This window comes from Lepisma saccharinum, chromosome 28 (genome assembly GCF_977018435.1).
Source record: "Lepisma saccharinum chromosome 28, izLepSacc3.1, whole genome shotgun sequence".
Taxonomy (NCBI): Eukaryota; Metazoa; Arthropoda; class Insecta; order Zygentoma; family Lepismatidae; genus Lepisma; species Lepisma saccharinum.
In genome coordinates, this window is record NC_139256.1 from 21628328 (window position 1) to 21700416 (window position 72089).

Genomic DNA, 72089 nt, shown 5'->3' on the forward strand with positions numbered 1-72089 from the left:
ATTGGCCGATACTGTAGGATGACCGGTACTGTACGACTCTCCCCTATAACTTGACCATTTGCATATTAAGAAAACAGCTTAGTGTATTTATAAGCACAATACAACTTTTCCCATGTGTAAAAACTGGTTATGAATTATTGATATGGAATACTGCTTGAATACTGAAAAAGTCACATCAAATTTCATAATGTAATCTGGCAACAGGTAAATCACAATTTTGAAAGTCTTATATATTGAGAGAAAACAATTAAGCGCTCTTTTATGATACTACAGAAATAAGTAAAAACACCAGTAATGTAATTTCCCGCAGTTAAAAAATTGAGTTCTAAGGCCATTCCTTTTTTAGAAATGAGGTATTAATTTCACAATTACGTAATATTATATATTTTTTCACGATTCAATAAATATTGATCATATTAAAATGCACTGTACTAATCAAGTTACAAACTATTCATAAATTATCACGTAAATATTTCTACCAGTTTTCATTAAAATATACGTACATATATTTAATTTTTTCGAATTTAGTGAATCATACGATGTTTCATGTCAATATCATGTTACGCGATACAATACAATTAAAGTGACGGAGATAATCAGAATTAGCAAAATACAAATAAGAAAACAAAAAGTTTCCACTACCGGATTCGAACTTACAACCTTCAGATTGCAAGTTATCATCATCATCAATTTTTGTAGGTCAAAATACGACTTACGGTATATCAATGAAACATTAATGAAATTTTCTGTCTTCTATTTCCGGACAGACAGTAATATTGTCATTCTCTTAATAAAATTGTGTAGAACTTTGTAATGACAGGAATGTTTTGTCTTACAAAATGTTTTAAAGCACAGAAAAGGAAAAAATAGAATCCAATCATACATTCCTAAGATACACGCTAACAATAATTGTTTGAGCCGATTCGATGCCCGAACGCATTCGACGTCGCTACCAAAGTTCCCGGGTTCGAGTTCCGGCCTTTGCATGGGTATTCTTTGCAAGAGTTCATTCTTCAATTTCACCTAATAATCGCTCATTCTCATTGTCGACATTAACCAAAAGTGAAAGAAATGCGAGATAAAGAACACAAGTATAAAAACGGCTTATAGCCGTTATTTTCCAATACAGCGACTCCGAGTGAATTGCACCGATGCCTACAACACTTAAACTTACTAATTAGCTATAAATAACTTTTGCAAAGTTTCATACTTTTACGTGTAAAATGCACAATTTTGACTCTAGTCTTCGGACTGTTTTGTTCTGACTGTAACTTTCTAAGCTATAATTTATACAGAAACATGATAGAGACTTTATTCAAGGCTCTTTTGACATGGAAGAGGTAAACATTCTAAGTAAATATTTACACTGTGGTAAAGGTACTGGGGATATGTGTGAATCTCTATCTTAACCCAAACTTGTCACCTTAATATACTTTAATTTTACTATACACTTCTGTAATAATAAGTTGGCAAATTTGCTGTTTCTTCGTTCTCAGAAAAATTGATAGTTGACTCAGAAGTATGTGGTTTATTTTACTTCGCGGTGCAGATAAGTCTGTCAAGTAATGGTCAATAACCTGATATTATAGGCAGTGTGTTGACTTCACAACAAAGGTTACATGTAAATTTTTTTGTTCTTTAACAGCGTTATTCGCTCAAAAAATAGAAATATTAAAGATACGTTGATCATCTTCCACAATTGCGTAAAGTCAAACTTTAAAAGTGACATTTTAACAGGAAAGATTTCTTCGTTTCAAGAAGGCCGAAATTGATATAGAAATAGTTTTGATATTCAAATAACCAGATTCAAAATTATCGATAGACTTGTAGAAAAAACTTAACGAAAACTCGTGCCTAGATAATTATTGAGATTTGGATTTTATTTAAAATCAGTTTTATTATATTACGAATGAAAAACTATTGTATACAAGTTATATAAAATACATTTTTAATGTTATTTGTCCAGAGAATAACATTCATTTCATCTAGACTTCAATGTGAGTAAGTTCCATGATTAGAACTGAGCCACATTATCCATAACACAATGAAATCAGAACGGACCATTTATGTAGGGTATGATAAATCTTCAAAATTACAAACTTAGCAATGGTATTGACAACTTGAGGTTTATGCAAAATACTAATATACGGAATTAATCGATTCAAATGAGGAAGAAAGTAATAAATCAAACATACTTGTTGTTCCAATTCGAAGAACAAAGACAGCGATAACCCAATAACTCATCGTAAAGGAAACTGCCAAGTGGAAGTGAAATTCCTCCATGATAATGTATCGCCACAAGGTTGATGGTCGCATATATAAGATCGAGCAAGAGGTGCAGTAATCATTGTGTCTACCGCAAGTTACAATCCTTAACCTCAAACATGAAATTTTTGGTAAGTCTATTTTCGTTATTATTGCTTGTATGTCTATGTATGTCTGAGTGTCCAAGTAGGTGGGATACGGATGTAAAAACGACTAACATAAATGGTATAATATGTTTACACACCAAAACTATGCGAAGGAAAAATGTTCAAGATCTATTATTTATTGTTTTGGATTGCGAAGTTAAGGCACAAGACTTTTCTTTCACTTGACCATCTCTACTTGAGATTTTACAAATTGGTTACAATAGCTACTTGTTAGTGAAATATATGAAAACTAAAAATATCAAAATACAAAATAAAAGAACACACGAAAAATATAACACAATTATTCATGAATTGTAAATAATCTTTTCGCACTTTATCTCATCACATCGCGTTTTCAAAACCAAAAATGAAATGAGCTAAACGATCAATAACAGACACTTTGATTCAGAACAAACCATTTATATGTGATTAATCTTGAAAATTTTAAACTTAGCAACTGCATTGACAACTTGTGTCTTTTGCAAAATGCTAATAAACGGAATTAATCGATTGAAATAAGGAAACGAACCTATTTTTTGTGTTTTGCGTTTGTGTTTTGAAGCTATATGACAACATCCTTCAATACACTGCAGGACATTAGTTAATAATAGATTTCATGTAACACAAATTGTGTGATAAAACTCAAACCATTTTCTTTACGATGGAGAGCCGACCTCTCTGGCGACGTGATTAGCACAGGGCACCAAGACTACAGCGGTAGCGGGTTCGAATCTCGTTCTGGGAATTGGTGTTCTTTGGAGTGTTTCTTCATTTCATCATATCATCGCTCATCATCATCTTCGCCTTTAGCCAAATGTGGCAGAAAAGCGAGGTAAAATAAACCAAACCAACGAAGCGACAACAAAAATGGGGGCCCCCCGATGGTGGTAGCGTTGTAGCCTTGTATTCAAGGGGTCCCGGGTTCAATACCCGGTGGAGGCACATAGTGGTTCGGAACCCACTTTAAACTGTAGGTCCAGTCTCAATTAACCTTTTTGTGCATAAAGTGGACTAAGAAAACAACAAAACAACAATGGAAAGATCACAGAACATTTCAAATGTACTAAAGTTGTTTACTGTTAGTATAGTTAGATAAGAATTGTACTAATACAGAAGGTTGTTCGGGATCTCTGGTGACGATTTTGAAAGCCGCTGGCGGCGCTGTTATCAAACGGTGCATGTTGAGTCACGTCAGTACCGAGAACGCGTGTGCAGAGTGTTTTGCCATTTACCTACAACGATGCCGAAGAAAATTGAACCATACTTTGAGGGCTACATAACAGCCCTTTCCGATGCTAAATATAGCTATTCGGCAATCAAAAGAATGTGGAAGAAGCCTGGTTTTGTGATACCGAAGAACGGGATCGGTGCGGTATTGAACAAAAAAGGCAAAGGCCGACTGGGCCTAATTCCACAGGGGAAGAAACAGGCAAATCCACGAGCAGCTACGAGTCGTACACCGGACATAGTGAGAAAAGTGAAGGCCCTTGTGTCAGGAGGTAACCCTGCCCCCCAAAGGAGTATCGCACGTAAGTTGGGAATGTCTGTGTCAACAGTGAACACCATAATCAAGAAGGACCTGCAACTAGAAATGCGGCATAAGCGGCGAGTTCACAAGCTGTTGCCTCGTCACATTGCGGAACGTCGCACGAGCGCTAGAAAGCTCTATGAGACCTATCTTGCAGGGGAGAGATGGAAAAATGTGGTGACATTAGACGAAGCATATGTCTACCTTAGTGACTGTCACAAACCCCGCGCGATTTACTACCGCCCTCGCGACAAAAACAATTATCAAACATTGTATCGAGAATGCCAGGAAAGTTTTCCCCGGGGTTTCATGATCATCGCTGGATACTGCTATAATGGCAAGCTAGCAATTCGCCGTGTAGCTAATAATGTGAAGGTGAACTCCACGTACTATCAGGATGAGGTTTTAACACCTATGTATAACATAGATATCCCGGCACTGTATGGGGAGGCCAAATACCAGGTCTGGGTGCACCAAGATAAAGCATCCAGCCATACTTCCCGTTCGACTCGTCTGTTCTTACAGCGAATCGAGGTGGAAACTGGCATCCGTGCAATTCCTTACAGCGACATTCCGGTGAAGGCGCCAGATGGGTCACCCATGGACTTCTGTGCATTTGGACTCTCAAAACGGGCCTTAGGAAAGAGACGTCCACGCACTCTCAATGGCCTCTGGAGAGCCTGTTAGAAGGAGTGGGAAAAGTTGGACATGATAACTCTTCGGAAAAGTCTGTTGCAATGGAAATTACATTGTCGTGCTATAGCGCAGAATGCTGGTTTTCCAATTGAGCATGATCGTTGGTGGCGACATGGGTTTTCATGAACTTATCACCCTTCCAACATTGTCCTCAGAGATCCCGAACGACCTTCTGTATTGGTCAAATAGGAGTAAATTTCTCCGATTTTAAAAACCGTAATGAACTTGTACCTAAGTTTATACGTATTAACAATATCTACCAAAGAAAATTAAATGATTGCAGTTCAAACATATGCATTTTAGTAATTAGCTGTAATTCAGAAAGGTATTAAATGACTCCTAAATGTATTCCTTCTTTCCCTTTCAGGCTCTTTTGCCTCTTTTCGCCCTCCTGGCTGTGGCCTTCGCCGAGGAGTCTTCCCGAGATAAGAGAGGACTTGCCTACGGTTTGGGTTATGGAGGTCTCGGCTACGGCGGCTACGGCGGTCTCGGCTACGGCGGTCTCGGCTACGGCGGTCTGGGCTACGGTTACGGCAGACTTGGCTACGGCGGATACTATGGTCTTGGCCGTACCTATGGACTTGGTTACGGTCTGGGATACGGTCGAGGCTACGGTCTTGGTTACGGCCTTGGCTACGGCTCCGGATACTATGGATAAAGGTATAGTGCACATTATTTATTTATACTGTGGCTAAGTGTTGCGGTGATTGGCGTAGCATGCTATGTAGCTGGAGGCAACCGAATCCTGGACAAGGCATGAAAGTTATTGTTTTGTTAAAATTATCCTCATTGTTGCGGTTAAACTATATGATGACAGAAAAGCGACGCAATTTACAAAAATGCAAACTCGGCGTTGAATAATAGAATGAAAATTTTCGGTCTTCAAAAAACAAAATTTCAATGCATTATTCAATTTATTTACATTCATCGTTACAAGTAAAATTGTGTATGTGATAAAAGATAATTAATTGTAATACATAAAAAATACCTACAATTTTCATCAAAGTAGCTAAATTTGTAACACATTAATAGTGTTTTTCTTTTTTCAGACACTTCAAGGCAACTAGGCGATTTTTTCCTGTGAACATCATGTATTGCAGATTTTGTACTACACAAAATGTTGCTGTACAGTGACTGGGCTTCTTATGGCAATAAAAAATTAGTTCTCACAAAAAATGTATATCGTTATTTGGTATCTTAAACCATTAATAGAAACATCAAATTGGGAAATTCCTATTATCATCCTATATGATGATTGTTTCAATGATAACGATGATAATGATAAATTTATGTCATGCAGAAAATAATTTCATTAATATTGTTACGTGACAATGAACACAGCACTCAAGAAATTTTTGGTGGAAAACCCACAAAGAAATATTCATATCATCTCCGAGATTTGTGTTTTCAGAGAGCGATAAGCTGCCATTCCACCACTGAGGCCAAATATCTATACCTACTGTACATTTGGCATTTCCTTCATTCCACTAAGTTAACTCTATTTCTTTTCCAATGAAAGTCTTTCCTCGGAATAAACGATTTTTCTGTTTGCCTTTTTTGGACAATATTGGTAACGGTAGTTTCATGTTATCGAAACTACGTTGTTAGTTCAATTCTGTTCGTACAGTGGGATACATAAGTATTACCTAGCAAGTTGTCCATCACTATGTTGTTTCTATTTATATTACGCAATGATAGCTTCAGGAATTGACACAAAATGCCTAACAAGCTGCTGAAAACCTTTGCACCACTAACATAAAAATTTAGTCCTTAAATCCATGTAGGATTCAAGGAAAATTTAATGAAAATAGTCATTGGCAATTTGCGGAGCAATACTTGTGTATCCCATTGCACGATAATACCACATTAATAAAACTGCATATCGTACAGCTCTATGCGCCATCAAAAGTGTGAAAATCTTAGCACACACTGATATACAGAACGATTTGATTGGATACGAAAGCTATTTGGTCCGTTTATTTTTAGCACTGGTAAAAAACTTGTAAACCAACATTTTCACGGCTATGGTCAAACAAGTATTCAGCCTTGATTGAGAGCATGTTTACTTAAAAGTAAAAGATTTTTTCATTCGTCGTTTATCAACATCCAGATTTAATTAAGTGAGGATCAAGCTCCTTTCATATCATTATGCTTATTAAACTAATAGAGTTCTGCATCGAGGCTTTTTTGCTCGATCGTCTAATAGTTCGCACGGATGACGCTAGATGGCATCACGGAATCGATTGTTTCTTCACTCGAGCGAATAACGCTCGAACAGGGAAACGACCGGTATATGCTCGAAGCCCAGTTGTTCACGTACAACTGTAATTTATTTGTGGTAGTGAGCTTTCAAATATGCTTCGTGAAGTGAAAAACACAGAAAAATTGAAACTAACGTGAACATAGTCAACATCTCCATGTTCAAATGTAGTTTAGCCTATCTTACCAATACATAGCAATATATGAGAATGAATAGATGATTATGGGCTGAAACTACCGGCACGAATTTTAAACACATATTTGTACGATTATGGAAATGATATTTGATATTCTATATATTCGAGCGTGGGAGATTCGATCGAGTTTGAGCGAGCGAAAGTGGTCCATTGCAGTACTCTATGCTAAACTCATCGCAAGTCGAAGCACAAGAATGGAAACTCAATCATCAAATCTATAATGCAGTAACTCGCGAATCCTATCACATTTATCTAATGATAAAAATTCAATTATAACAATGTTTTGAAGCACGCTGTAGTATTGTAGCTTAAGAAATATTATTCTAGCCTAATTCCTCAAACGTGAAGAGTAGAGCAGAGATACTGTGAGTTTGAACTACGATTAAACATTGAATTTATGATCGCCCATTCATCTCTTTCCATTATCATTCGCCCATTTACCTTACGTTGGATTTACGTTTCCGTCATCATTTCCAAACTGCAGTTACCAAGTATATTCACAGTTGACAACTTCATATTGTGGCCATCTATAATTGATAGTCCAAAGATATAAGAATCATTTGTGACATGTTCTGTATTTGCTTACACGTTTTACTATCCATAATTTGCTAAAAGCCAGCGGTGGTTTATTTTGTTAGTTCGCTATCACAAGCGAATCATTAGCGTCGCTTTTCTGCAATTTCCGCCATGGGGCTCAAAGGGAAGTGATCACCTTAATCAATTCATTTTTACTTTCAGAAGAGGGGTTATGGCCTCTGCAGTCCCATTAATTTGCACATGCTCGAAACTTCAGGCAGTGGCGTGGGCTAGTTCCGGATTCCCTAAAGAGAACGTCATAACGAAATTGTAACACATCACTAACCAGCAAGACCTTGATTACCTAACAATTGTCAAACATAATATACATAAGTGTCCACAATAGAAATAACATCCTCGTACAGAATGGGTCTCTTCTACGCATGTCCACCTACCATTCTCAATGTGTAACCAACACACACGCGCTGAGATCGAAGGACAGTGAGGACGTCATATGGTGTGACATGCGACGACCAGGAACTAGCAGACTGTTAATGACCTAGAACTCTCAAGAAGAAAAGAAAAACGAAGAAGTGAAAGACAACTTCAGAGGCAAACTGAAGCAAGCACAAGGGCAAATTCTAAATAGCATGTGTTCAGCGGCGATAGTATAGGGCGTTGGTAATTTTTTGCATCGAAACATAGCACTCCACAATTATAAACATGAGATTCAGTTTTTTTAACATACCGTATGTGGTCAGCCCGGTTTGTAACCAAATGCGCGCATGAAGGCCATACCAACTGACCTCGGTACAACATAAGTCTAATATATGGGTGTAAATTTGTTTCCATCGTTAGAATTCGGACTGTTTTGTATGCATGGACTAATACATACAAGCACCAACTGCATTGAGAGTAATGAATAAATAATGACGAAGCAAATAGAAGCAGTTTCTACGCAGGAAGCAAAAAACGAGTTAAAAAATAAGAACACTATATCCCATAATATGCTCATAACCATATCAATAATTCGCTTATATGCAATTTATCTTTCATTATAAGCAGCATGAAGAAGTGAGTACCATATATTGCAAAGAAGAAAATAAAAAAAACAACTCTGGTTCTGAAATTCACAAGCTTTGAGTAACGTTAAATCAAGTTTCTAAAATAGAGACTCAGTTGCTACCTTAATCACTTTATTTCTTTGGTTTTGTTGACATCTCTATGAAGCAACTCTTTGCACTATTATTAAAATAATTAACTTGTATATATTGAAGATTAAATAACCAACTTTATTGTACACAAGGGAATTTGGGGCATAAAAATTGTAAGAAAAATTAAACATCTTATGCACAAAAATTCTATCGTGTCTCAATTTAGACCTAATACATTAAGTGTTAAAACCAGAGAAATGACAATACACATTTCCAATGGATCCAACTAATATTTTGATTACTAGAATCTTTAAATACATCATGATTTATACACGTTATTAGAATCATGAGGAATTTATGCAAAGTTGCAATGAATCCAGCAGATATGAACAAAACATGTTTATTGTAGCAATAAAAATAATATACAATTACATCATTCTTATTGTCTCATTTTGATTTTGATCTCATGACTGGTCAGCTGGTAAAATGATGTCCCAGAGGCATCATCTTTGGTCGAAGAGGAACAAGTTGCATATCTTGTTGCCAGCTTCAATTCGAAGTTGGTGGCTTTTTAAATGGCATTGAATCTGAAAAAGAAGAAGCAGATTGTAATTTTGGTTGTGAAAAACATTGAAGAATTTATTTCACATTTCACGCAATTCAAAATAAGAATCCGTGCGAAATTTTTAGTGTTAATTAATTCTGACATTGTAGATCTATTTGATTGAATTTACTGTAGCGTTCACGTGAATCGAGTTACAGTGTCTACTTACGACATTGTCTCGAATTGCCCAAACTAGTTACAATAAACTACTAATTGCTTAGTAAATATAAAAGTAGTACAATATTAGACAAGGAGAAAACTGATTCAAAACATTATCTCACAATTTAAGTATTAGGTATAATTTTGTGTACATACTTTTTAACCGTAATATCCGTATCCATGACCAAGACCGTATCCATGACCAAGACCATATCCATGACCGTAGCCAAGACCGTATCCACCATAGGCAAGACCGTATCCGCCATAGCCAAGACCGTAACCAACGGTCCTCTTCTCCCTGACGGTTTCCTGTGCGAAAGCAGCGGCCAGGACGGCGAAAAAGACGAAAAGAGCCTGTAACAAACCACAGATTATGATGAACACCTAATATCAACACTTGGGCGGCAGTGTCCCTTTATGAGTATCACTTCATCAATTTCATGTAATGAAATTCAATGCATTAGTCTTTATTCTAGAGTGAGGTTCAGCAAATACTGATCTACCCCTTAACACCAGTTCATCGTCACGATTAGCGAAAACAGAAGAGAACAAAACAGCCAACTATTCAGGCAGTAGCCAGATAATTCGTGACACTTTAGGGCATGTTGTCCGTAACTTCTGTCTAATGTTGATTACTTTCTTTAACAACAAATTCATATTTTATTATTTGTTCCCTCTTATATATCTCCTGCCGAGGCAAATTAAAACTAACAAAAAAATTGAAATTATATTGAAATTAAGAGTTTGAATTTTCTACTTTAATAAAGTCCTTTTTTTAACTGTAATGCACTTCATTACTAAACAACTCGTATGTATCATTACACTGGTAGTTATACTAATGCTTCGATCCCTGGAATCCTAATATTTTGTACAGAAAATAGGAAAAAGGTTTCCGTGATGGTGAAGCGGTAACATCTTCGCCTTGTAATCAACCGGTACCGGATTCGAAACCGTTCGAGGCGCATAGTGGTTCGGACCAATTTGAACTGTAGGCCCAGTCCCAATTAGCCTATGTATGCATAAAGTAGACTTAAAATAAAACTAAAAAGAAAGAAAATAAGAAAAGCCTTTAACAATTCTTTGTAAATATGTGCTTGAGCGTAGGCATTCAGTGATAAAAGTAGCAATTCAAAAGAATACTGTGATATAAGAATGTATAAAACTGAAAATAGGCAAAACTCCATATCGTAAAAGTATTCTCAGTCATAAATGAACTAGAAATATCATGAACTGTAGTAAAGTTAAGAACGTTAAGAAAATTGTTGAAATGAAGAAAATGACTGATGCTTCACGTGCAAAAGGTAGGATTAACATGGACAAATATCTTACCAAGTATTTCATGATGATTGTTGAGCTAGTCTGGTGCTTTGATGCAAATATGACTATGTTCCTCATGCAATTTGTTGTATCTTTTATACAAAGAGAATGCCCTTGCACTTGATCCAGTTGATGCTTGTTTCTCATGTCTTTCACTTTTGTCTCTTCCTCTACCGACCCTGCAGGGCATAATATCGTTACTTATGTTCGCGTGTAAGCTGTTATTTACCACTTTGTCACTGACCTTCATATTCAGGTTTTCATCAGGCGTGGAAAAGATGCAGTGGAAAAGAAGTGGGAAATACATGCTTCCGCTACAATACTTCTAGCGCATGGTTATTTGGAGTGAATTTACGAGAACCAGGATGTATTGTTCGATCCCTGCAGCTATATTGTTTTATTGTTAGTATTGATATCGATTCATGAAGTATATGTGCGTTTTACACCTTTTCCGGTATGCGTATTTACAAACCCTATAGTACTGCAGAACCTCCAGCGATATTTGGCTACTGATTGGCTGCCATTCCGGAAGTTAATGCAGCGTTCCTTCAAGTTAACGCTAGATGGCAGGGTTCAAATTAACAGTGTAGATTTCAGATATCCATCCCAACAAGATAAGAAACCCATTTACAATAAAGTTCATTATTTAGCAAAATTATTTAAATTAATGTTTTAGAAGACAGAAATCAGAGCTCTTCTTGAAGTCACATCAGTGCAAACATTGTAACTACCAAACTACGAATGATTATTGAGAAAATTATATATATCCAACGCATAGCATTTTAAACATAATTTATTATATAAACGTATATTTCTTAACGTAATTTCGACAATCTGTTTACAAACTTTATATACTATATAATCACAAGTCTAATTTTTCCATACTTTTGCTGTAAATGAAGAAGCAAGGAACAATGGACACGGAACATAAACACTTCCGGTTCACACAGCCAATAAGAAAGTGTCATATACCTCTGGTTCTGCAGCACTATAGGGTTTGTAAATACGCTTCCGGTATTGTTACGAAAATAAAGCAATATACAACTAAACAATGAACCTATTAGAACGAAATGTTTCATAGCTTGTTTACTTGGTACTTTAGTATTATACGGACTAGCTCGTTTGTCTACTTTAAATTATATTCCCCTCGCAAACATGAGTCATTCGGTTAGGTTAGGTTAGGTTCGATAAGTGGGAATCGTATTTGGCGGAATACGATTTGAAAGTAGTCCGTAGTATAATACTAAAGTACCGTTTACTTTCCCCACTTGACGAGAAGTGAACTATTTTTGCATGTACTATCTGAGTGCATCATTTGTAACTTTGATTTGTGACTCTGTTAGCGAACCAACTTGAAACGAGTTAAGGGGACATCTTGCAATGTGTATGCATTCTACGTGATAGTTTACTTTGATTTGTGACTCTGTTAGCGAACCAACTTGAAACGAGTTAAGGGGACATCTTGCAATGTGTATGCATTCTACGTGATAGTTTATGTTTTTGGATGTGTAAACTATTATGTTTGGTGTATTAACAATCTTGGCTGCTTTATTTATTTGTAAGACAGTAAATTACATGGAATAAATTGAACTGTTACTGAACCCCAGGGTCTTCAGCACCCCCTATTCAAAACCTATGTTGAAAACATTACAGTGTCATATGTCGCAGTCACATTGAGCGGCCGAATGTTAGGTATTGCAGTGACACGCTGTTATTGTATACAACAGCCAAGCATTGAAAGAGATGTCGCATATACGTATTTTCCTGTACTGTCTCTTAAACATCAGAGGCCGTTGTCTATTCTTTCGTCAATATTGTTGTTAAGAATTGTTTCTTCTTTTGTTTTAAGTGGCCCGTTTGTGTTTTCCGATAATTGCCTACAGCTCAGTGAGTAACTTTTTTGGCATTGTTGTTAACCGGTTTTATTGTCCGCCTACTTGTTGTTCCTCTGTAATATGTTATACAAATGTATTAAAGAAACTTTGAATACGTACACAATTTAGTGTTAACATGTTTCATATGTATTTTCTTATCTTTTACGTCGCTCCATGTTGCATATGTGTAAAACGTATGTTGTACATGAAAGTTATACGTCATATGTACAAGAAAAATTATATTCGTCATACATTTTCTCTTTCAAAATACAGTTTGTGTCCTTGTTTTCAATTATTAGCTAATATGAAATTGAAAGTGTTGAAAATATATTTGAAATCGTTTGTCCAACACAAATGCTTTAGCACAGACTTCTCCCTTTCTGCGTGATTTTCGAGGATAATAACGTGTTTGATACTACTACCACTACTGCTGTTACTACAAATATTATTATTATTATTGGCACGTTTATTCTGGTACTTGTCCCCCCCCCCCCACCAGACAAGAATTTGTAAATGCACCTCTGCTAAAACATGCATGCATATTTCATTCTTTACTTATTTTCAACGTCGTAAAAAAATATTCCGCACTCCCTCAGCACCCCAGATAATTAATCCTGGCGCCGCCAATGCTGAACCCAGGACAGACACATCAGCGTCGATTACAGGACATACGTCCAAAATGTCATGTATAACATATTTGGCTATTAAACAGTGGCGGTTCCAAAACTAGGGGGCAAAGTGCCAAAACTGGGGGGGACAGTTTACTTTACCTACCTTGGTAGATAAGGTTTAGCATAGTGCGGGGGCAACTGCCCCCCCTAATCGCTGCCACTGCTATTAAACAATGTAATAAATGCGTAATGCATTAACAAATCTAAATCAAAAGCATATTCTTAACATGCTTCTGCTTATCGTTGGTTACCTTTTTATTCTTACCCAAGTAAATTACGAAATTCGTACTTCATCTTTTATTCAATCTTATTCTTGAACTAATGACGCCGAGATATGTAGCAAGAAAATTAAGAATTTTAACGATATTAATAGCTTAATAACATTACTGGCTTGTACACAAACATATTCATTACACTATATGAGAGCTCAAAGAGGAGCCTTGGGGATTATGGTGGGTCGAAAAAATTAATTTGATTTGATGTTTGTTACTTAGCGTTGCTTTTCTTCCACTTTTTGACTAATTTAGACGATAAAGATGAGTGATGATATGATGAAATTGATGGGGGGACACTCACAAAGAACATCCATATGAAGGCTTGGATTCGAATCCAAGACCCCTGGCGTCGACGCTGTGCTACGAAGGTTGGTTGGAAAACATGAAGTTCATTTCATCAAGTTCTAATAGTGCTGGAAAGTTGCATTATGCAAATAGTAACGTAGAGGGGGAAAAAACAAATCAAAATCGGTTATGTTCAGTTCGCTCATTAACGTTAAATATTGAAAATTTTGACAAAAATATTCAATTTTTCAATGTCTCCCTTGTATGATTAATTGAATAACTTTTCTATCGCAGATTGTTTATTTGGCTTTATAATAAATAAAAATGCAAATGAAATAAGCAGCACTAAATATGGTTATCAATCTTAAATTGTGTCCACACTATAGGAGAATCAATATTTTGGATACCAAAAAAATTGTATCTTTAAGACCGTTACTTGATAGTAAAATGTTTTACAGATTATTAAACTTACTTCAATGTTTTTATTGTTTACGTAAACGAACAGTTGTGCAGCTCTTCGGCCGTTTCATTACTTAAAATTGGCCCACAATTCACCGAGAGAAAATGGCTGCACCATTCAACCATTGACAGTGTGTCTTAATTTACTTGTTTTCATTTGCAGGTATTAATTTCAAGTCGGATTTCCTTCTAAATGTTGGCTTTGCAGAACGGAACAATAGGGTTGTTCTAACAAAGCCGTCTCTGGTTATTGGGACTCATACTTCTCCAGCAGACTCTGTTCACTTTTCACACATCTTCCTGTGTGTGGCATGGAAAGTTTATGTACGAAAATTTGTGAAGAAAACACTTTCTGTTGTCATGTGATCCATCATAGTTGACCAATCGATTAATTCTGTGTAGATGGAAAATTTGCACGGTTTTACCATTTGAAAGTTGGTTCATGGATTGTAACACCCTTATGAATGGTAACTCTCTCACCTGCACATGTTCATCCATTGCCACTGCCAATATGTTTTCAGGGTTGAGGGTGTGCGAAGATTCCTCTGAATAACAAGACAGGTGTGGTTCGCTATATATAAAAGAAGAGCCATTCCGTAAAGAATGGTGCAAAACATGTGTTCAAAACAATCCAGACATAACGGAACATGGCTCAACATGTGTTAGAAATAATTCAGTGAACATTAATGAAAATAGTCACGGACATACTCGATCATCCCACTGTATACGTGCCTTTGCATGAGTTAAAAGAGTTCAAATATCTTTATCAAGAAATAAAGATTATTTTTCCTTGTATTGGTTGTGATTCAGTCTGCCTCGACTCTTGTATACAGAAGAAAGTTACATTTGAAATACTACTCAGACAGAAATACAAGTGTTCAGTTCTAATAATAATGATATTCCAAAATATTCCAAAAACTACAAAAAGGAAAAAATTGCTCCACTGATAGCAGTAGTGATTTAATTTGCTTATCCTACATTTCCCACCCAAACAAAAAAAGGGGGTAGTTACAGAGCCAGCAGAAATGAGATACTGTACTTCACATTGTTTGTTTGAGACCCTCCCCACCATAGTCTTTCGCTATGTTACAACTTTTGTTGAAGAGGAGGGTGTGAGTTAAGGATGAGGGAATCTAAAAGTAACAACTATTATTGTTATATCTTTGTACTTTCTTCATCATAAGATTCTACCTGGTACTTCACCTTATATAAATAATGTAAAGGAGCATATTTTGTGATCGTTTACACGCGTGTGGCAAAAGGACTGTTAAATTTATGCGGGTGTCATACGTACTGTGAATCTGCAGTCTCCTTGCATGTTGTACTTTGTTGTAATTGTTCTATGCGAATAGCAATTTTCCCCCAAATGTGCAAATATAAAATTTAGGAAGCAAACAATATTCTTCAGAGAAGTAGGGGAAAGTGGGGGAATTGTGCGCACCTAAGCAATTTTCATTATATTTGGAAAGGTTTTGCTTGAGAAAATATGAAATTTAGCTTAATACTTTTTCATTCTTTCTCCTTTTGAATGAAATAATTATAATTGAAAGAAAACAGTGTGTACGTGAGTAATGCATCATGTAATGCAAACCTGCATTTGCGCACAATTCCCCAACCTATGGGGTAATGATACGCAAGGGTAGGGCAATGGTGCGCATTAATAAATAGTTCAGCAAATAAAAATGTATGTAGTTATATATCAGATTAACAACATATAAATTGAATGTGTTAAAAGTGGTTGCCTTACAATTGTAGAAGGCAATTGAATTGCTGTTTCAATATTTAAAATTGAAAGAAAATTAATGGGGAAGACGATGTTATTTTCGATTACAAAAATCACACACGTAATTGTTGGCTGTATCGACACCAGTACACTCTGCATGGCTCCATTCACAGCAAGAAACACATCGATACCATAATTCACCGTCTTTCCCAAAATCACCACAAATTCCGCAACGTTCATTAGTGTCTTGTACAATCAAAGCACTGCCTTGTCCGCTTTCTAAGTCTACGTCATCCAATTCATCGTCATCAAAAACAATTTCTTGATCCTCGGTGTCTGACTCGGACGACTCTGAAAGTTGCCTTTTCCTTATCAGCTTCTTCTTGATGCTTTTCATTCCACACCGACGTTTATGGTGTCGCGTTATTTTGTCCAACTTCTTCTTACTTCCTTCTTGTTTCTTCTTTTGGGCCTCTTCTAACTTGCGTTTAATGGGCGTACTGGTCAAAATTTCTGAATGTTGTTTTGCTCGCCGAGAATTCTTTACAGTTTTGGTATTATTCCCTTTTCCTTGACGAAATCCCATTGGGACAAAGGAAAGGAAAGAGTTTGTCCCTGCAGCAGATGTTGAAGGCACATTATTATCAGGATTTGGATGGATGATTTCTTCCACTAAGTCTTCATCTGCACTGTTCGGAATTCCACATGATTTGTTCGAACTTTTAGGAGAGGAAGAATCTTTGTTTTCTTCCACTAAGTCTCTATCTGCACTGTTCGGAATGCCACATGATTTGTTCAAACCTTTAGGAGAGGAAGAATCTTCAGCGATAACAAGTGTAACGTCCTGAACAGGAGCAAAATCATGATCCTGAAACTTGTCGGGATTAAAGGGAAATATTCCTGTAGAGCGGAAACCTGAAACAGCTTTCTCCATTGTTGCAACTTTTATGAAAGCATGATTTAGGAGTTCAGCCAAATCATATTCTGTCACCCTCTCATGGCCAGTTGTAGTTAAATAAAGATCATATTCCCTGTACAAAGCATTTTTCAATGGACTGAAAAATGTTACGTCGAGCGGCTGCAACTGGTGTGATGTGTGCGGTGGCAGAGATACCATATGAATGTGGTTATTCCTGCAGAATTCATAACTCTCGATTGAAATATGGCTTGCATGGTTATCTAAAATAAGCAGCACTGGGTCACTTGCTGCGGGTTTTGCAGATTTCTGGAAGTGAACTAGCCACTCGGTGAACAATTCTGCGTTTGTCCAACCATTTTTCGAACACTTGTAAGAACACCCGATAGGACCATTTCTTTGTAATTGAGGTGTCATACGTTTCCGCGGATAAATCAGCATTGGAGGAATATAAGATCCAGCAGCGTTGACAGCAAAAACACCAGTTAATGTGCGCCCTTTTTCTGCTGAAGTAGCAGCACCAATCCTCTTCATACCTTTCGCAGCGTAAATCTTCGGGCACTTCTTTGGGACGACCGTTATTCCTGTCTCATCCATGTTGTAGATTTGCCTTGGCTCAAATTTATATTCATTCATAACTTTCTGAAGATTTGAGAAAAATAGCTTCGTTTCTTCTTCATTGAATGCAGTAATTCTATTTAAGCTTGTTCCTTCGGGTTGTCGTAGAGTTACATCGGGATTTCGTTTTAAAAATCCGTACAGCCAGTCTTTACCTGCTAGAGCCTGTTCCATATTGAAAGAATGTACAATTTCGTGATCTTCTGCATATCTAAATGCTATGCGTCTTAATTCTTTCGGAGTTAACCCGTAGAATAACTTTGCCAGTGTCAGAACATAGTCCTTCAATTCACTTTCCACTTCAACAGAAAACGTTGATTTTCTTCCAAGCCGGGTTGGAGTAGGCAGATCACGATTTTCTACAAGCTTTTTCCGTAAAGTAGACTCAGGTATGTTGAACCATCTGCCAACTTCCCTTATTTTTCTTCCTTCATTTTTGATAGCGTCCAGAGCGTTTTTCAGATTACCCTGAGAGTAGGAGTTCTTCTCAGTTTTTCTGTTGTAATTTCGTGGCATCTGTGAACAAAATAAAAACCTGGGTATTACTACTTGTTTCACCTTTAATGTCGTTTGGGGAAATTGTGCGCATTCAATTACATATACGGGGAAATCGTGCGCACCCTTTCTCCGAAGCGCACCATTGTCCCACACCAACCTTACAAAAAATTTACTTTCTAGAAAAAAATATAAAAAAGTTAATCTCGTAACAAGTAGACACGTGTATAGACATGATCATGCACTATCGAAACAAGCATAGTTCAAAACACTAGAGTAAAAATTTAAGACATACCTCCTTATTTTCGTCAACAGCAAAATAACAACAATGGACACAAAAACAAACATCCACTCGCTACACACAACACAATACAACTGGCGCGAAAAGCCCAATGTAGTAGTATTTCCTGAGACGCCCGCTAGGTTATAGCATGAATCGAAAGCTCATTCTCTGGCTCGTACCTTCGGAAACGTGGTGCGCACGATTCCCCGCCGCGCACGATTCCCCCACTTTCCCCTATCAGTAATTCTTATTTCTAAAAAAAGACGGGTAGTAATGGGGATGCCATCCACCAGCCATCATAATTTTCTTTAACATCCCCACACCTAGTTCTAAATATCTCTCGCACATATCCATTTTTGTCTCAAAGGCCGAGCAAATATCCTCTACCTACGAATTTCCATTTCAATTTCTGCTCTTTAGATTAATCGCAACGATAAGAATGAATGATTCAGAAATGAAGAAAAATGTGAAAGAATAGTGACAAAGAAATATCTAAAACCTCGCAGGGACTCGAATGTAGAACCTTCGGGGCCGAGGCTATGAGCTTGCCCACCTCTCTTTAAAGTGAATGCTGTTTTCTGACATTTCGCTCTTGCGTAAACAAAGATACTCTGATAAACAACGTTAGAAACACCTATCAATGAACGAACAGAGTCGAAACTCAATTTTTTTTAAAATATAAATTCAAAATTATTTCCGCCATAACTGAAATTTTGTGAAAAAAATTGTCTGAATTGTTTTTGCACCGATCACCAGTTCCTACTAATGAAATCTTTGCTTGAAGGTCAGTGGCTGCGTCACATAGAGAATGCACGGGTGATATTGACCTACAGCTATAGCCCGGAACATAAGAAAAGAGAAAGAAGAAATCAGCAACAATTACAACTTGGTCAAGTACAAGGTCGATGTGTTAGTATAAAAGCTTCGACAAACTGTACAGTAAGCATATCCACTGTTGAAACCGAGCAGTAGAAACTAACCAACATGAAATTCTTGGTAAGTAAAACTGTTTGATCTCTCAAATTTTTCAACTCTTTTCGGTCTTGTAAACGTTGTCGACGATGTTTGAGAATTAGAAACTGGATTGGAAATCAGATTCCCGGCATAGTGTACTATTCTTTTCTCACAGCCACGGTAAAACTAGAAGTAGCAGTACGTGCCGCGAATAGCCAATAGGGTGGCTTGTTCTTTCCGGGTTTGAGGTTTACCTAGTACTTTTTCGTTTACTATGAATCAAACCACGATTAGTATCTGTGAACAAAACAGTCTTTAAAATACACCTTTTTTCAATACGAAAGTTTTAAATCTTAATAATTTTCCATGCTGTTCTTATTTATGTACTTTATTACGTATGTGCTTTTTCTCGTGTATGGTTTATCAATACAATAGCAACTGATTATTGAATGCAGATATTGCATAAAGTCAAACAAATAATATAGTATTATGTTTTAGATCTAAAACATAATACTCACAATTTAAAAGTACTAGAGCAAAAAACAATCAAACAAAAAAACTGTGATCGTTTCGAAGTAGAAATGCTAACACAAATTAGATAATTTTGCATTCCGGACAGCTGGAGAAATAAGTATTATTGTTGAAAATTAACTTGTAATGTATTCCGCAGGCTGAAATAAGGATTACATTACCGAATTGTACTTTCATTGAAATATGTAAAAGAAATAGTATTGTCTGCTTCTTGTTGCCGTTTTAAAATTAAAAACAACAATATGTTAGATTTTCACGTTTGACATGGAACTACAATCCATACCATTTACGTTTTGAAGTAAATATTACACTGATCTATTTTTCACATTAATATAATAATTGTTATCTTTATTCCACAGGCTCTTATCGTCCTCTTCGCCGTCTTGGCTGTTGCTTTCGCCCAGGAGGCCAACAGGGAGAAGAGAGGAGTCTACGGACTTGGCTACGGCATCCCAGCTTACGGCTATGGCGGCTACGGTCTTGGCGGCTACGGTCTTGGCGGCTACGGACTTGGCTACGGACATGGATTGGGATATGCTTACTACGGTTAAAGGTAAGAAAAAGTTAAAGTAAAATTCCATTTGAGCACTTATTTTCCTTACTTTCGAAGTAATCTGATAAAATATTATTTAAATAACTTGAAATTCATTTTTGCGTAGGAGAACCTAAGTAGTTAATGTACAGGGTGGCGCAAACGTAGGTTGACAGTCTTTGCCCAACTGTGAACCTACTTTTGTACCACCCTGTATAACAAAGCATTATGTTAAGAAATTTGTATACCGTGAAATTGAACTTTATTTTAAGAAATTGTAAACACAATCATATATTATATATACTTTTCGTTGAGAAAAGTTCACGGTATACACAACAATCTCCTCTCTACTCTGATATCAATACATGGGTTTGCATTTTTTAACTCAATATTTTGACGAAGAATCGTCAAAACAGAAACAATTGTTGTTATCAATTAACGTACTTATGTCAGTACTAAATATGGATTTTTAATTCTTTGCAGTAATCGTTGTGTGAAATCTAGTTATGCTCTACGGATCTTGTCTCTTGGGTCAAGAAACATGTTCTACTCTTCTGTGTGTTCCCTTCAACATACATAAATTATAAAAAAAATCTACTTTCTCATATTTGGAAATTGGAAGCAACTCTACAAAGGATTTTCTGCTACTTTGTTGTTTGTGATACAAATGACATGTGAATAAAATGTTTTATATTTACTTGAATTGTTTCACTCCTGGACTTTTTACCCTTAAAACTTAAAAGTGTACACGAAATATTACATATATTACTTCGTTGTTCTACCACTTTTGGCTAATTACAGCGATCAGGATGAATGGTGATGATATAAAATTGAAGACAATCATATATACACTTGGACAGCACACAGCACAAGTTCCATAGAACATGTGGTATTCAGATGTCTTTCCACGGGAGGGCAAACAAACTTTTTCTTCAGGGAGACAAAGAACAATTTTTACAGAGGGGACCAAATAATAATTTTCCAGTGAGGTGAATTGTTTTATTTTGAATTATTTGGAAACTGAATAACATTTATTTTATTTTCCACGTAGAAAACGACAATGAACAGTGATAATTTTCACCTCTCGTTTTCTGGAGGAGAAAAGTTCCCTCCTTGCCATCCTTGATACGCACATGTCACAAAGGATTGTAATGTCACTGAGGCTAGGTTCCAGAGCCTCGTTGGTATGCAAAATGCAGTCCAGGGTGTACTACGTGGACATTTGGGTGCCTTCTGTATGGGTCACCCATTGCACCTTAATAATACGAGATTGTAAGATTGTATGCACAAATACAACCACATACAGAAATGCATAGAAGCAAATGTCTTGATGGACTTTTAAATATCATCAAAGTGTTCATGCCACATCGGAGGATTCAGTCATTTCCATTTCATAGAACATTAATAACAATATTGATTCTCATCGTTGCACATTACCCAGTAATATTCAACCTATCAACAGACGGTGGTATGTCTAGGAATTTCCCACGGCTTGGAATATGACCGTTTGTTTTAAGTCCATTGCCCGGATAGTCTAATAGGGTAATCAGGATTTGACCTACTGTTTAAAGTGAAATTCAAACAATTATGCAACCTGACTCCGCCGAGAATCCGACCCGAAACCCCTTGATGACTAGGCAACAGCGTTCGTCTCTACTCTGTAGAGGAGGTCCGGTCATTTGGCAGAAAGAGAGACTATCTTTTATTTTCTGCATATATTTAATTCTACAGTCCTTTCCAAGTTATACATCTTAAGGTAAATCGAACCAAGGATGGATTATACCCAGAACAGCCGACCCTCGACACGCCACTTTTATCAAACATTGAAATTAAATGGCAGATACATGTATAGAAATTCTAACATGCTTTCACTCGTGTCGTGGTTAACCTAGTTGAACAATTATAGAAACAATAAAAGTGAAATGGAACTTATGTACTGCTAAATCGAAGAAAAGGCAAAATGCCTTAACTCCACCATTGAAATTTCTTGATTTGATATTTTTTATTTCTATTGCTTACAAAGAGTAGATCTAACACTACCATTCAACTCTATTCCACCATTCAACTCTATTCCACCATGTACAACACGCTTTGCGTTTTGGTCTAGCTGTTTCATTTCCTGGGGCACATTGAATACGGTATGTGCGAACGAGTAATTTTCATTAGCTTTCTGGGTACTAACATAAGTCCAATTTCAATGCAAGTTTCCGTAGACTCTTTGTATGTACATCAACATGTTATACATGGCCAATTATTTTGGAAGTTACGACGAAATCTCTCGATAACATGCGCATGTGCTCGTTTATAAATATGCATTCATAAATAAAAACCCTTTGCTCCTGGGAAAAGATATGTAGCACCTTCCCGGAACAAAACTACACTGGAGAGTTTCCATAGTTGTGACTGATCAAGATTGATGTAGCACTCGGTGTGGAAGGTATTAGCAGATTGCTCGACTAAAATGCCCTTGGTGGCGCAGTGGTAGCGTGCGGCGTCGCACATAGTTGTTCGAATCCAACTTTAAACTGTAGGCCAATTCCATAGTAGGCCATACTGTTTATAATCAACAACAACAAGAATGAAATGCACTTGGAAGGATATGCGTTAGTGTTTCTCAACCGCTGGGCCGTGCTGTTAATTATAACGGGCCGCGAGAGGCTCTTCTGAAGTTTGAGTATTGCAGCCCGAGCTGGCAACCACCTGGAAAGAAGACCTTTCGATCGAGGTTCATCAGTGTTGGTGAGAAATCAAAGCTGCTGAGAGGCGACTGTAACCCGTGCAGCCTCCGAATTACAACAGTAGGGCCGTTAACGAGTTACGGCCGGAAGGGTGAAGCAGCTTGCAGCCCGAGCTGGCAACCACCTGGAAAGATGGTATTTCCTTCGTGATTCCACTGCGGTAGCAATGGTGATGGTGAGCGATCTGTCTGTCTAAATTTGGAGGTTGACGGACGGACACCACGGACAATTTATTATGAGCAGCAATTTTCATTAACGAATATATTGAAGTGGAAATATTCTGATTAATTGCAATTCTTCAGTGTCCGAAATGGACCATGCCAAGCTAAATCAACATTTTCCATATTAATTTAATGATCATGGCCAGAGGAAACTAAAAATTCTATTGTATCCAGTTGATGTTAACTATTTAAAACCCAAATTTATATTTGTCAACAAACCTAGAAATAATCGAACTAATATTCTCTGTAATTGCGCCATCATTTATTTATTAATATTAAATTTTAAGGGTGCATATTAATTAAAGTATAAAGTTAAACATATATAAAATTATTTACGATTAAAATTGTTGGGATCGGGGCATCGATATTTTTTAAAAAACGAATTTACTAGGCCGCGGGATTAGGAAGAACCACTGCAGATGTGCATGATAAATTGATCACTCTGTATAATCACGCACAGAGCTCTAGTACTCTACACAGGGTGGCTACAAACAAGCAGAAATGAAATTCCCTGACTTTTCCAGGTTTTCCAGGACAAAATTTACATTTTCCCCTGACAATTACAAACTAAACTAAATCGATGTTTTTGCAAATGGAAATAATAAACTCATACAGATCCACGTATGGTTTTGTTAAGTGCCAATATTATTTTCTATGAAATTGACTCAATTTCTCTATTCTCTATGCTTTGAATTCAAACTGCAAAATAGTGAATTTGGAAAATTATTACAATTCACAAGCTAGGGAAGGATTACGGAATTTTGTCATTCGCAGTAAGTTTAAAATAAAATACTTGATAATTTTTAAAGTTACGACTAAATGAGATAAGAGTGAAGAGTGATTGATTAAGAAATACAATTTGTAATTTATCAGTCTCCTTATACATTCTCGGTATTATATGTTGATATTTCCACTGAGGTTTGGAACCCTCTGCTTGCAAGAACCATGAGTGCAGACTCATTTTTTAATGCATAAAGCTACTTCTCTCTTTTCTGTAAAGCAAACAACTTAACTCTTGCATATAAGTGAAACAACTGAATCAAACAAAATAAAGTGTCATATTTCCTTACATTATCAATGAGATTTCTGCTTCAGTACAGTATATCCAAGTGAAGTACTGTGAAAATGACAACATGCAGTTATAGCATTAATGCTGACGAAAAGGGCATGTAGGTATTATAAATTTAACGCAAGGAATTTATAGAATTACATTGTATATGTACCTGATTTAGCTAACCACACATTAAAACAGTAAACACTCTAATAATAAAAGCTTCTGAAAGTTCATATACGAGGGGCATCCTGAAAAAAGCTCCAATGGTGCCTATACGAAGCACTAGTGGTCAGAGATAGACACACACACACATGAAGGCAGGAAGAAGTGGCATGAAGCTGTAATCTGGTACAGTTGCAATGCAGCCGTTTTAGGACAGTTCTAGGTTAAAGATTGCAGCTCTCATACAGTCTCCCACCGACTGCGATGTAGCCTACATTGCACGCTCAGAATTTGGCACAGAGCCACCAGCAATCATGTGAGGTGTGCAGACCGGACGTCGTGAGTGTTAGTATGGTTAAACGATGGTGCAGACAATAATTTCACGGAAGGCCAATCGAATGTGCACAACCCCATACAGCTGAGTACACACGGGCCCTTTGCATCACTTCAGGTGAGAGATCTTGGACCACTCCCTGTACAGCCCTGGCCTTGAATGTACCGACTTTCATCTCTTTGTTTAACTGAAGAGGTTTCTGGCAGGGCAAGGATTTGACAGCTACACTGCGGTAGAGATAGTTCCAGTCTTTGCTGTCAGTGGGCATACAAAATGTAGTGCCATGCTACGACAAATGCCAGAACAACGGTGGTGATTATGTCGAAAATTAGGTAAGGACTCACTGTTACTAATGCAATAAATTACAACTGATATTCATGCTTTATTTATGCCTAATCGGAAGGGACCTTCATATTTGTTATTTTTTTCAAATTGGTGTATTTTCTTATTTTTTTATTTTTTACTATACGGTGTTATTTTCCCCAAAATTCACATTTTCATTTTAGAGCATTTTCTGGCAAATATCTTGTGTTTTATACCTTCATGGTGGTTTTAAACTACTGTTTCAAATTGTAAGTCACATGGCTTACGCCTCTTCGTGAGAGTTTGATATCTTGCAAGTTATTTTGGGAAAGTTATTTTCCATACCCCTTTCTTAATTTTAAGGTAAAGATTTTAGATAATGGAATTTTCCCCATATATACTGAAGGGTGCATAATGACCATAAGTGGCGACGCACCCAAAAAATTAAAATCAATCAATCTCACGTGACAGATACCGATATATTATGGCACCAAAAATTGGAATTATCTTTTTTTGACTTGTTAGTGTTACGTTTCCCAAAATTCGCGTTTTTGCTTTAGAACAATTATCTGCCAAATATACCGAAACTTAATACTCCATTGCGCTTTTAAACTATTATTTTAAATTGTAGGTCACATGGTCTACGAATTTTCGTGACAGTTTGATGTGTTGGAACAGATTTTTGAGGAAGTAAAAGTAAAGTGCTCCCCTGCACTTTTTCATGAAGGTGTATAGTAGGGGTGTGGAGTTAAGGCCCCACACTTTCTTGATCACAGCTGAAACTGCGGGTGATGTGATCAGCACCACGCTCCTGGCTATCTTTATCCCTCAAAGTTTCCTCAAGGTACCACCTTCATATGATGCTGGGTGGGTGCCGGAGCAGTTTGAATAGGTGGAAAACATCTCGGTTCTCCCCCGCAGGGGATAGACCCCGGGTCTCTCGCATAGTAGTCAGACGACCTAACGACTAAGCTCCATTATTACTCGCTCGACAAATGCCGATGGTGTGCACTTAGCTTCGCAATTCAAAACATATCTCGTGCGACAAATACGAATATGTGGCTCCCGTGTGACGGTAGATTCGCACTCGACCTCCTGTTAGAACCTTGCCACTTTGCTCTGTGATGCAAATGGTTTTGATAGAATTTGAAAAAATCGTGGGAAATACATGATTTAATGTGGCTGTCGGAATTATATCATGTACGTATAACTCTAAAGTTTACTCTTGAGTAAAATGTTGGAAAACTTTCATGTCCTATGTACACAAACATGGCCTAGAAAAGACAAGAATGTTGGATTTCATGGAATTTTTCGTTGTTTTAGGAAATTTATTTTTAAAAAATCGCTAAAAACGTCAACAATTCGCATTTTATGCCAAATTCTCATCATTTCGATATTTCGAAAGGGCGAAAAATGTGTTCAGACATCACTGCACATTCCTAAACATAACTTCGCAGCAATTACCATTTTTCACGGTTTTGGCGTTTGCGAAAAATCAATGTCCCTACTAATCGGAAGTTACTTTCTGGCCACCCCTCGTATAAATCAGTAGATGGAAAGTGAAAATTTAGCAGGGCTGGCAGAGAAAAGTCAATTCTTGAAGAAAGTGATTTGCTTTTATGATTGAATGATTCGAGTAAATATGATATTAAAATATTTACTTATTTATTATTTGCATTTTATTTCATAATATTGGACATTAACCTTACTCAGTGAGAGATTAATGACCATCTCTCGCGAGTTTAAACAGACAGGACAGAGAGTGGCGTTAATTTAGTTGCAATACTGGTGTTGCAGTAAATTTGAGGTTGGGAGCCAATTTTTATAACGTTCACCAATGCAGTTTTATGTTTAATTTTTTCCTGATAGTATTCAATATATATCCCATTTGGTTGGATTCTTTTTGATATCTAAGAATAGTGCAATGTCATTGTAAACGTATGTTAACATGTGCGAAACCAGTAATACGTCAGGATGATGAAAGAAAACCTTCGTAAGCACTGCTACATTAAATAAGGTGAAGTGAGCCAGAAGAGTAACAAAATTCCAGCAGCATATTTGCAGTGTAAAGCTCTTCTTGTTTATGCATGCGATTTTTGTTGGATGTTGCAGTCCATGCAATTTCTTTTGCATGTTGTAGTGAGATACTTTGTCGGGTGGTGATATTCGACAAAAATCGTATGCATCAATGGAACCTATTTTTTTCCATGTTCCTTCAGTTTCTACAACAAAATGCCTTACTACGACGTCCGACAACTATCGGATGGCGCCACCCGCTCCCATCCCCTCCATCTGTTAACAATTCTGTCCCTTTACTACTCCCATACTGACAAGAAAAAATGATAATTCAATGCATTTTCCAGGTAATATTTAGAGGCTTAACCTTTACTCCCCCGATGATACCACATGGTATCATCAGAGTAAGGTCGTACTGGCCCGATGATACCATATAGTATCATGGTGCTCATTATGAAATGAATGTGCTTTTTGGACCTTCATACTCTTATGTTTGGGTGGAAACTCTGACACAGGTCTGGATCAAGCTTTTTAAAGTGGTTTAGTTTGAAAAAATATTCATATTGATGACCAACCTCCACCAATCTCCGCAACATATCCATGCCACATTTCCGAACAGAGTTTCACGTTTTGGCTCATTATTCAACTTGTATGGCACCCAGAAACATGAAACATGTTTCAATCTCTTTGGAAACGTCCATTCTTTGAAGAAAATACTAAGGTTTGCGCCTTCTCCCCAAAATAGCGGGAGAAGAGGGGGCAAACTCCAGATTTTTATGTTGTTTTTTTTCATTGAAATTCGGTGGTCGCGCCCCCAAACCCCCTTCCTCGGTTTGGCGTTCTGAATTGTACACGGTTGCATGCTATGATGTTTTAGCTGCAAACCAAAACTTGTTCGAAGTAGATTCCTCCCATAGTGCCCCAGTTATAACAATTTTCCTCAAAAAATGCAAATTACCTATTTCTCGTAAGAAAAAAATAATAATCACATTTTGACTTATTATTTAACTTATATGGCACCCAAGAACATGAAACATGTTTCATTCTCTTGAGAAATGTCCATTCTTTGAAAATAATACTAAAGTTCGCGCCTTCTACCTAAAATAGCGGGAGAAGAGGGGGCAAACTCCAGATTCTTATGTTTTTTTCCATTGAAATTCGGGGGATATGCCCCCCCCCCTCCAAAGCCCCCCTTCCTCGGTCCGGTGTTCTTAATTGTACACGGTTGCATGCGCTGATGTTTTAGCTCAAAAACAAAAGTTATCCGAAGTAGATTGCTCCCATAGTGCCCCAGTTATAACAATTTTCCTCCAAAGAGTGTTCGAATTTAAAATTCCCGCCGAGAAGCCCGAGGAAGAGAAATTTCTCTCTATCCTCCTGCCATCAATGGTTTCTGGCGCCGTGCTTGTGTTGCGCATAAAAGGGGCCTAAAAGTTGAGGCCGAAACTTACGAACGAGATTTCCTATTCCCGTGCAGAGTTCCATAATGACATCTTTAAATAAATAAATAAATGTAAAAAAAAATTTAAAAAAGTCTATGAAGACGAAATTCCCTGACATTTCCCTGACTTTTTTTGACACCTCAAATTCCCTGACTTTTCCCGGTTTTCCAGGTCTGTCGCCACCCTGTCTACAACAAATGTAATTAAATCCTTTAATAGAAACCAGCTGAATAATTTATTTGCTGCATAATAGTTTCACTCTTGCTTTTTCTTATCATTTATGTGCACGTGGCGTGAAAGTAGTACAAATGCCTTAGACAAGCCTTGAGATAATTGAAATAGAAAATGGTATTGAAACGGAAACAAAATGCTTGTCGTAAGATACATTTACAACTCATTAGTAAGCTATTTTTGTTATTACTGCCATACCGGAAATGTCTTATACAAAAATTAATCTTTGCCCAACTGGTTTCTTGTACAACCTGACACTATGTGCCGTTATTAGCGACTAATAAAAAGTTGTTAAGAAGGCCGATGGCTGCATCAGATAAGGATAATGAACGAATGGTAATGAATGACCTATACCTTTGCTGAAATGAACAATGGAGTAGGGGGTTGTCAGAGACGAGAGGAAACTCGGCTAAGTCGGTCTCTTTTGCGTAGTAAATCCATGTTTCGTTTTCAGTCTCGACTCGAAATCAAAGTTCACTTCACGCACAGAATAAGTCAATCGGTTTAACGAGGAATCGATCCGAACTACTGTGTGTCTCCACCGGGTATCGCACCCGAACGCCTTGATTACAAGGCGAGGACGTTACAACTAAGCCATAGAAGGCGATCTCATCTCGCAACATATGGTATAAATAAAATATAAAGTGTATTACTTCACAAACTTTTACGGCGCATAGAAGTAATTAAAAACATGTGTTGTCCCTCTCCTACCTTTCAAAAATAAGGACAGTAGGATGCACAGTATTGCTAGTCAAATTGACCATCAGTATTGTATCAATTTTTGGCTTGCATCCTACTTGTTTTTAAAGAATGGTTCAGGCCCGTACCCAAAGATCCGAGATGCTGTTGAATTGATAGAATTAGGATACATTTACATTCGCTTATCTACCATTTTCAGCTAATCGCTACGATGAGGATAAGTGAAGATAAGCTGAAACTGATGAAAGGATACTCACAAAGAACACCCACACCCAGGCCGGAATTCGAACCCGGGACCCCTGAAGTTGTAGCTTGATGTGCTAATCACTCCGACACGGTTATCGGCGAAATGCTAGGGTATTGGATGTGGCCACCAATGCTATTGGTAGTATTGACACTGGAGCTAAGCATACTATTGTAGAGTTGCAATATTATGGTCTAAAGTAACGGGAAAGAAACAAATCACCGATAAAACCCATCTCCCTACAAACAGCAACACAGACGTTACATGACGTACAGCTTAGTGCTTATTTATATTAAATTCTCAGAAGTATCCGAAAAGTAATGTGTTTCGCAAATTAATAATGTTTTCAAATTTCATTAAATGATACACATTAGCAATGGTTATAAAAATAAGGAACATATCTAAATTTGAGTTACCCCCCCCAAAAAAAAGGCGTTTTGGCATCACGTTTGTAAAAGTCTGGAGAAGGAATGAATCAGAACGTCTGGTAGCTTTGTATCAATTATTATAAAACAAAAATTATTCAATATTGTAGAGTGCTGACTCCTCTAGCCTGTCTCTCTCCACAACAAATCTTTCTTTATGCTAGGACGAATTCAACACTCTTGCAAAATCTGAAAACGAAAGTCAATGTTATTTTCGTAGTTCTTTATGCGTTCAGATTAAATCATTTCATAGTTCGAGGGGGAGGGCATGGCTCCCATGGCCCCTCCCCTGGGTACGGGCCTGGAATGCATAATTACGTGTGTAGAGGTTCTCGTCAGCAGCTTGATTCAATTCTTGAAGTTCTCATTGGGTTGAACAGAGAGATTATACATGGTGATGGACAATTTGGTTATTTCTGGGATGTAAGGAGTGATCGTCTCAGAAGTCACTCAAATGTCAATCTCCCTTCCACGTATGACGACCTGGCAACTTCATTGTTGCAGGCCAACGAGACCCTGGCGTCTGGACTTGCGTGATGACAATACGTGCTTGTAATGATGCTTTCATCACTTTCATCCTGTCACCTCTCATCTTCATCTTCGCGATTAGCCAAAAGCGGCAGAACAGCAAAGGAAAATGAAACAATGAGTGAGTCAACCAGCCAATCCACTTTACATCCGCTACTTACTGCACAAAGAATGAACAACTGAAAAAACCTATCCTAAAACTTTGACAACAAATTAAAGTAATATTCATACATTCTTATGCTGATTATGCAATGTATAGTTTAAAAAAAAGTAACTTATACACTGGTATTGTTCCCACACGTCATGCCTTAGATCATCAAAAAACACAAAAAATTCAAATATTCAAAATCTACATGAAAATAAACTGTTACAAAATCATTATATTTTGAGACAATTATTGCATTGGAGGAATTTAATACATACTTACCTAGAGGTTGTCCAAAACACGCTGGTTCAATTAGAGTAACTTTTCTCTTCTTGCAAAACAAGATTATCACTGTTACTGCACATGGAAATAAAATAATTGAAGAAACAGTATTATAATGAGTTTAGAAAGGGGTGGCAACCTAAAGTAAACTTGATAAAAGATAAAGACGGTGATTTTCTTGCTGACCCAAGCGATATTCTAAATAGATGGAAGAACTACTTTAATGACCTTTTAAATGTCCATGTAGGAGATAAATCAGAAGTGAATGAAGTACACACAGCAGAACCTTTAGTTCCAGAACCTAACTTGACAGAAGTTAAAGATGCTATTAAAAGGCTAAAGAATAACAAAGCACCTGGCATTGATTTAATACCAGCTGAGTTAATTAAATATGGTGGAAATTCATTAATATGTCAAATTCATAAATTAATTTGTTTAATATTGAATAAAGAAGAAATCCCTCAACAGTGGAAAGAATCCATAATTGTTCCTGTGTTTAAAAAAGGTGATAAAATGAACTGCAATAATTACCGTGGAATTTCTCTACTCTCAACAACATATAAAATATTATCTAACATTATTTTAACACGACTAACCCCATATGCTAATGAAATTATAGGTGAGTATCAATGTGGATTTAAACGCAACAGATCAACTACAGATCAAATTTTTCACATCAGACAGACACTTGAAAAAAAGTGGGAATATAATCAAAATGTCCATCAGCTATTCATTGATTTCAAAAAAGCATATGATTCTGTCAAAAGAGATAAATTATATAATATATTAGTAGAGTTTGGAATACCTAAGAAGCTTGTTAGTATGATAAAAATATGCACCAGTGAAACAGAAAGTAAAATTCGTGTAGGTATTAATATGTCTGACAAATTTACAATTCATGATGGGTTAAAACAAGGAGATGCATTATCTCCATTGCTCTTTAATTTTGCCTTAGAATATGATGTTAGGAAGGTAAAAGAAACTAACGAAGGACTAAAATTAAATGGTATGACTCAGTTGTTAGCATATGCAGATGATGTAGACTTACTGGGGGATGATGTTAATACAATTAAGAATAATGCTAAAATATTTTTCAAAACTGCTAAAGAGATAGGTTTGGAAGTTAACAAAGAGAAAACTAAATATATGCTTACAGGCCGAAACCAAGTGTTAGGTAATAATCAAAATCTAATTATTGATAAGAACTCGTTTGAACCAGTTTCCAAATTCAAATACTTAGGAGTAATATTAACAAATGAAAATTATATTAAAGAGGAAATAAAAAGTAGGCTTAATTCAGGAAATGCATGTTACTTCTCTCTTCATAAACTTTTGTCTTCTCGTTTAATATCTAAGAAACTAAAAGTTAAAATATACAAAACAGTAATTTTGCCTGTAGTATTATATGGGTGTGAAACTTGGTCCCTTACATTGAAAGAGGAACATAAATTGAGAGTATTTGAAAATAGGATCCTTAGGAAAATCTTTGGACCTAGAAGGGATGAGGAGATAGGTGACTGGAGAAGGTTACATAATTTAGAACTACATAATTTGTATTCATGTCCAGACATTATTATAATAATTAAATCAAGAAGACTTAGGTGGGCAGGCCATGTGGCACGAATGGGAGAGGAAAGGGGAGTTTACAGGATTCTTGTTGGGAAACCTGATGGTAAGAGACCAGTAGGAAGGCCAAGACGAAGATGGAGGGACAACGTCGAGATGGACCTAAAGGAAATTGGTAGGGATGGAAAAGAGTATATAGATCTTGCTCAAGATAGGGACAGATGGAAGGCCTGTGTTGCTGCAGCCATGAACCTTCGGGTTTAAGAAGGCTAGAGAGTTAGTTAGTTAGTTAGTTAGTATTATGCACAGATATAAAGGCATACTTACGGTCACAATGACTTCCATTTTGCTTTCAACTAAAATAACTTCTGTTCACACTTAACGAGATTTAACAGATAAACTCTTCGAGAAGTAATGGATTAACCTCTGGCACAAAATAGTTATTAATACAGAAAGTAACGATCACAAATATTTCACCTACAAAACGTTGTGGGTTCAAACGTATGAGTTATACAATGAACAAGATATCCACCATTATTGTGATAAAGTGTTATTTTTTGTAACGGAATATAAACTGCGTCACAGTATTGATACAGCGGAAATGGAAACACGATAATTCAGAAATTTCCGAAGCTTTTGCCATTTCATAGTTTATAGACTTCAAGAGATTTCGTGCTATCTCTGTGTATTCAGAGGTTGCACATAGGAAACTTGTCCTTCGTACAAGGAAACTACCTCTTGAAATTTTGGTTGTGTGGTTTTGTGTTTAATTATGATTGGCTGGGGAGAATCGATTGGCTGGGGAGCAAAGCCATCGAAGTCCACTTTCACTGGACACTGATATTATAATCTGATTTCGATACAACTAACCAAGAGCACATTGAAACGACATTTAGTACATTTGAATATGTTCATCAAACTTTTCCAAACTGACTAAACGGATCTTCACGATAGCATTCTAAACCTTTTAATTTATATGATGGATTTCATTTTAAAAAGAAGAAGATGGAACTTGACTTCATCATTGTTTACCTTAGTCTTTCAACTGAACCTTGATACGTAGACTCATTTAGCTCCTAATGCATCAAATCTAGTCACCTAACTAAAAAATTGTTTCCAAATTATAGCTCGATCAATAAACATCATATGAAAGACAATCATCAATTTTTAACTTTTGTACTGATTAATAAATTATAAAAATAAAATGTATAGAATTTTCAATTTATACTAAATATTATTGGTTTAAAATTTTAGAAGTATGTCTAACTCTTAACGAAATATTCTAAGTCTTTAGGTAAATATACATATATCAGCACTAAAGTGAAAGATCACAAGTGATACAGTGCAGTAATGTTTCGCAATAAGGTACCTCTGGGCAGCTGGCCTCATCTTAATCAGAACCGTCTCTTTCAAGCGATTTGTTGTTAACCAATGAGCTCAGAAACGCGGTCCATACGTTTTCATGGCAACGTATCATTTCTGCTTCCACTACATAAGAACTCGCTAATCCCAACTTTCTATACTCTGTCCCGGAAATCTGTAGAGCAATCGAACGAAAACAAATCCTCTGCGCAAGTAAGACTCGATTAATAAACGCGGTTAAAACGCAGCTACAGCTACAAGCCGTTCTCAGCTGCGCGCACTGAATTGTTTCGCCCACTCGCTTTCTCCCCTTCTCTACCGTTATGCGTGATCTTGCTCCACAGATTCCCGAGACACAAGAGTAAGGCCAGTTCCTCGTGAAATATGATTGCAGCTGTTGATGTGCGGGTGATACCTTAGGATGAATTTAAATGCATGATTCATCTGAACTTACCGTGAAGAAATTCAGCGTGTTTGGTAACCACTAACAGCTTCCCAATTCAGTTGGGTTCGGGTACGTTCCGATCAGCACTTACCTGAAAGAGAGAAAATAAAAAAAAATAGGTTAGATATGTAATGTAAATTACATTATACATTATAGTTGTATGCTGTTTAGTTGAAATATTACGTTTGTTCGTTTTCTAATTTGTCAAATAATTAAGATATCACAGGCAACTAGTATTAGATGGACAAATATACTAACCTGAATACGTCTACCTTCAACATAATTTAACAAACTGAGAGATTTATCAAAATAATAGAAAATATCAACTAGATAATTGTAATATGAGAATTTCTTGAACAATGACGGTGTGTGTATTAAAGTTTCTAAATTGTTGTTAAGTGCATTCACGAAGAATAAACCTTTTTTATTAAAGTAAAACCAGATGTTTTGTTTACCGCTACTGGTGATTACCAGAGTCCTTGTGAGGAGCGAAGGGAAATTCCTAACCAGACACAAAGATACGTAACAGCCACTTTAAATATATATTCATTCGCGAGTTGTCAAAGTACACAGGCAACTAAAAACTTTGTCAAAAGTATGTTTCAAGTCGCTTTATGCTCAGACTAATGAAAAAGGAATGAATGATTTAAATTTAAATCCGAACCTGTGTGTAATGTAGCAGTTCCACCGGGAAAGTATCCCGTAACTCCTTGATTACAAGGCGACCATTATCACGCCACCGGCGAATATTCTGTAGATTGTAGATACCATACAGGGTGTTGCTTCTATTAGCTTTAAACAACCACAGCGCCATGTTTGGTTTGGTTTGATTTGGTGTTTTAAGTCCACTTTATGCACAGTAAGACTAATCGGGACTGGACCTACAGTTTAAAGTGGGATCCAAACCACTATGTGCCTCCACCGGGTATCGAACCCGGGACCCCTTGATTACAAGGCAACGACGCTACCACTGCGCCATCGGGGAGGCCCCACAGCGCTATGTAGAGGACATTAAAAGCGAATAACTATTCCTAATAACGCATACATTGAGGTTTAATTTCGGCACTACAAATCCTCCAAAAACCTATCCCTCCCGCCCCCACGGCCACACACACACGCGCGCGCCATGGCCATGGGTGTTCTTTGTGAGTGTCCCTTAATCACTCATCCTCACCGTCGCGATCAGTCAAAGGGGGCAGAAAAGCTACTATAAATAACAAATATCCAATCAAATCAAGACGACTCTAATTCTCAAGTCCTGTTGAATAGTGTAAAATAAAATTACTGAAACCGTTCCCGTCAGAATGTCCTTCAAATAGCAACGCGTAAATTATTAAGTCCACTTTATGTACACAAAGGTTAGTCGGGACTGGACCTACAGTTTAAAGTGGGACCCTCACCGCGTATCGAGCGCGGGGCCTCTTAATTACAAGGCAAGGACGCCGTCGCAGAAGCGGGTACATATTTAACCTTGAGTAAATAGTTATCACAAGAAACGAAATAAAGGAAATCACCCATATTCCATTAAATGAAGAATCAATAACACAATACTTAGAGGAAGTGTGCCGAAAAGCATTGTTTTTCAAAAAGTTTGCATCTGAGTTCGTGTGCAACAGGCCACCAAACTAATGAAAGCTTTCCGCGAAGGCCAGCCAGAGGGCGTTGTATAAGGAGAATGAACGCGTGATAATGACCTACACAGCTCTACCGGAAGAAAACAAAAGAGAAAGAAGAAAACGCACTTCAGTCCTGTTCTGCACAAGGACGATCTCCTGATATAAAAGCTTCGACGGGTGCACCTGTAAACATACTGTTGATTCAGCAGAGATAAACTACAACCATGAAATTCTTGGTAAGTCTAATTCTCGTGCACTTCATTACTAGCTATTGGCGTACTCATGGGGGGGAGTGGATGGGACTGCAGTTTCTCCAGAAATTTTGAGAAAATCAAAATTTTCATATGACTGTAGTAAAGAACTCGGATAAAACTAAAGTAGTATGTGCAAACTCTCTTAAAGTGTTTCCCGATTATCTTTCTGTCTTTGAAAAACTTGAAAACAAAGGTTACAAATGGCATATTTTACAGTGTATTCACTTATACAATTCTAGCCACCTCCGAAAGAAAATCCTGCGTGCGCTAGTGCTACTAGCATGTTCATATCCAAACAAATCTTAATGTGATGACTTATTTTCCCTCTGTTAATCGCGAGAATGTGGATGAGTTGATAAACTGAACAAACGAACGGAAAACCACACGGAAACATCTACAGGATGAACCAAGAGTCCCATTACCTCGTAGGTATGCGAGTCTGTACTGTGGTAGAGGTTCGTAGTGTTGCTTAGTCCCTCAACTGCAAGCCGACGGACTTATCGATCGCGCCTGGTTTCAGCAAGATGGAGCACCAGCCCATTACTCGATTGGTATGCGAGAATATCTTAATGAAGTGTTTCGTAATAGATGGATTGGACGTGGTTCTCCACAGTTACCAGCACCTCTGAACTGGCCTCCCAGAAGTCCCGATCTTGAATCGTGTAATAATGAATTGTGGGGTTATGTCAAACAGCAAGTTGCCGGCACGCGTTACCACACAACTAACGAACTGAATGAAGCCGTTCGGCATGCATTTGCCACGACCACTCGCACAATGCTGCGTAGAATTTCACACCGTACCTGGAGGCGCGTAACTCTCTGTTATGAAAATGATGGTGTCCACACAGACATTCTGAACTACATTGTTGTCTGTAATCTCCTCAGCCACCATGTCTCGTCTCTTATCATACTCTATTTACTTCAGGTCCATAATCTTCCCTCGTCGCAAAATACATGGGGAGTAATCTGACTGTTGGCTGACCCTGTAGACTAGCCGTGTCTATTAATAGTTCGTTGCACTTTTTGACACTAGGTGTAGGCAGTGATGTGCGTCTACGCGTAAACAACGATAGTCTACATTCTACACGTAGACTATTATATACACGTAGATTACGTAATCTATGTAAACAACATGGCGAAAGGTGATACCTTAGCAAAGTGCGCCGTGGAATTAAAAAATATTATACTGCATATCAGTTGCTGATGTGTGAGGAGAATTTTTCATACTCTTTCTTCCAAATTCGAACAATTTCTCACCTAGGAAAAGAACCAAATATAGGAAATGTTCTAGTGTTTTATGGGGAAAAGACCACTCTTGCCTCACGACTGCCATCTGTTGTTGTTTTTTGCAAACTATTTATCTTCTTCCATAGTTGATAACAAGAGAAGAGATTTTTTTAGTAAATTGGATTCTTTTCATATCGTTAGGAGCCAATATAGTTGAAAATGTCAATTTCCTTTTATGAAACCCTTGAAATTTAATTTTAATGCACTTTAGGTTTTCTACGTAGTCTATGTAAACTACAACCCAATGTAATCTACGCATAGATTACGTGTAGACAAGGCATGTAGACGTAAACTTATAGTCTACAGCACATCACTATGTGTAGGTAGTGCAAGTGTATTGCGGTGTCAGGCTGGTGTTCAAAAAGCAAATTGTGTTGAACCAATTATACTCTGCACTCAAGAATTGCGCTGTTCAAGTACAGAATATTCAACAAATGCCTTTCTGCTGCTTTCAAAGTTCATTTGGTTGTTTAGCACTTACCACGTGACGAAACACTGTACACCTCTCTACAACGTAGAGCAAATAGTGCAGACGCCAAATACACTACGTGGCAATAAATCAACACCTCAGTGTTGCACTTTTTAACCAACAGACGCGTGAGTGCAAGGAGAGTCAATAAGTTCAACGAACTAAATGATGCTATTGATTCGTATTTGTAGCTATGTGTGGCACTTTTCCTACTTTCCAACATTAATAATGATGTGAACAGAACAAATGGTTGAATAGATTAAAGGGAGAAGTATGATCTAAGCAGAGGTAGGACTGAAGACCTTGATTTGGTAGCGCGCATTACGTGCCAATGTGGTAAATATAAATAAAGCAAACCTCACGATGTGTATGTGCAAAATTTCTGAGTAGATAACACAATACACTCACACAGTTTAAATCGACGACGTAAGTGAATCAAAGTCCAATATGTGCTACACAAACGATTATATGATTCCATTTGAATGTTCCAATGAATATTGTGATTTTGCATATTAACTTTTACCCTCCCTTCACAGGCTCTTATCGTCCTCTTCGCCGTCTTGGCTGTTGCTTTCGCCCAGGAGGCCAACAGGGAGAAGAGAGGAGTCTACGGACTTGGCTATGGCCTCCCAGCTTACGGCTATGGCGGCTACGGTCTTGGCGGCTACGGTCTTGGCGGCTACGGACTTGGCTATGGCTACGGACATGGATTGGGATATGCCTACTACGGCTAAAGGTAAGGGATACATTTATTTCACTTCTAAGTATCTTATACAATTTAATTTCAAATCTGCCAGTTGCTTATTTCATTAATAAAGACGTCTAGCATTATATAATATTCCAAAGATATTTAATAAAATCTGAGGATATTTTTTCTCAGTATTTGCACTAGAAAAATCTAAAGTTCGCAGCAACAGACGATTAATTTTCTGACCTTTAGAAAAAAAACAGGTTTGTGTCAAACATAATAGAACAAATTAAATAGAACTACTTGCAAACTAGTACCAAGAAAATTAATTAATGATAGTTTATAGTTCATATAGAAATTATTTTAAGGGACTTGTTCTTTACCGTTTTCAGTTTTCGTTCTGGTAGTTGCACTGCACTGATCGCTTTGATTGCTGACAAACATGGACAGGAAGAAGGATTCGACGTCTTCAATGCAAAAAACCACTGACGTTTTATGTTTTCGACATAAATGACATTGCAATAAAAATATATTTATATTTAAACTGTGTTTAGAATTATCCTTTGAATACCTTTGTCCATTTACGTTTTCATTTCTTAAAACGTGTTCCTGGCATGAAAATAAATTTGGCTTTACACAATTACAAAGAACATTCTTCCAGAAGAAAAGCATAACATAAAATAATAACATGAGGTTATTTTAATTGCTGAGTACAGTACAAAACAAAATACAGCACTATGTGAAAAAATAGTACAACATTACACTCTTAAATATGAAAGATAGAGTATATTGTAATAATGCAACATTCGTTATACGAGAAAATTATAGTTTTCAACAATTTCTGCTCCAAGACCTCAAACAGTGTACAAAAATGTTAGAATTGATTAGTTTCTCATGTACCGTTTTAGTATTTTAAAAAGAACATTACTTAAGAAATGTTTACTATCTACTTGCTAAGGCAAAGCCTTATGTAGAAAATCAATACAACCGATTGTAGTACAGTGGAATCCATGCGTATTACCGTGCAAATTGTCCATGACTATTTTCATTAATTTTTCTCTTACATCCTGTGTGTTTCTAAGCGATAGATTTTTATGTATACTGGTGTATAAGTTGTCAAAAGCTTGTTTTGTGTTTTCTTTTCATTCTTGAAGCTCTAATTGGGTCAAATGAAGGGCACGAACATGGTGATGAACATTTGCATGGCAATACTCATGGATCCCACTGTACAAAAAAGTCCAACACATTAATCTTCGCCGTTCAACTGTTTTGCTTACTAGTACTAGCTGCAACGATTGGTCAGATTTCTGTCGATGTCTTACTATTAACACTGTATTCAAGTACTCCCAATGCCTTGCATTTAACCCAAATGATGAAAAATTTTACATCTGAAAGTAATAAGAATGAGCATAACCATTCATAAGAATAAATTGTAATTTTATCAGCGAGTGTTGGCTTTGTTGGTCATACGTAAAGATGAGGAGAGCTCGGGCATTCTCTTTAAATATAGTTAAATACAATTGTTCTCTATATTTTTTCAGAAACCTCGAAACTAGCACATGTCAATTACAAACGAAAGGTGTCCAAAATTGAAGCAATGCAATTAAAAAATAAAGCGCTCCACCTCTATTTCTTTTCCACATTTGGAGAGGATATCGGCCAGTCAATATTTCCAGTCAAAACCTGTTTATTTCTATAAGATTTACAATACTCTTTAAGCCTTGATTTTGTAATATGAACATCACACTTGTAATAATCTTATCTTATCTTAGTTTTCGTAAAAGTTTCTTTTGAAAACACTACACTCCATCTAGACTGAGTCCTTGCCTAGAGTAACAGTCCTGGTTTTACTTGGTCAAAATGTCATTCAGGTCGCACGTTTATTTCGACTGATGAATTTTGTACTCACTTTATTAGAAAGTCGGGTATTTTCTCAACATCTGCAAGGAATCTTATTCGGTAGCACACTACTCGAATCACACGAAGGTGAATATATCCTCTGACATTGAAACTTTATAATTAAAAGCATTATAATCCCAACACTTACAGATTATTTCCTTTCCAATATGGTAGTAAAAATCCAACGTCTTCTCGCCGATTTAGTGGCCGAGTGGTCAACTTTCGATTTCGCCACCGAAGTGTGCGGGTTCTAATCCCGGACTGGAGTTGGAAGTTCTTTCTGAGTGTCCCTTTATCAATTTCATCCAATCGTCACTGATCCTCATCCACAAGTGGCGGATAGGAAACTTCTCTGCTGACATAGGTTCGAAACTAGCTACACGTAGGAAAAAAAATAAAGCGAAGAAAAACACCTTCACTAGCAATCACTGCTACCATTCAACCCAAATTGCTTTTCCAAGATACAACAAATGTCAACCGTTCTTGCATGTAATACATGCTGGACTACAGATTGCACACTAACGAGCCTCTGGCGTCATCGCCAGTATAATCTTCTTTATGGCTTGTGTTCTGCCGTCCATATATGTATCTGATTCTCCCTTCATCCATCTAATCTTATCACTATTCATCTCCACCGTCGCGATTAACCAAACGTGGCAAAAGAGGAACTTAAAATAATCAGTTAATGCGGAAAGCACATATCCGTTAATGGCCATTGTCCGGTAATTCCCCACTTTCCACTACATGTTCGTCAACCGAAAAACATACTCTTTACTGGGTTGTGTTTCTTATAAAAATAATTTGTGAGTTTGGACCATTAAAAATAATTATATTGTTATTTAAAATAGCTGGCCCTAATACAAAAAGTAACAGAATATCATATTAGAAAATCCCCAGGTGAAAAGATATCAAGAAAATTTTATTATCAAATCTTGTGTTACGAATCGTATAATGCATTCTAATGCCAATGGCAATTATGGAAGAGCGAGTATATACTGACTCAAAATGCAGAGTAGAGATTTCTTGCAGCACAAGAAAAACTGGAAACTAGAAAGTAATGAATGCTGAATAAAATCTTGTATGTAATTTGTAAACCTGCTATTTTCTTAAGCCGGTACATGAGTTGTATAAACAATGAGAGTCCTTAAATCACAAATAACTTTTCGACCTGCTAGTTAAGTTACCTCATTAAGCATGGCAAGAAATAACAGCGAGAGATCACGTGCATTCTAATTTTGATTCAAGTGTTTAGGGAAGGTCATGCAAAACAACACAAGAAGAACAGTAGACATTTTTCCTACCGCAATAAAGTAGTTGAGTACATCTACACAGGGTTGTTAAAGGTCATTAAAAAAAGGTTCCTGGACCGTATTTAAATTGATCCGGAAAAAAGGTTCCTCGACCGAATTGTAACACTTTACAAATAAAAACCAGAACCCATTTACGCTTGCTGATTTTCTCTCCTCGACCAGAATTAAATTTATTTCAAATTCCTGGACCTTTAATAACCCTCCTTGTACAAGCTGGCTTAAGTGTATTATCTTAGCCATAATAGTCATAAGCTTTTTAAAAAGAATCTCAAATAGTATCTACTGGCAAGGCAGCGAACTACTTAATCCCGAGCAAATTTTCAATCATAAGAATACTCACTGTAACATTTAGCAACTGTCCATATAAATCTTAGAGCTGACAAGAGTTTCAAAGAGGGCAAATTGTGGTGCGCGTATGGTGGGAGCTTCCGTGACGAAAGTAGCGGAAATGTTTGGTGTATCAAGAGGCACAGTTCGAAGATCATGACTGCCTACGAGACTTCCGGAAAAATCGCATCAGCGAAGCACCAGCGTGGACGCAAGTGTGTGTTGCGTGACAGAGACAGACACACATTGGGTAGGATTGTGACCAAGCGGAAGATCACCACGTCTCCAAAAGTCACTGCTGAGTTGAATACAGTGCTTACAAACCCTGTTAGCATCAAAACAGTCAGAAGAGAACTCCACAAGCAGGGTATTCATGGCAGATCTGCAATCCCCAAACCACTCGTGACTGTTGACCATGCTGCTAGACGGAGACAGTGGTGCAACGCCCATAAAAACTGGACAATGGAGCAGTGGAAGACTGTAATCTGGTCGGATGAGTCATCCTTTACATTGTTTCCAACTGCTGGCAGAGTGTGCGTGTGGAGAACGCCAGCACAAGCGTACGACACAGACTGTCTGTGCTAGCCATCTCCTGGTATTCTGCCGGACCCATCATCACCCTGCATGGACATGTCACTACGTAACCATTTTGAGTGACCAGCTGCATCCAATGTTGCAAACTTTCTTCCCAGATGGTGATGCCGTGTTTCAAGATGACAGAGCCCCTGTTCATACAGCTCACATCGTCCAGGACTGGTTTGATGAGCACAAAGATGCAGTGTCACATCTGCCATGGCCTCCACAATCGCCAGACCTCAATGTTATTGAGCCCCTGTGGTCAGTTTTGGAGACCAAGGTGCGAGCCCGCTACCCACCACCATCGTCTCTACAACAACTTGCAGCTGGTTTGGAGGAAGAATGGTACAACATGCCTTTGACAACCATATGCGACCTGTATTTGTCCATTCCACGTCGACTGCAGGTCGTTCTGCGTGCCAAAGGTGTTCCTACTCGATATTAATAAAGGTAATGTGCATTTCTGCAGGTGTTTCCATATTTTTTTCCATCCCCTATATATATATATATATATATATATATATAAAATTGTTCTTATTTGTATTGATTTGTAATCCTTTTCATGTTTTTTTTATTTATTTACTAGAGAAATCCTGAATACAGAGAGAATCCATTTTATATCAGGCTATCAACAGAGAGAAAAATAGAAGCACACACACATATGTAACAAGAATAAAATAAAATAATAATGATAATAATAATAATATAACAATAACTAGGGTAAAGCAAATAGTAATTTATCTTCTGCTGCTTGATGCACGCATTTCTGAAAGTCTGCTTAGATAGATGGAAGCCTGCAGGAACATTTAGTGTATTGTACCTTGTTTGTAGTCTATAGAGAAATGACCTTTGTTCTAGGGATAGCCTTGAGGCTTTTGTACAAAAGAAGTTGTTGCATTTGTTGGTGGTACGTGGGATCCGGATGTGAAGATGTAGCAAGAGTTCGTTAATGAAAAGTTGTCTATTCATGATTTTGAAAAGAAATGTTCGATCTGAAACTTGACGGCGAAGGGAAGGATCGTCAATTTGAAGAGTGGATAGAATTTCATGTTTGGAAAAATTTTCAAGAGCTGGACATCTATGTTTGAGTATTCTGATAAAGAAATTTACCACTTTGTTTGTTATCTTATTTTTTTCAATGTATACCCTTCATTCCATTGTATTAATCTCCCAGACAAGGGTCTGTTGTAAGAACTGCTCTACAGGCCGAAACACGCCTGCTCAAATAAAGACGATTTTATTATTATTATTATTATTATTATTATTAACGTACGTGTTTCTGCTACTATGTAAACTTCCTGGACATGAGTGCAAAGTTTAACAATAGCGTAACGCGAGTAAAGTAGTAATTCTCGATACTTGTGTTAGTAACGCTTTATCGAAGTTACTAGAGTAATTGTATCGTACTACCAAGGGTACCAATACAAAGGGTATAAATAAATTCAAAACTGAATGATTTGTTTAGGACAATAGATACTTTGTTGTACTGTTTCTAAACATGTATATTCAAAGTTACTCCGGAAAATATACACTGCAGAGTACACATGTGATACTTGTGTAAAGAAAATAATGGTACCTGTAACATGTTATGTCTTTTTAGTAACTTTCCCAACTCTCTGAGAGTATCCTTCATCAATTTCATCTAATCATCATTCATCCTCATTGATTAGCCAAAAATGGCAGAAACACGAAGCAAATTAAGACTTTTAGTTTTCTGTTTTTCCCTCGCTGAAATTTAATCTCGAAATTTTAAGACAAGGAAAGAACAACTCAAGCTCGGAGCTTTCAGACTGCTAACAATGCTCAAGAAAACCATTGACTTTTAACGGTTTAGTCTGCAACGTAATCTTGATACAGTGTTGCACATTCGAAACCTCCAAACGATTCCGAGCGAAGCAAAACGCTTTCGAGGGTAAACTTAAGCGGGACGTTACTGGTCGAAAATGTCGGCATCTCCGCTATAGCCGCCCGCCACACTTCTCCCGATCTCTCGGCCTAGCAAGGAAATGGACGCACACGGTATACTCACGCTTCCACAATACAATTCTTAATACAAATTTGATAATAAACGTTGTTTGATACCAGCTAATTGGATTGTCTAACATGATATATTGACAAAATTGTATTAACATCCAGTGATAACCAACAGATTACTGTATTGCAATTGAAGATTTATTAATGGTTTCAACTGTCAAGGGATAGCGACGTCCCCACCCCCTTCTTATCCTATCATTGCAATAGAATGACTTCAAGGTTTGGCAAACGTTTATTTTCCTAGTCATTTCATCCACATATTATACTGTAGCTACAACGTAACGGTTCAATATTTAATTATGATATAACCAACATGCGTAGGATTGAGTGCATTCAATATCAGCGGATGTATCATTACTATAATTCAGGAAATATTGTCCGAGCCTGACCTCTTTATGCACACATATGCTAATTGCTACTAGACCTACGACAGTAGCGTATACTGAGTCCAACATCCGGGCTATCTCACTATGTCACGTCGTCCTAGGCTATGAATAGAAATAAGTTTACCAACTCCTAAGAAATCAGGTTGCCAACTCATAAGAAATATGGACACCAACCCATAAGAAATCAGGTTGCTAACTCATAGGAAATCAGGTTGCCAACTCATAGGAAATATGGTTACCAACTCATAAGAAATCAGGTTGCCAACTCATAGGAAATCTGGTTACCATCTCATAAGAAATCAGGTTACCATCTCATAAGAAATCAGGTTACCAACTCCAGAATCACCATCATCATCTCAATGATATGAATAATTTTATTTACAATTTCTGATCGATTTTTCTCCTGTATTTTATTCCATACGCTTCGGACCTCGCACATAGCCTAGGTAGCCTAGAATATACGCTCCTGACCTACGATTAAAGTGAATACCAAAGTACTATGTGCCACCGAACCCGGGACCTCAAATAAATTATTGTGTTGTGCTTGTGAATACGCATTGAATTTTACAGATTGGAAGCAAGACTGTGTTATTTATGGGCTAAAGAACAATAAGTGTTCAGTGGGGGGGAAAAACACATTTCGACATATGCTTCTGTCTAAGGCATAAGGGCAAAGGCAGTAGAGGAGGCTCGAAAAGTTTGTCCCTTGTACGGGTAGAATGCCTACGGAAAAAGCGGGGCAAGAAAATGGTTTTGTCATTACGAAGAGCACATTTTTGACTTAAACGTTTCTCCAAGTTCAGGAAGACCATCGGGTTTTAATGAAGACTGGTTAAACGATTTAATCCACGAGGATCTACATCAGTCCACTCGAGAATTAGCAAATGTGATGAACTGTGGCTATTCAACCATTGTGCGACATTTGCAGCACGCTTTAAATGAAAACAACCAAATCAGCGAGTAGGCCAGGAAGACAGTATCAAGTGCTGCGACATGATAATGCGCACCCACACTTCGCTAACACGACAAAAGCTGCTATCCAGGAGCTTGGTTGGGTAGTTATTCCACATCCTCCTTACTCCCCCGACCTTGCGCCCTCGGATTGCTATATTTTCAGCTCTCAATCCATCAATCTTCAAGGAAACTCCTTTGGTGACGAAAATGCTCTTCAAACTTGGCTTGACGACGCTTTTAACCCGAATCAGCTGATTTCTTCAGGCGTTGAATTGAAAAACTGCCCCAGCATTGCTAGACAGTCATAGACAATGAAGTAAAATATGTATATTATTGGTTAATTTATGTCTTTTGTTCATCTCAAATTAGTAACAAATAAAAAATTTTGCCGCGGTGAAAAAAAACGCTACGAACTTATGGATGAACCCAATAAAATAAATAATTAAGTAAACTAACCAGAAACAAAAAAATTATAACAAAATTACAATAAATACCAATCTACAAACTAACAATACTCTCTTTTATAATTAAATTATAACCAAAACACTAACAAGAAGCACATCCCCGAAGTCATAACTAAATATTACTATTATTAATATAAATTAATATAAAAAGTACCAAAATATAAAGCTACATTAAATATGATTCCTTAATAACTAGATATAAGATAAGACGAAAAACATTAAATTTCAGGAATATTGTTTTACGTGTGATATTGTTTGTTTGCACGTTCAATAGAGAAATAATTTGTAGTTCTAAAGAAATCTATACTTAATTTAGACACAATCATCACAAAATATTACAATTTTTGGGTGTCATATTTATACAATTAATTACATTTCCTAGCACCTAAGATCTCAATACACGACTTATAGATTTACATAAAGGGGAAAAAATCAATGCAAAGTTAATAACCTTGCTGAGAAGAAAACTGACACATGAAATTCAGCGAAGGGAAATAAATCATTCGCTGAACAGGAAATCTTTAGTTGTCTCGAGCCCGTAATTGTGCATTAACTTGCCAGTGTCTATTACCGAATTAAAAACACGATACAGTTCTTGCACACTCATCGCTCTTGGAACTAATGATACTGTCTTGTGAAGGTCGGTGGCTACATTCACTGGAGGAGAATGAACGGGTGATAATGACCTACAACTTTACCGGAAGGTAACGAAGGAGAAGGAAGAAATCGAACACCAACTTGGCACAGTACAAGGACGATACGTAGATATATAAGCATATGAAAGCTGTACTGCAAACATATTCACTGTTAACAGCAGAGAAATCACAACCAACATGAAAGTCTTGGTAAGTTATGAGTACAGCCACTCATTCTATTTCGGCGAACCTCTCTCAGTTTCACTTAAATATGTAAGTAATTCATAACATTTTTGTAAGATGCATATAAATATATTCTAAAGCTACAAAGCATAGGCATTTAGTATCAGACGGGAACATCTATCGTTTCACTAATCACGAAACTTCACGGTAGCCCCTCCCCCTCATTTAGCCACTTTTGCTCTCGCACTATGCTAAACCGTACGTATCATGGGAAAGTAAACTGTTCTTGCCCCCCACCCTTTCCCAGTTCTGGAACCAAATCGCCGCCACTGCTTCCACTAGATATTATTATTAATCTGGAATACACATCAAATCAATACCAGCTACGGATAACACCCTTACAATTCTCATGTGTGACTTCAACAACCATCATATTCTACTCTGTTACTAGATGACTGTGAACAAATCATGTCCACTACTCATTGTGATTAAATATGGTAAAGAATATGATGCTCGTTTTATACAACACTTTTGAATTTAATTGCAAATACACACTTTTCTTGGAAAATGCCTGTGACGAAAATAATTATAAATAATATTAACAGCTCGGTTGACCAATATTATGTGGCTCTAAAAAACAATATTTGTTCTTAGGCTCTTTTCGTCATCTTCGCCATCTTGGCTGTCGCTTTCGCCGAGGAGGCCAACAGGGAGAAGAGAGGAGTCTACGGACTTGGCTATGGCCTCCCAGCTTACGGTTATGGCGGCTACGGTCTTGGCGGCTACGGTCTTGGCGGCTACGGACTTGGCTACGGCTACGGACATGGATTGGGATATGCTTACTACGGCTAAAGGTAGGAGATAAATTTCTCAGGATATTTTTTCAAGTATGATATCTAAATTATTACAAGCATAAAAAATGATTGAATTTCATACAGATTTCCAAATAATAGGATGTGAAATTTTGAGAAAGAGAAAAACTATTTTAAAAAGCTTAAGAGAATTATCAAAAATGTTGCTATTGTTATTATGTTTTCTCTTTAAATATATTATAATATTGCTATCGTGAATAATTTTGACTCCAAAGCTTTGAATGTACTGTTTTAGTAATTTACTTTAAAACACCTTTTTATACTATTTTCTTTTGTCTCTTTCAGCGAACCACATCTGAAAATGCTAATATAATGTTGCTGCCATAATTTTGGATTCAAGAAGCGTTCTGCACCATAAAAATCTCCGCCTGGAGGCCCACAAACCAAAAACAACAATCGTTGTACTCAGTTGAGAATGCCAGTGCATCAAATGGACAAAGGAAAACTTCTGATTTGTTGTTTGGAAAGATGATAATGTTTCAATAAAGCATCTTTATTTATATTTGAATTGTTTATGTAGTATATTTATCCTTCCCACTGGAAAGACATAATATTTTATTAGAAAATAAGTTCCCATAATTTAATACTTACATACAGACTTATGGTCACAATACGATGAACTAGTGCGAGAATCAAATAAGGGAAGTTTTTGCTCATCTTTAAATAAATGCATAAATATCAAAATGTATTCACGAATCATGGAACTTGGCTTATTGACACAAATTTAACAATCCCATTTTCGCATTGGAAAGACGAAGATAAGAAGGATATTTTATATTTTTCCTAAAAGCCCTTCTCTTAACTTTAGAGCCACCAGCGGCCACTGCGCGATTGACCAAGTAGTAAAAGAGCGACGTACAGTGGGATGCATAAGCATTACCAAGCAAATTGTCCATCGCCATTTTTATTCTTTTTGTTTTACGCAACGAAAGCCTCGACAATTAAAACAAAACACCAAACAAGCTGCTGATATTTTCAATACCAGCATAATTACAAATACAATCCTTAAAATGAAGTAGAATCCATGAGAAAAATTAACTAAAGTAGTCATGGACAATTTGCAGAGCGATACTTGTGCATCCAATCCCACTGTACAACAACAGACTAGAAATACAAACAATTCTCCTGGTACAACTACAAACTGATCAGAAGTTTCGGAATCTTTACATGAATGAATACAGGGGCATAAATTTCATAGCAAATATCACATCTTAATTTCCACTCGGAGTAGGGGAATTGAATTCTCCAAATTACTTCATGGTAGTTCATTTTCTACTAATATATGACTAAATTTCATACATATTTATACACTACGGTTATCGAGAACTAAGAAAAAATGCTAGGATTCACTGTAGTATAAATCGCAGAATAGCTTAGTGTTTTGGATATTAAAAGACTGGATGATTCACAAACTTCTCAAAGAAGCATGTAGGGAAATTTTCTACATGCTGCTTATAAGAGAGTTTAGGATTTTTGATAGAATAATGTAGGTTATAGCATCATGGAATGAATTAATTTTAATCAATTTTGTTCCGTACAATGTCATTGGTGCACATTTTGAACATGACAGAGTTGAAATCCACTATAACAGAGCGGGTGTGCCACATCTTCAACTAAAATTGTATTTTGATAATTGCATTGTTGTTATGTGATTGTAAAGATTTCTTATCCAACAATAGCAAGTTTAAATATAGTAGTACTAAGTTATTCTAATGTTTAAACTAAATTATTCAAATGTTGCCGACCTTCGTGACGGAGAGGTTATCACAGGTCCCGGGTTCGAATCCCGGCCTGGGTATGGATGTTTTTTGTGGGTGCCCATCAATTTTATCATATCATAGCTCATCCTCATCTTCGCGATTACCTAAAAAGTGGCAGAAAAGCGAAATAAAAAAAATCAAATCAGTCAATAACAAAATGAAATGTTGTACTGAAAATGTTCTTAATTTTAGATTCGATTATGTTTCACAACATTTTATAGTAATAAACAAAAGAATAACTTATTTAATAGTATAATGTATTGAAAAATACTATCGTACTGCAAACCGTCATGATCCGGTGAACCCAGAGGTCTTAGATTCGAATTGAAAGGTTTTCATATACTTCCAATTTATTTTAGTACAAAATTCACGTATCACATTTTGGCAGGGTTGACCAGGAGGTGAATAAACTTGGGTTTGGGAACGATATGGACTACTCTGGTTTAAAAGAAATATTAATTTTAAAATATCCTGAGGGTAGAGAACTGTTAAGCACAATAGATTAGAAGATTTTAACGTGATTCGAGATATGGTTCCAAAGAACTGCAGCCATAAGCAGCCCTTCAAAGAGAAACAGTTATGTTCATATTTAATATGAAAAGAAATGTTGCAAAATGCATTCTTCACAAGATTCCTTTGCGGTAAATGAATCGCTATGTCAATAAATGTTATATGTGTTTAGTCTGTGTGATTGCATTTTATATTATTTAAAGAATAATAACCAACATTAAAGCATGATATTGACAGATAAGAACATGTAGATTTTGTTTCAGTCTTATCCATACCCAGCATTCATGCAGTAGTTTGTTAATTAAATTCAGATAAAGATGTCACACTACGCACCACAACTAAATTTGTAGTTAAATGGTTACCTTTTTGCAATAATTTCCATTCTATATTTAGATACCAGTTTTGAAACGATTGAGAAAAAATAGGTGTTGGTAAATTAATATTGACTTATTACAGTAGATCAGAAACTAGCCAATTGGTCTAGGTTAGGTTTACGATTAATATCTCTCATGGTATTTTAACTTGAGAGCGCAACGTCAATCTAACAAATACTCTTCTATACTAATCGTAATTTATAATTAATATAAATAAATGAAAATAAAAATATCGTTTAAAACAAAACTGTCAACCTCCGTAGTACAAGTAGTAACTGATTTGATTTTTGACTTGAGAATTCACGTCTCAAAATCAAAACGTAATGAACGTGACAATGTAATATTACATTACAATGTATTAATACAAACAATTTCACCCGATACAAGTATAGATTGAACGCAGTAAGTTACCATTGAAATTAACGGTTGGTCGCGTTAAAATGTTTTAGAGTAACTCAAAAAGAAGACAAGGGTATTTGCTTCCAAAAACTTTGGATATGTTATCCCAGTGAGGAGCAACTCTGGTACTCATTCGTCCACCCGCACTTCAGTGACAAACGCGCCAGATAAAAATAATTGTTGTTTGTGTACGGTATAATAAGAGATTATAGGACGTTAGTACTTCAAATTAAGAAACAAATTTGATTTTTCCTGACTTTGTATACTGGTGTGACCTACTTGAAAATATCCAAAATCACTGAAAACATATTCTAAACAGTAAATAAGGTATTACATAAAAATCGTATTCAAATTTTTCATTCAAAAATATTTAATATGCACTACTCGTTTAATTATACAATAATATCATGAAGGGAAAATATTATTTCAGATGAAACAATTTAAATTCACTACAGCGTCAAAATTCAATAACAAGTCAACAAAATAGACTTATGATTGGATATGGTTTAAAACTGCCATTTTGAAACGTAAAATAGCAGTTTGATATTGAACACGTTCAGCATTGTAATTAAACGTCGCACTAGTTGCGTGCGAAAGGATAGAAACACTAATTTAGAAACTTTTATCAGCCTCCTAAAATTCTTGGTTTTAACAAACACGTTGTGATTATAGCTCTTAGATGATAATACGAATTACTGATTTGGTTTATTTTACCTCGCTTTTCGGCCACTTTTGGTGGTGATGATATGATGAAACTGATGAAGGGACACTCGGGAAGAACAGCCACCCACCTAGAGCCAGCGCTGCTCAGAATTCAACCCGAGGACAGTTTCACCGTGGGATATGCAATGACATGATTAATCAAGAAATATTCATGTTTCAAATTTGCCTTGCCGGTCTCCGTGGCGTAGTAGTTACGACAGCGTGCTACAACGCCAGGGGACCCATGTTCGAATCTCGGCCTGATGAGTGTCCCTTCATCAATTTCATCATATCATCACTCCTCCTCATCTTCACTATTAGCCAAAAAGTAGCAGAAAATCTAAATAAAATAAACCAAACAAACAATCAATTCAAATTTGCCTCACGCACCTGGAAAAACAGTGGCGGTAACAATGACCAAGGACTTCCACGGAAACGCCTAAATACGCGGATGTATACAAGAGTTAATAAAGGATAGAAAAAAACAAGGAGTACGACCAATTAATAACTACCTGCACGTGGTAAAAACCACACCGGAAACGTATCGCAAATCAAAATCCGCGTTCTGCCTACAACGTCGTCATTTCTGGCCAACGAAAACGTGGCCTCGAAGGCCGACCATCGCGTCAGAAGGAATGAGGCAGCGGAACGAGGAACTGGAAGGTGTAACGACCCAGGACCTTGCGGCGGGGAAGAAATGAAAGGGATCAAAAGCGCATGCAAGCGGTGCAAGTACAAGGACAATTGATGTGTATAAAAGACACCGGTCACCAGGTTCGAGCATCGTTTCTGTAGCATCTGAACAGCACAGCAAACTCTCATCCAACATGAAGGTCTTGGTAAGTTTATTCTTGATATCACGAGTGATCATTTAACAGAAAAGTATCAAGTTTTACGCTCAATACGACGGTATGCTTCCTTGAAGAAGTTTTCTTGTTATCAAGATATTCCGGGTTCGATTCCCAGTACGTGGATCAGTGGTTTGTATATCTTTTTCTACACAGCCTGATTAGCTCATAAAATAACTTCAGAACAATTTGCGGATTTTCCACCCCACATTTAGATTTAGGCACAGTGGCGGCGATTGGGTTCTAAAACTTGGGGGGCGGTAAGGGTCCAAAACTGAGGGTGACAATGGCAGTTTACTTGCCCTTGGTAGAAAAGGTTTAGCATAATGCGGGGCCAAAATGCCAAAAAGTGGGAGGCAACTGTCCCCCACGCCTCCCCACCCCACATTCGCCTGCAACTGATTAGGCAGACACAATAGCTAGAAATCTGCTACTAGAGTTGAGTTGATGAGTTTTTGTTACAAGTCCACTTTATGCACATATAGGCTAATCGGGACTGGACCTACAGTTTAAGGTAGGATCCGAACCACCGTGTGCTTCAGTCTGCTACTAGAGAACGAATAGCATGGATAGACTGACCTACCCACCCGAAGGATGTGGGTTTACGTCCTGGCCTGGGCATTCCTTTGTGGGTGTCACTTGATCAGTTTTATGTAATCATCATTCATCTCAATCATCCCGATTAGCTAAAACAGTAAGAAAGCTACGTAAAATAAAAAAGTACAAATACCTATGCCATGAAAGACAAAATGAATAGGTTGTTTCCTTACATATAATTTAGCGTAAGAACAGTTTGTCGAAACAGAAATAAGTTCTCAAACGATTCTTATTCACTTACATTGTGAGTAATACACTTAGATTCAGCATTCCCACCTTGGTATTCATAAGGCATACTTTTGTGTTCATTCAACATTTTTTTATTTGATTGTTCATTCCTGGCAATTATGGTTAAATACGAGTAGAAACGACATCACTACAATCTTTTAGACAAAAACAAAATTAGCTATCAATGTCTTAAGTGAAGTGCCTCGACAATAACTGATGATAACGTCGCCTTGTAATGGTCCCGGGTTCGATACTTGATAGCGTAGGTCCAGTCCGCATTAGATCATTTGTTCATAAATTGAACATATAACTAATGTAAACATTACTGCCTAAGGCAAAGATCTTATCACGCTCTTACCGAGGTTCATCCATATCCTTGGCACGTTCTGTACAAAATCATACAAACGTACAGTTAACGAAAGTAAATGACTTTCTTCCCTTTTTCCTCATTCATATCTAGTGTTACATCAAGCATTGTTGGCAATCCTCTTTTAAATACAAATTATTCTTTCTTGCAGGCTCTTTTCGTCCTCTTCGCCGTCTTGGCTGTTGCCTTCACCCAGGAGGCCAACAGGGAGAAGAGAGGAGTCTACGGTCTTGGCTACGGCCTCCCAGCTTACGGTTATGGCGGCTACGGTCTTGGCGGCTATGGACTTGGCTACGGCTACGGACATGGATTGGGATATGCTTACTACGGTTAAAGGTAAATATACATTTATCTACGTTTCACATAAATACAAAGATTGCTCATTTCATTCAATATGTATAATAATTCTAATGTCTGGTGTAAATTTTCATCACTGATAGATTAGTTTAAACTGAAGAAATGACAAAGAGAAATCATATGTTACTATTGCTCATTATTTAATCCATCTTTTTGAATTCAAAATGTTGATTAAATAAGAAAAGAACCAATTTAATTTGGATCTTATGAACATAAATATTCTTTAAAAAGTATTCTTACTGTGTATGTTTGTTCATAATATTTTAAATTATACCTTATGCGTATTTTAACAAAAGTTGTTTCTTTTTACTTTCTACAGTTACCAGTATGTCACATCTGGAGATTGAACTTTGCTGTCAACCAAGCGTCAACACACCTTAGTCACCAATGAACGAAAACTGTACATAAAAAATACCCCCCAGAAATAAAAAGACTGTCCTATTTGTACAACACTGTTATTATTTCCTAACCATTTCATTCAGTTCAAAGTTTTATTTACTTTTGTATCCATTTTGCCAAATGTACAGTGGGATCCATGAGTATTTCCGTGCAAATTGTCCATGACTCTTTTCATTAATTTTTATCTTACGTCCTATGTGTTTTCAAGGAATGGATTTTTCTGTATACTGGTGCAGAAATTGTCAACGGTTTGTTTTTAGCTTTCTTTTACTTCTTGAAGCTCAACCTGGGTCAAATAAAGTGCACGAATATGGTGATGGACAATTTGCACGGTGATACTCAAGGATCCCACTGTACAGTCACGGACACTGAAGGCTTCGAAATGCACCATTGTTTTTTAAGGATATCATTGCAATCCAGAACTGTACATAGTACCCGGATCTTCTATCTTCACAAAAGAAACTAAAGAAAGTGATCTATGTAAGTGATGTCAATATTCTGCTTCTATTTCCGGACTGAGGAAAAGACTATCATTTCCAGACTAGATAACAGGGTTGCGCAACGTTGGGTAGAATGGGGGTATTCAAAAATTTCAGATGTTCTAAAGTTAATGCAGAATATTGTTTTCTTTGTTATTGTTAAAACTGATTGGGGGAGAGGTCAACAATCGCTATCTGGAGATCGTAGCCCAACCTTGGCCCCCACCCCCTTCAGCGATGCCGCCGGCTTAAGTTATGTATAGGAGCACTGAATACACATCACCGCAGAGAATACTTCAGGATGCCCTATGTCATATACAAAGACTTTAAGGGGGCCAAGAAACTCCAAAATTTTAAGAAAATTGGAATATGGCAAATTGTTAACATTGAAATGGGAAATAATTCTATCAAATAATGCCATAGTTCATAGTAATAGTAAAGAAGGTGTATTGTTGCAGTAATTCTATGCCGATAAGTTATTGTCAAAAGGGACAATTTGGCGTCCCGTTTTACGTGCCAGAAAAATCGGGACAGAGACTCAAGAAGATAGGACTATCCTGGTTAATACGGGAAGTCTGGTCTTCTTATGTATACAGAGTGTCGCAAAACTCTTTCAACAACGCTTGGGAGCTGGTAGATATCATAAAAACAAGTAACTTTTCCCTATAAAGTTTACCTCGAAAGCGCTTAGTTTCTGTGCTACAAGCGCTTAAAATCTATCCTGTACGTATGCAACCCACCACAGCAAACGCTTGCTCTGACATAACTAGCAGGGGCGCGTGACAGGGTTGCCACTAGCGTTCATCGTTAAGAGAGACGACTTAAAAACAACACCTTGGGAGTCTTGCCTGAGCAAAATCCAAAACATTAATGATACTTGCGATGTTGTAAGAAGGATTCACAGTATTTATAAACTGACCAAAACAAATAATGGGCAGACTGAAATTCAAGATTACTCATTCTAAAATATCTCCATAATTGATTGATAGATTTGGTTTATTTTAATTCGCTTTTCTGCCACCTTTGGCTAATCGCGAAGATGAGGATGATATGATGAAATAACAAATGACACCAATGTCTAGACCAGGATTTAAACCCGAGACACTTGGCGCCGTAGCGAGCTGTGCTAACCACATCACCACGGAGTGTTTCGTATATCATGCAATATCAACAATTGCAAGGGACACGTGATATAGGGGAAATTACAACATCGCAAGTATCATTAATGTTTTGGATTTTACTCAGGCAAGACTCCCAAGTTGTTGTTTTTAAGTCGTCTCTCTTAACGAGGAACGCTAGTGGCAACCCTGCCACGCGCCCCTGCTAGTTACAGGATAGACAGGATAGACTTTAAGCGCTTGTAGCACAGAAACTAAGCGCTTTCGAGGTAAACTTTATAGGGAAAAGTTACTTGTTTTTATGATATCTACCAGCTCCCAAGCGTTGTTGAAAGAGTTTTGCGACACCCTGTATAATTGCAAAGTCAATCCATCAGTGGCAATTGTTAATCTACTGCACCCATGAACAAAATAACATCCTATTTTTCGGGTGCTTGTATCATTGAAACAAGGTGTAAAACAAAAGGGAAACCTTATTACGATTGATTTTTACACATTACAATTTTTTACAAATTAATTTTTGAATCGTCGCAAGGACATGTAAACCACCTCAAAGATATCTTCACAAGTGAGAGACTATTTTATAATAAGTTGGGACTTGATTTACGTATATCCAAAATAAAATTAGTACATACCAAGCTTTTGATCATACAGTTACTGAACAAAATGGGTATTACTGTGGGTGAACTTATGTGTTTCTTCAAAAGATGGGAAGAGAAGAAAGAAATTTATGGGTGTATAAGTGTATATGATGATTATGTACGTAAAATACAATTATTTCTTGTTGCTTTAAAGAACAACAGTACGGATTTGAAGATAAAATAAACATGAAAGCTTCCTTTCTTTTTATGTTTCATGTCACGTATTGCTATCGGTAGTTCAAGCGTGACGATAAATATGGATGGGTGAGTACACATAATGTGTTATGTCTTTTCCACGACCGAACTTGGATACATTCATTTTTGTGGTAAGTTGTCAAGCAAGTAGAATATACTTATACTCTACAATGCATTACTATATCAAAGCAAAATCTTACCTCACTGATATATGATTACCAGTGGTATAAATCTTCCAGGTTTTCCAGAAATAAAATCAATTCTTACAGGTGCATAATCGCAGTGTCGAGTATTACCAAGCAACAAACTTAATCATTCAACAATGCGAATCGAGAAGGAAGCAGCAACCTAACAATGAATGAGGTTCCACGGAGTCTTTGAATCATGTAACGTGCAGGATATTCAATGAGAATTGAAAGTAATCGGTCTAAGAAGTAAGACTCGATGAGTTGAAGTTCAACAATAAAAAAAAAAGAAGCTATGGTCTTCCTTGGCAAATGGCCAACTAGTTCTCTTGTTCATTCTTAAGTGGTGTCCTTGATGGAATTTACAATGTCCCTTCTGTGCACTGCTCGTAATTACATCGTTTTTGTTTATTTTATTTCAATACAATTCTGCATATTATATCATCGTCATACATTTTAAATCCCTACTTAAATATCCCCTGTGCGTCTTCACAACAGGGTGCAATGATCACGGATCGATCTTAATAGTTTTTGATCTATATAATTACAAACCATAGGCGTGTGCACGGGGGGCAGGAGGAGAATTTACCCCCCTAATACTCTCACTCAGAAATTTAGTGTAGAGGCATCTTATCACGATTATTAATCAACATTATGCTCTTAAATAAAATTAAGTATTTTCAAGCCGAAGAAAGTTTCAAGCAAGTACAGAGGGGATGGGTGTATTATTTATTATATAATTGAACTATCCCACTTTGTTCTCTAGCAAATTTCTTGTTATGAACACTCCCACGTACTTTATTCTTTAGTTGTGCTACCTCTATGTGTCTGCAGAATAAATTGCCCATACAATGGAAATGAATAAATTACGTGTAGTTGTATTGAATCTGAAGTATGCTTATATATGTAAATTCGTCTCTGAACCACAGAGAAGGGGAATACTGGGGAGGCAGAGAATGTTGGTACCACTGAAGTTGGAATTCTTCTAGTACAGTGATTTTCGATGGTTTCGAACACACACTGTGTACGTCCCTGTTTCTTACCCATCAATACATTAAGATGGAATGAGGTATTTTAGTAATCGACTGAACTTTTATCAAGGCTTTTGAACCCTTCCCCCCTATGTTACAAACACAGCTCATTTTACTTGTAATGTACAAAAATTAAAAGTAACGAAATCAATCTAGTTTACTAAACCATTATTACATAGCCATATACCGTTTAAAATGTGAACATACCGTTAGTAGGATATAAGATAGCAATTTTTCAGTTTATTCGCTTGGGGTACTACGTATTTACTAAAGTACAAAGGCTGTGAATTTGAGTAACAACCGTGTAGTATCGTCGCAAGAGTTTTGTGTTCTAATGAGCAGACAGGTGTACGGAATATTAACATGCCTGATCTAATCTTTTGTTAATATTTTATTTGGTCAGGCATATTGCATCTTTCATGCGTGAAGATTTTAAAATTCTGAGATAAAATATGCTAAAAATAAATATAATTCTAAAATTATTTTGTATACTTTTTAAAACTGACGTTAATCATATTTTCAAAATATTATAAACTTAAGACGAAAAAACGTACTATAGTTCCATTTCAAACAACATATGTAGCTTAATTTTTAATATGTTGACTTGTACTGAGGAAAATTTGTAAAACACATTTGTAATTTTTAAATATTAATTTATTTAGAAATACTTTTTTTGGTGAACATGTTCACAATATGTAATTTTTTTGTTGGTATGTTTTCCAATTTGTTGTGCTTCACGCAGTTCTAGTAGCTCCCAGCAAAAGGGACCACATGGAACCGTTCCCTATGTCATTGTCCAAGCGATGTTCTGCAAGGTGGTTTCAGATGTCTGCAAATGAAAATAGAAAATTCGTTAATAATACCTTACCAGCAATTTTTCATTCATAGAAAAGCTAACAAATAATACTATACGATTAAATATTTTGACAGATAAATGATGTAACTAATGTGACTAATTTCAGATTTCTTGAAATAATATTCTGTGCAATATACACCGAATGCCTCCAGTCTAAATCTATTTCAATTAAAAATTATCTTTATGGAAAGCTCTAAACAGTTTTCGCTGATACACTGTTATATCTACATGAGATTTTAACTAAGGTACTATTCTGGGACTTCATCATATCTTAGTAAATGCTGGGGTAATATATTCAAGAAAAACTCTTGAAATTTTACTTCCACACCATTGGCTCAGATATATTTAACGTTATAGAATACTAAATTCAATTTGTAATATTTATGAACATTTAAAAAGCGTTAAGAAACATTGATTCTGATTTCAACGTAGAAATTCTCGCTAATTTTAACTTTGGTATAAACTTTTAAGAAACAATGGTCAATTGAGTCAATTATTATTTATATCTGATACACGACTTTTATTATCAGAAAATAATTCCCTCATCCAAGTTTTTAATTCCAATAAATGTAGCCTAAATTAGTATATTTAGACATTATTTCTCTTTTCGTCTTTTTCATATTTCACAAGAAAAACAATACGTTTTGGAAAAACAAAAGACTTTCTTTGAAACGTAATGAATCAGAATTTCAGTAAAATTAAGGTCTATGAATAGTATATTAGCTGGTGTTGCAAGATATTGTATGACCATCATCAGTAAAGTTAGGTAAGTACCTTTAACCGTAGTATGGGTAGCCATATCCTCCAAGACCGTAGCCGTAGCCGAGACCAGAATAGCCAAGACCATATCCGTAGCCAAGACCACCGTAGCCAAGTCCGTAGCCCAAAATTTGTCTCTTTTCCTTGGTGGATTCCTGGGCGAAGGAAACAGCCAACAAGGCGAAGAGGACGATCAAAGCCTAGAAAATAATAGACACATAAATATTTGGTGGACGCTACAATAAACTGCACTATATATTCGCCTTATATACTTATGCCTCTATGCATGCTCCTGTGATTTCGAGAGAACGTGTAAATAGTCTTCCTAGAGACTGTAAGTTTGTTTTACAAAAGATTCGAATATATCCTACAATGCATTTATTATTTGGACAATATTGTTCAGTTTACTAATTCTATCGGCAAGCGATCCACTTGATTTAAGGGACTGAAATTTGTCAGCTTTTACAAAACTTTGTTTTAAGTCAAATTGGTACTGAGATAGGTTATTGGGACTGGGCCTACAGTTTAATGTTATATCAGAACCATCATGCACTCCATAGAAAATATAGCCTAGGACCCCTTGATTACAACGCGACAACGTAACCAGTAATCTATTTGGAAGGCCCTTGTCAATTTCGGAAAGAGTGTAACATAACGTATGATTATTGTATGATTTCTGTCTCATGTAGGTAAGTTACTGGTTAGGTTTCATTAACGGCTTCGGTATCTCCTTGTGTTGGAAGAGAATGACAAGTCATTAGTTTTTCGTATTAACATCTGTAGGTTTATTTCGATGATTATTATGTCAAGTACACTTAGATTGTCCGATGTATCTATTAAACTGCATAACAATTGAACTTCGTCGGTTAGTTTGGCGAAGTATACGTAGATGGCAAAGATCGGTATGTCGTCCTAAACTGAGAAAAATATTTCGGTATTTGAAATGAACAGAGAGACAACTGGAATTGCTCAAGTGCTCTGTACATTGAGTCTCATCTTTTTAACATGTAAAGTTTTTAAACGTACAAACAGGAGCAACAGCATAGAAGAAAGACTTGTATTAGCTGCTTAAATGTCAGTTCTGCTCCGTGAGATGGTCGAAAGATGTGGTCAACACCGTTCTTCATTGTTCTCACCTTACCGCTTTAAAGGGACCGTCGTCGCCTTGCAATCAAGAAATCCCGGGTTCGATACCCGGTGGAGGCACATAGTGGTTCGGATTCCACTTTAACCTGTAGGTCCAGCCCAGATTCGCGTTTTCTGTGCACAAAATGGATTTAAAAACAAACTCAAAGGTCATGCCGATTTAACTAAATGGAAAGAATCTTTGGTTAGGGCAGTTCTTCCCAATGTGTGCGCCGCGGTCCCCTGTAGTTGGCTTACAGCGGCGCCGAGCAATGTTCCAATATTTTCACTGAAGTGATATGATTGTCCCACATATGTGCTTTTTAGTACTTTTTACAGAATATAAAATGTTTCTGAATTTCAAATATGTTTTCTTTTTTAACTTAAGGCAAGCAACCTAACCACAGTAACTGAACGTTGCAAGTGTTAGATAGGCCTACATTCCGATTGGGGCGCCGCGGAAAATTCTTGAAACACTAAGGGCGCCGTGAAACGAAAAAGTTTGGGAACCCCTGGGTTAGGGTAGTTAGGGTATTGCACTTCATTAAACTGCAGATCGAGTCCCGATTAGCCTTTCTGTGCATCAAGTGAACTTAAAAACAAACTCAAAGGTTTTACCCATTTAACTAAACTGGAAGAATCTTTGGTTAGGGTATTGCAAAAATATCTTCTTTTAGTTAACAGTACACTTTCGAATCAGGACCAATACGAACTGCTAACTGAATTCGAACTGAGCCTCTCAGATACAATACCAATGCAACAATGCCAGTACAATACTTACAAGAAACTTCATGTTGATTGTTGGTGGTCTTGTGTAAGCAACTTTGCACAATGTCCACAGCTGGTTTTCAAGCACCTTTTATACTGCACATAGGACCTCGACCTTGCTTTTACCACCATCCGCATTTACAAATTTAACCTTGGCTTTGGCTGCAGAAATCTAGTTTTGGGTGCAGCTAACGCCCCGTCTGTTAACCAGAAGATAACGCAGGTATGTACATTGAAACGCACGCCATAATCGAGGAGCGTACTGGGCGGCCGAATCAGGAAGCTTGCCAATAAGAACAGACATAAATTACGACAGAAACATTGTCGTGACTTCATTTCTTTTTCGGCAAGGTTAACCATTGTTGCGGGGAGCTATTTTGCATGGTAAGGACAATAGAAAAATATAGTTCATTTCCACTTGCGAGATTACAGGAAGAGACATTTCCTTTCGCGTCCTCACGCACGGATTTTATGCGTTTGGCATACTAACCACTGAGTATTAAGAGGAAATTGAAGTAAACAAACTTTTGTTGTAATGTTCCTCAAACAAATGACAACCTGTGTTCCACACGAAAGCTGGGATTCCAATTTTGAATTGTGAAACGTACCTCATGATTTTGAAAATTGGACGAACGTTATATTCCAGTTGATAATCTTGCGCCAATCACCTATCGCGTTGTGTGACCTAGACTCGAACTTATGTACAAAATGACGTCTCGTTGGCTATAAATTGCATGAAACTGTGAAGCCTCTACGTGACGTCATCTTATCATGTTTAGTTGAAAATACTATTTGACTACTCTAGGACGTTGATAAAATTCAAGTATAATTCCCAGTTTTCAAGGCGAACTATCCAAAAATTCAAGCAGATGTTTTCTCTATTTCAGCCTTATGCATTACCCCCTCTCGGGGCCCACGTACACACAGTCACACACACACAAATATATTATTAGCAATATAATGGGTCTGTGTGATTCCAATTTATCCCAAAAATCTAATTGATTTCAATTAAACAGTACATATATTTAAAATATTTAATTTAAGGTGCGGATTTTACATTTGCCATTTCACATACTCAGACTCGAAATACATCTACAAACACAAGTCACAAATGTTACGGGATATACAAATCTACGAAAAATTGTTAATTGTATAAGAATTTCAAACTAAAATTTACCTATCAACTTTAAGGTATCTTGCAATAATATTACGTCTGTGAGATAGATTGTTCTACAAATTGAGACTAACAAAGTGAAGGAACTGAGAGAATTCGGTTTAATTTTCCTCGCAGCTTTCTCTTCTTTTCCTTCTGTAAAAAAAAACTGTGTAAAACCTGCCTAAGGGCATTAATAAATATGTATAAATTCAATGGGGTTTGGATTAATAAAATTTGAAATGTTTCACGTCTACGGAGAAAAATTCAAGTAAAATTCACGCATAATTCACGGAGGCAATAATTCACGCATAGTTCCCGGATTTCAAGGAATTACCGGTGAGTAGCCACCGTGTATTAAGTTCTCTATTAATTGAAATCACTAAGAGATTATAATGTCCAGAGATATCAGTATTTTTAAAAAAAATAACAAATCAATAATCTATGTATAGATATTACAATTAAACTTATGCTACAGGTAACATCATAAAATCAATAACAATGTTCTGAAAATATGTACTCACCTCCTGCAATACGGTAGGTACTGTGTACATCTGCCATTTGTCACAGAGTTGGTTTCCTATTTGTTTCCCCTTGTCCAAAGCAAATTCACCACATCTTCATAATATTCCGTTCGGAATATTTCGCTTGCATTGCTCAAAATAGAAGATTTATGTAAACGATAGCGATGTAGAAACAAGCCCAGAATAACGCAGGCAACACGAGATTAAAATGTCATTGTACAAGCAAAGACATCATATTGTACACGAGTTACCGTGCGTTTACAAATGATCAAATTACACTGTACAAATAATATAAATTATGGTTAGATTGATTTGCTTTATTTTACATCGCTTCTTGTGCCACTTTTTGGCTAATTTGCGAAGATGGAGATGAGTGATGATGTGGTGATATGATGAAATTGATGAATGGACACTCGCAAACAACCATGCCCAGGTCAGGATGTGCAATGTGCTAACCACTCCGCCACGGGGCCGGCAAATTATGGTTAGACTAACAATAATAGCAATATAATGCAGTGAATCATATGAGTCCTAAGTTAGGTATATAACTATGCAGGATCATTATCTTCAGAATTGTCCATTTTAAAGAGCTTTAAAACTTTTGTATCACATCATGATTCTCCTCTCTAAACCATGTGCAAAGAAAAAAATCCTATGTAGTGGTATGTTTAGTGGCGTTATTAAGGGTATGATTGGTTCAACATGAAGACACAAGTTATCTTTGCCTTGCAAATTTTCTTGTCTAGGGGTTGGCTTATCCCCGGGCTCCTCCCACTTTGAGAATTGATCATGTGAATGAAAGGAACATTTAGCATTAGTAGGAATGGATCTCGTCCCCACCGGACGATTACATACTAATGTAGTCACGGACATTTCTGGGTTGTAAGAACCAACTGAATTCCAGTGTGTCCGGTACAATTTAGCAGTGTCCGTGACTGTACTACAATATGGCAGTATTTCCATCTTTCTCCGCAAGGATTCTTCACTCAAAATATGGACTCAAAATAGAAAATTCGAATTGCTCAGAGATTTCATTGATGGCTTTGAGCATAAAACCCAAGATTGTTACATGCAAGTGTGACGATTAGTACCTCGCGTGATCATACATATGTGAAGTAAGGGCAAATATTTTTTCTAAGAAGCAAGAAATGAAAGCTTTAAAGATTTATAGCATAATATTTGTAAAATTATATGTATTACTCTTCATTTGAGTTGAAAGCAATATCCTTGAAGTGCATTTATGAAATGCATTCTGTAAAGACGTATATATCATGCTTGTCTCTGGTATAGAAATTAGCAGACACTCCCTTAATTGGCAGAATGTTCGAAAAATCGTGTACGAGATTACGCATCTATATACGTTCCTCAGAAATCTATGCACAGTTCTATATTGGCGTAATTCTGGTCAACCAATGCCCGTTCAATATCCGTCATTGATCCACCTGTTACGTATGCGCCTTGACGGGAACAGCTGATCAAAACACACGCGCGTTCACGAACACGTGGAGTTCCATCTGTCAAGCATATAATCGTCGCGTGTGATGCCATAATACTCCCTGTTGCTTCCGAGCAACGCTTTGATTTGTGATGGTTGGTGAGGTCGACTGGTTGAAGATGCGCTCCGGATGATGTGTGGCTTAATCTGTGTGGCGGCAGCTTCTTGAACGGCGAGAAACCGCCTCGTAAATACACCACGGTCAGTCCCATGCGCGGAATTATGGTAATTTGATCCGTCAAATGAGGTCGTCGCTTGGGCAGCCGCTGAATGACTGATGGCTGTGAGATTATATGATGGTTAAAGCACTTGGTATTCACCACTCTGCGGCTCCGACGTGATTCGGCGGAAAATACCTAAATTGAGTAGAAGCTAATTAAGGGGAAAGTCAGTTACAAGCAACCGGTTCATGTTCCTGCGTGTGGGTTTCGAGTTTATTAGCAATAAATCTGTATTCCAATGGCGTCGCCACCGGTTAGGCTACAGTGGGCTACAGCCCGCTGCGAAATAGTTCTTGCCCACGCTACTGCTCATCTAAATAGGCTGCATGAAAATTTTCAAAATCACTTACAGGAAAGAAAGAAAGAATTAGAAAGAAAGGCAGAATACGGAATAAAATGACAAAATGTAGAGAAAGAGAGAAACACGAAGAAAGAGAAAGAGCTAGAGAAACAGAGCAAGAAAGAAAGAAAGAAAAGAGAAAATAAAAGAATAACAAGAAAGATAGAGATACATGAACAGAGGGAAGAGATATTGAGAACGAGAGAAAGATAAAACTAAGATAACAATATAGAAAAGGAGAGATGGAGAATGAAACTTAGCAGCTGCGAGGAAATAACTGAAAAAGAAAGGAACTGGGAAAGGAAGAGATACAAAAACAGCGGAAAGAGAAAGAGAGAACGACAGAAAGAGATTGAATAACGAAGATAGCAAGACGGGAAAAACGAGATGGAGTAAGGGAAAGAAACTCAGCAGCAGCTGTGAGAAATAACTGAAAAAGAAACGGAAAAAGTAAGAAATACACAACCAGAGGAAATAGATAGAGAACGAAAGGCAGAGAGAGAGAGAGAACGAAGATAGCAACACAGGAGCTGCGAGGAAATAACTGAAAAAGAAAGAAACGGAAGAAGGAAGAGATATACAACCAGAGGAAGAGCAGTGGCGTGGCAACATATCGCGAGGCCCTGGGCGAGATTAGAATAGGGGAAGCAAGGGTAAAGTGGCCAGTGCGGGCAAAGTGGCCATGTGGGTTTTCATCGCTGTATAGCGCTTCCGCCACGCGAGACCCAGGCGAAACAGTCTCCACGGATGCTGTCAGTGTTGTCTGTGACTTTGAAGCGGGAGGCTGCACTTTTCTAGATGTGAACTCATTTTATTGTTTTTTCGCAAGTCAGATTTTAGCTAAGTGGTACAAATTGTTGATTATAGCTAAATAATAGTAAGTGTTATAATTATATGCTCTTGTGCTCTATGATCAGCGTGAAATAACCTTTTAAATGATGTGCGTTTGAAAACGCTAAGTCACGTAGGTTAGACCACAGTCTTTGTAATGGCGTCATCCTGGCAAAGTGGCCACGAAACAGGCAGACTCGAGAGGCAATGAAGGATGGATTAGATGTTTAAAATGTAAGAAGTGGGCACATGAAGAGTGCGCCGGTTGTGACGAAGAAGATGAGGAGTTTGAGTGCGAATTTTGCAAATAGGCCTACGCCTAATCCTTTATTAATAGACTATTGATTACGAATTCCTATTTACTTTATCTTGTAAAGATTTCATACTTAAGATGATACTTAAAAAACATAATACTTATTCTTAATGTGTATAACTTCAGCTTGTGTTGATTAAATACACACTCTGAATCAATGTGATTTGTTCATTTACCTATGCACTTAAAATGGGAAGAGGCTGGCCACTTTACCCAACCTAGGCGGGCAAAGTGGCCACTTCGTACTTTTTTTTTAAAAGTAACGTGTGCATTTCTAAACAACAAGAATTTTAAAAAAAATAGAAATTGGAAGTAAAGTTATTATACTTACCATTGGTCTATGCTTCTATAACTTTGCTGATTAAAAAGGTATGATAAGAATTCATCAAACCTTAGAGTGGCCACTTTACCCTTCCTTCTCTAAATTTGAAATCTCAACGTGAATCGATACAAAACCTTCAGAAATACGTCAGCAATTTATCATATTTAAATAATAATAACAACAAATTACTGACGAATATGGCATTTAATAATTTCACTCACCCTATAAATGTATTTCTCTGTTTTCCGAAAGTTGAAATCTGAAGATGTAGGAAGGAAGGAAAAACTGCTAATATTTTTCATGTCCTCCTTGGGTTGAAACCAACGCAAGGATTTAAATGTCTCACACATGCTTCGTGGCAGTTGGAGGTGCTTTACGTTAAAATATTAAAATTGGCAGTGCAAGGTGAAGATAAAGAAGAAAAGACAAGACAAAGTGATTTTATTTAAGAAAACAGTAAATGGATAAAAATGCCCAAGCAATTTATCGTGAATTTTTGCGTAAATATTTCACATGAGATATACAACAGTTTTAAGTTTTTCCGGGGCCCTTTAGGCTTAGGACCCGCCTGTCTGTATGTTACGTCCCTGATTTGACGTATTCATTCAAATTATAACGTTTAACTAGAATTTAAAACCAGATAAAAACAGATGTTTTAATTTTACTGCCCACAAAAATTAGCCTTTTTCCATATATTTTTTTCTTACTTCTATTTATTACATTTTTCGTATCAACCCCATGGAACGCTAGGCCTCTTCAGGCGCGAGGTACGGGCGGTCGCCCAAGCCTTGCTACGCCACTGGGAAAGATAGAGAGAACGAAACTAGCAACAGAGAAAGAAAGGGTGGAGAAAGAGCATCTGTGAGAAAAATAACTGGAAAAGAAAGGAACAGAAGAAAAAGATATATACATAAACAGAGGAAAAAGAGAGAGAGAGAGAGAGAGAGAGAGAGAGAGAGAGAGAGAAAGAAAGAGAGAGAGAGAGAGAAAGAAAGATAGAGAGAGAAAGAAAGAGAGAGAGAACGAAGATAGCAATACAGGAAAAAGAAGATAATGAGAAAGAAACTTAGCAGCTGTGAGAAAGTAACTGAAAAAAAGCAAGAGAAAAGGGAAGAGATATACAAAACGAGGAAAGATAGAGAGAGAGAGAGAGAGAGAACGAAGATAGCAACAGAAAGAAGGAGATAATGAGAAAGTAACTTAACAGCTGTGAGGAAATTACTGTAAAAACAAAGAGAAAAAGGAAGATATATACAAAACGAGGAAAGAGAGAGAACGAAGATAGCAACAGAAAGAAGGAGATAATGAGAATGAAACTTAGCTGCTGTGAAGAAATAACTGAAAAGAAAGGAAAAGAAAAAGAAAGCTATACATAAACAGAATGAAGAGATAGAGAGAAAGAACAAGAAAGAAAACGAAGAAAGAAAACTGAGATAGTAACAGCAAGAGATGGAGAATGAGGGAAAACGTTGCAGCTATTACCATCGAATAATACATAACCGACCCGAACAAAATTGTCTAAGTGACGCCACTGATACAGCCAGTTCTGGAACTTCGGACTTCTACGTCAAAAAACGACAAGTATTTCACAAACTATCCCTTACATACCTAGGTACACACATACACGTGTAATGTGCCATAATAATAATAGATGTTTAACAGTGATCAGAACACGTTAAAAAATAAAATCTCTGTAACAACGAACATTTTAACCAATCTAAGCATTCTACAGGGTGTTCCAAAAGTCACGATCGGATATTGATATACTATTATTATTGTGAACGAAAATGCAATAATCAATGCAGAAACTGTATTGAACTGAATAGGATGCATCAAAGAGTACAAATCAAAACTACACGTGTGCAGCTATCAATGGTTGAACTTATGTATCTGTTCTGTACGTTGACTATCATTCTCGGTCCACAGCTGGATTCGCTGCCATGTTCGTCGACTTTCCCGCCGCAACATTTTGTGTGTGATCGTTCTGATGACACACTAATTTATCCTTTCAAAACTTCAACAGAGTCCGTACGAATTCTGGATATCTATCAGAAAACTTGACTCCTAACCACAGTAATTGGTTTGATTGACCTCTATCGAAAAATATAATAATTATTACGGCACGTGTGAGGAGGATAAACATTACTCAACAACTTTTAACGTAAATTTCGCTTGCGGACAATGGCGTACGCAGAGGGTGAGCTGATGGGGCTACTGCCCCTCCCGAAATTCAGATAAAATTAATTATTTTTCAAATGAAAACAGTAAAAAACTTTAAAAAAGCAAAGGGTAAATACAATCCCGTCTTAAAATGACTCCCGATTACATTTTTTTGTCTTTGAACAACTTTTAAGACCGAGATTGAAAATGGCAATTATGAAATAAATACATTATATAGTATCAACCGACCCCACCCCCCTTAGAACTTAGGTATGTAATATCCACATTTACAACTCCAACCTCCTCCGAAAACAAATCCTGCGAACTCCAGGAATAATAAGTTCTTGCACTATAGACAGTATCCCATCGTGACTTTAAGCCCATGGTGTACGCTTGTGATGCAATAATTTACTAACTATTCTGAAACTGTCCATTTAGTAATTCCATCATTGAAACCATCCATTAGCAGTTCACGCAATGCCCACAAATTATAATAACACTATTCAGAAAAGTATGAACACATGTACTCAGTAGCGGTGATTAGGGGGGTAGTTGCCCCTCCCCCAAAACTTTTCGCCACTTTTGCCCCCACACTATGCTAAACCTTATCTACAAAGTGAAATATACTTTCTTGCCCCCCCCCCTCGGTTTCAGAACCCAACCGCCGCCACTGCATGTACTTTATTATCTCGATTGAGTGTATCGTGTTCTAAACTTGCAATGTATTTTTTTTTTACGTTTCTGCCTACTGAAATGTGTGTACTTGTACCAGAGCGTATAGAAGGAATAGTGTGTGCACTCCCTGAGTTGCCGTGGTCCACCGCCTAGATGGCAGTGGTGACGTTTGAGACTGCGCGGAAGATGCTCGCGTTGCTTACATAGCTAACTACATAAGAAACAAAAATGCATGTTACTTACGTTTGGAGAAGAGCTCAGCAGCTGGATAGTTTGAAGAATTTCGGAGATGATTTTGCTGTCTTCGAGGCACTTAATTCCTTTCTTATCTCCTTGGTGCGGAAGAAAAATCGACATTTCAGATAGTGAAATACGAGTTTAGGTAGCGTACGCAGCACATGATCTTCACAGCATCCTAATTGCGAAGTTTTTACAGCAATTATATTTAAATTGTCCAAACACTCAAAAAATATATCCCCCATAAACTATTAGCACATGATAATTTCTCTGCAACAACATCTTCCACATGTAACAGCACATCATAAACACTTTTCGATGCATAGGTAAGGTATTTACAGCCGTCACCCGAACCATAGTCTTGGACAGGGTCGCCGACTTGTCAAAATTATTGGGGGGGGGGGGGGCTCTGATCACTGAAATAAATTAATGAATGAATCACTCTCCCTTTTTTAAGTTTTGGCCTCAGTGTTCGGAATCTCATAAAAAGCCCATGAATTTCTCAAAAATATCAATTTTAACAATACTCATAATTACATACTTAGTATATAATAATAAGTCATGTGTTTTGCTGTCTCTGGTCATAGCCCCCCCCCCCAAGTTGATGGTTTAGCGGTCTCAGCCCCCCAAAGATGATGGTCTAGAACATTTCAAATGTGAATTTAAAGTTAAGTTCATGGGGCACAATTAAGCCCCATGGAGTCGGCGCCTATGGTCTTGGATTAGCGTAAGTGAGGCAGGTACGTTAGTTGGTTCCCCCTGCAGAAAAGTTGTACACAGTTTACAATGCGTCACTTTTGAAATATACCGCACTCTGTATCCTGCCAAATGATACACCAAGTATTCTTTACCAACACTTTGATCATTTAAGTACGGTATGTTGCTTTCCCAGTCCGGTATTTGAATTTCATCTTCAACAATGGAAACTTTTTCCCTTATTTTATTTTCAGGTTGCTTCTTCACCGAAAGATTTTTATTTTCGGTTGCTCTTGCCAGAGTTCGCATTTCATTAACAAAAGACGTCAGAGGACACTGTATTCACAGTTTCCGCCCGAAAATAAAGCAAGTTTTGCTGGTACGTAAATTGATTGCACATATGTAAGTGCAGAAAATCCACAGTGGAGGGATGATCACCACAAGTGAACGACCGCAATATACCAAAATGGCGTTCTAGAGGATCTTGATTAAATTTTCCTGTCAAAAATATTCCACAAATATTCGGACACTTATAAAGTACTTTCTAAAGTCACTCTTAAGGACTCTAGCGTTTTTTTTCTGAAGCGAAGGAATTTCGATTATCTCTAAGGACAGCATTCCATTTTATTAAAGTTGTATGTGCTTCTGATCCTTTATATATTGCCTGTGCAGGAGTCATATCCAGATCTACAGCCGGGTACGAAACACGTAGGCATCTTGTAATTTTCGCTCGCTGCTGTCTCAAACACAATAATAATGCGTTGAACACAACACAAACTAGTCACAACGGATCAATCACAAATCTAACGACACTAA

General features: G+C 37.1%; 1 protein-coding gene and 6 long non-coding RNA genes across 7 annotated transcripts; 5 read left to right on the top strand and 2 right to left on the bottom strand.

Annotated features, from left to right (window-relative positions):
• Positions 1-2364: 2364 nt before the first annotated feature.
• Positions 2365-5797, top strand: LOC145980630 (uncharacterized). The gene is made up of 3 exons (XM_083113667.1): positions 2365-2396; positions 5003-5295; positions 5685-5797. Exons 1-2 carry the CDS (start codon positions 2385-2387, stop codon positions 5291-5293), a joined length of 303 nt encoding a protein of 100 aa, XP_082969793.1. The 5' UTR covers positions 2365-2384; the 3' UTR covers positions 5294-5295; positions 5685-5797.
• A 3348-nt stretch (positions 5798-9145) lies between these two features.
• Positions 9146-10950, bottom strand: LOC145980818 (uncharacterized). The gene is made up of 3 exons (XR_014440891.1): positions 10854-10950; positions 9681-9878; positions 9146-9348 (listed from the first exon to the last, which is right to left on the bottom strand). It is a non-coding gene; the product is annotated as an uncharacterized LOC145980818 (long non-coding RNA).
• An 8437-nt stretch (positions 10951-19387) lies between these two features.
• Positions 19388-21154, top strand: LOC145980963 (uncharacterized). The gene is made up of 3 exons (XR_014440900.1): positions 19388-19436; positions 20285-20478; positions 20941-21154. It is a non-coding gene; the product is annotated as an uncharacterized LOC145980963 (long non-coding RNA).
• Positions 21155-36433: 15279 nt separating this feature from the next.
• On the top strand, positions 36434-39482 carry LOC145981024 (uncharacterized). The gene is made up of 3 exons (XR_014440917.1): positions 36434-36506; positions 38817-39016; positions 39361-39482. It is a non-coding gene; the product is annotated as an uncharacterized LOC145981024 (long non-coding RNA).
• An 8254-nt stretch (positions 39483-47736) lies between these two features.
• Positions 47737-49066, top strand: LOC145981087 (uncharacterized). Its single transcript, XR_014440926.1, has 3 exons — positions 47737-47763; positions 48391-48590; positions 48894-49066. It is a non-coding gene; the product is annotated as an uncharacterized LOC145981087 (long non-coding RNA).
• Positions 49067-53018: 3952 nt separating this feature from the next.
• On the top strand, positions 53019-55184 carry LOC145981011 (uncharacterized). Its single transcript, XR_014440914.1, has 3 exons — positions 53019-53192; positions 54545-54729; positions 55070-55184. It is a non-coding gene; the product is annotated as an uncharacterized LOC145981011 (long non-coding RNA).
• Positions 55185-59440: 4256 nt separating this feature from the next.
• LOC145980815 (uncharacterized) lies at positions 59441-62407 on the bottom strand. The gene is made up of 3 exons (XR_014440888.1): positions 62320-62407; positions 60429-60613; positions 59441-59627 (listed from the first exon to the last, which is right to left on the bottom strand). It is a non-coding gene; the product is annotated as an uncharacterized LOC145980815 (long non-coding RNA).
• Positions 62408-72089: the final 9682 nt, after the last annotated feature.